The 72,089-nt window shown below is 35.5% G+C and overlaps 1 protein-coding gene across 2 annotated transcripts; it reads left to right on the top strand.

Moving 5' to 3' along the window:
* Positions 1 to 57,849: 57,849 nt before the first annotated feature.
* Positions 57,850 to 63,142, top strand: LOC149543024 (pentatricopeptide repeat-containing protein At5g39350-like). 2 transcript variants are annotated; one of them, XM_089797954.1, is made up of 3 exons: positions 57,850 to 60,395; positions 61,070 to 61,120; positions 62,530 to 63,142. In XM_089797954.1, exon 1 carries the CDS (start codon positions 57,897 to 57,899, stop codon positions 59,865 to 59,867), a length of 1,971 nt encoding a protein of 656 aa, XP_089654080.1. In that variant the 5' UTR covers positions 57,850 to 57,896; the 3' UTR covers positions 59,868 to 60,395; positions 61,070 to 61,120; positions 62,530 to 63,142. The 2 variants fall into 2 exon arrangements, with proteins under 2 accessions (XP_089654080.1, XP_089654081.1); XM_089797955.1 differs by lacking the exon at positions 61,070 to 61,120 and having other exon boundaries at positions 57,850 to 59,334.
* Positions 63,143 to 72,089: the final 8,947 nt, after the last annotated feature.

Below are 72,089 nucleotides of genomic sequence, written 5' to 3'. Positions count from 1 at the left end.
AGTGAATGCATTTGGAGTTTTCTTAGAGTTTGTTGATAACAAGAATCATATAGTAGGGTATAGTCTCCAATAGAAAACTTCTTATCACAGATGAACTTATCATCCCATTTCTTTTGTTTCTATTGAATTATCTTAGTATTATGCAAGGCAGATTTGTGGTATTCATCAAGGGAATTTAGCTATAGTAACCTATCCCTTTGAGCCTTTGAAAGATCAACATCCAATTCCAAAGTAGTTTTTAAAGTGTTGTGCTCAAATTCTATAGGCATGAAAGAAAATTTACCATAAAGTAATTCAAATGGGGTAAATCCAATGTTTCTCTTCCATGTAGTCCTGTAAGCCCAAATTGCTTCAAGAAGCTAGGTAACCTAGTCCCATTTGTGAATAGAAACTATCTTGGTGAGGATTGCTTCTATCTCTCTGTTTGTGATTTCTACTTGACCATTAGCTTGAGGATGGTATGGAGAAGATGTGCCATGATGGATCATGTACTTCTTCATGAGTTTTGCAATCAGGTTGGATGTGAATTGAGCTCCTTGATCTATGATAATTTCTCTAGGTACTCCAAATCTGGTGAATATGCATTCATATAGAAAATATGCTACTTTGTGATCTCTAGCATGTGTCATAGCTTGTGCTTCAACCAATTTAGTTGCATAATCATTACATACTAAGATGTATGATTTTCCATGAGAAGAGGGTTGTATTGGACCGAAAAAGTCAATACTCCACTTGTCAAAAGGTGTGACCACCACTTGTGGATGTGGAGGCATTTCATTAGATTTAATGGGCCTTCACATGCATTGGCATTGATCATATCACCTTGTATACTTTTAGGCCAGTAGTACCTAGTTTTCAAAATCTTGTAGGTTGTTCTCTTTGTGGAAAAATGACCCCCAAATGGTTCATTATGACATGCCCATAGGATGTCATAGGTTTCATCTTCCCTTACACACTAGTGAGTTACTTGATCTGGTCTAGTGTAGAACATCAACCCAGCTATCCATGAGAAATTGAAACTCTTTTCCACCAAGAGATGACATTGCTTGGGTGAAAAGTGTGGTGGTGTTCTTCTTGTAGCAAGGTAATCTACTATATCTAAAAATCATGGGTTATAAATTTCTATTGAAAATAGATGTTCCTTAGGAAAGCTATTATCTATGGCTATAGGATCATCAAGTGATTGAAGTCATGATATAAAATTTGCTACTACATTGGCTCAACCTAGTTTATCTATTATCTTCACATTAAACTCCTACATGAGCAGTAGCCAACGTGCTAATCTACTAGAAATAGTAAGTTTTTTCATCAAATATTTATAGCGGAGTGATCAATGTAAGAAAAAACCTCATAGCTTGTGATATAATGCCAAAATTTATTAAGTGCATACATAACAACAAACAATTCTTTTTCAATGATAGTATAATTCAGCTCAACACCTTGCAAATTCTTACTAATATAGTAAATCGCATGTGCAATAGTACCTTCTTATTGTCCTAGAACTGATCCTAAAGTAGTATCAGATGCATCAGTATGAATGTGAAAAGATAGCCTCCAATTAGGTCCTCTAAGAATAGGTGTTGTAGTCAAAACATCCTTCAATTGCTGGAATGTTGCTTCGCAGTCTTCTGTCCACTCAAATTTAGCTGTCTTCTTGAGTAAGTTGTACAAGAGGGTAGCAAGCTTACTAAAGTCTTTGATGAACCTCTTATAGTAATTGGCATGTCCAAGAGAGCTTCTAACATCTATTTTCTTGTTTGGCATTGGTGGATTAGTAATTATAGTGATCTTTGCAGGGTCCACTTGAATTCCAAAAGAGGAAAGGTAGTGGCCAAGAACAACTACTTCTTCCATCATGAAATAACACTTCTCACTATTAAGAGAAAGGTTGTATTCTTGACACATTTTTAGCACCTTCTCCAAGTTGGCCTGAGCTTGTTCAAATGTGTCCCCATAAGTGGTGAAATCATCCATATAGATTTCAACACAATTGGCGGCTATGTCAGAAAATATGCTAAGTACTACTCATTGGAAAGTTACAAGTGCATTAAATAATCCAAATGGTAAGATAGAGTAAGAAAATATTCTCCATGGATTGATGAACATTGTCTTATCCTAATCTTCTAGATAAATTTGGATTTGATTATATCCATTGGAATCATCTAAAAATGAAAAATATCTCCTTCTGGCTAAGTTATCTAGCACTTGATCAATAAATGGTAGAGGAAAGTGATACTTTTTAGTGGCTTTACTAAGCTCCCTGTAGTCTACACATACTTTGCATTTTCCTCACTTCTTTGGAACAATAACTAGAGGTGACACCAACTGGCTATCAGAAATAGGATAGATAAATCCAAAACTAAGAAGTTTTTGTAACTCTACTTTGACTATATCTTTTAATGCTAGGTTTATTCTCCTCTAGGATTGTCTCACTAGCTTATATTCTAAGTAAATAAATATCCTATGTATACAAAGACTAGGATCTAAACCCTTCATGTCAGTATAGTCCCATGCAAAGGCTTGCTGACTATCTTGCAATAGTTTAATGAGAATTGTCATATGAGATGTTGTAAGGTCATTATTGATATTCAACTCTTTTCCTATAACAATCTCAACTCTCTTTACCTTATCCATCATCAAAACCTCTGCTATTGATGGAGATTTGATTTCATGGGGTAATAATGTATGAAGGTAATCAAATACTACAAGAGATTGAGGTGCATCATGGCTAGGCAATATAGTTTGTAAGGATCCAATAGGACTTTTAGAAGTGGACTCCTTAGAATCATATTGATTAGTAAGGATTGAAACTAGTATATCATCATCTTCCTGGGATACAACATATGGGTTTCTCTCAAGCATCATGACTTGTTGAACATAATTAACTTCTGAAGGATCATCACCAAGGTTTGACCAAGAAACTTGGTCAAGATCTAGTTGTGGTTGTGCGAGAGAGTACAGAGTTAACTTTTTAGTCTTGGCACCATTAGATATTGTCATTTTTCTTAATTGACGTACAATAAATGAATCGGTAGTGGCTAACCAAGGTCTCCCTAAGATTAATAGATATCCTCCAAGGGTGCCTCTAGGTGACAACACAACAAAATCTTAAAAAAAATCTAGTGAATCCAAGCTTACAATGATATCCTCTATCATACCATCAAGCTTGATAGTTGAGTTGTTTGCTAACTCAAGTATTGTAGGAGTGCCCCTTAATCCAATAGTGCTAAGTCTTAACAAGACTTTTCTAGTTATGACATTAATTGACACTCCCAAATCAATTAAAACATTCTAAATTTAGGTGCCATTTATGTGTATGGTAACCATAGAATTCCTAAGTCAGAATACTTAGGCGCTAGGGTTTTACTCAACATTAAATCAAAAAGTTGTCCCAACACATGGATAGTAGGAGGATCCTTTTTCTTTCTACCAGATTGCTTCACACATGCTTGTTTTAAAGATTTATTTTAAAGGGGAATCTCCTTAAGTGCATCCAATAAGGGAATCTAGCTATTCATTTGCTTAATCTAGTCTAGGAGATCAATTGCTATAGGATTTGGTTTGGATGAAGCTCTAGGAATTAACCTTTGCAGATATCAAGGAGTAGATTCTTGTACAAGTGGGGGAATTAAGGCATTAGTTGGTTGATTTTTTGGAACATTTTCACTATCAATGACCTCCATTATTATAGGTTCTTTAGGTGGAGGCAACTTGGTTCTAGACCTTAGATGAATATTATTTATCTACAAAGAATAAGCCTATTGAGCTTATTGTTGAGATTTGGTGCTGGCTGAGTAGGAAGTTTTGGTTGCTTCTGTGGGCTAGCATTGGCTATAGGAGGCAGAGGCATTAAGGCTTGCTGCTGAGGTAGAGGCATCAGGGCTTGCTGCTAAGATGATCTGTTAGACCCCTACTGAGGTGGTTGCTACCAATTCCCCTAGTAGATAGGTTGCTAGTTAGGGCCCCACTAAGAATACTGGTTAATTTCTTAAGGCCATTGATTATTTTGCTAGGGATACTAAGGTGGTTGTGGGTAGGCTTGGTTATAGTGTACCTACTAGTTGGGCCAATTATTATTCCAATTCTTTCCTTGAGGGGTAGAATTTATAGGGATAGTTCCTTGCCACTGATTATTATTATAACCAAAATTATTTAGAGGGTCTTGAGGCATACATTGTCTTCAAGCCCATGGTCATCTTTGAGCAACATAGATCACTTCTTTTATATCCTCATCAATTGCTTTTAACTCAATGGGCATTGGATGTGCATTCACGACTACAATGGTCTTCCATCTACAGTTCTTCTTCCTTTCTCTATAACAAAAGCAAAATTTAGTCAACATAGCATCAACTTCATCCTTTTTCCTTCGGTCTTACATGGTATCCAACTAAGTAGCGACATCATTTAATGATATCTTTCTTGAATTCAGATAGTAGGTTAGATAACTCCATCTTAGATACTCTTAACCCACCATTGGTCTTATGTGGTAGGCTCCTTAATCCTCTACCTTTATTCATAGTGGTTCTTGAATAGTTCTAACATATCTCCTTGATTTCATTCCAAGTCCTTTGTGTAACATCTCCTCCAGCCATTAGGTCCAAGGCTTACATGCTTTCTTTTTACACACCTCTTAGAAAAAGATGCTTCTTAGATTCTTCATTTAAGTTATGTTGTGTATTCCGCTACACATTGAAAAGAATCTAGAAACATAGTCTTCCAAGGTTTCACCTTCCTTCTATGACATTTTAAAAATGTCACCCCCTTCATATCTTGACTTCTACAATATTATTTATATTTTTGAAGAAACAAATTACTCATTTTGGTCTAGTTTGCTACAACATTTGCACCCAACCCCATGAACCATCTTAGAGTAGCCTCCTTCAAAGTAGAGGGAAACAACTTCAACTTATGGGCATCAGTTGTGTAATCATAGCTCCTATAGAAAATATCAAACTCAAAGAGAAAGGTTTTAGTGTCTTCTGTAATAAGGCCATATAATTTTGAAAGGGTAGCAATAGGTATGTTCTTCAAATTTTGATTCCCTTACTAAGGTAGAATAGGAAAAGGAAAGGTAGGCATAGTCATTCCTAGAGTAAGAGATGGTGCTTGAATATCAGTAAATAAATTTTCAAAAGGTTCATCTTCATCATTCTCTCTTTGGGGTTCATCTAGTTCAAGATGAACATCATTGGATGGTTCTTCTTGATTATCACAAGGAAGGAATCTCCCAAGGTGGTCTCTTTTTCTACGCATAACATGCTTCTTTAACACTAAAATCTATTCTATAGGGAATAAAAGTGCTACTACAAAGATTGGTTTGAATTAATACCATCCCCAACAATGGCACAAAAAATTCTTGGCTAAAGAAATGGATCAGAATACTACATCAATGGATTGTTTAATCTAGGATTGGACATCTCGAGTGTTTCTAATCCAACTCATTTGGACTCATTTAATTTATCAACCAGGGATGTAAACTTGAAATTGTGTCTAAAAAATATATGCTTCAAACTTATGTCAACTTAAGAATTATTTTAAGAAAATTAAAATGATTATGCTATAGGAAATCTATGCTAAAGCTAAGAATCAATTTTTTTTTAACAAATAATGAAAACATAGCTGAGAACTACTTCAATTACCTATGTTGTAGGAACAGTCCACTAATTCTGCTATCAATGGTTGTAGGAACAATAAAGTCTACTCTAGTTCTATGAATTGAAGGTAAATCCTATGCTAATTAATTAGTTCACTCCCTGTGTGGGCCCCCATAGAAAAGTGAAGTAGAACTACTCAAAGATTGAAACCTAAAATGATCTTTCTATTTGTAACAGTAGTAAACATACATACTGATAAACAAAAAGATTACATTCAGTACTCAAAAACTCAAAAAAATTCTTCCTTCTACTGAAAACCACTAATTAATTTCCTTTTTTCTGGAACATAGAATTCTAGTTATTTACGCACAAACTAGAAACAAAATTCCTAGATTTTAGACTCCGCCAACTACTGAAACAATGGATGACATTGAGTATTACAAGAGATGTAATAACTTAGGTGCCAAATAGAACATGGATTTTGGAGCTTATGACCCTTGGATTTCTCGCTTTGACTCCTACTTTCTTGAAATCAAGTACTAGTTGTTATGCACAAAATGGTTGGTGATGTGAAAGGTCATTAATAAAATTTACCATCGTTTGCTTAGGCTACTGACTCCACTTAGCTGAGTTGACTTTACCTTTGAATCTACAAAATATTAGTGCCCCCAAAGTAATAATATACATCAAGACTAATTCAAAATATGTCATCTAAATTAGTTTACCCTATGTCACATTGCTGCAGTAGAACTACCCAACCTAGCCAAGGAAGAAAAACATCATTCTCACTATTTTGTAATCAAATGACATATCATTTCATAGCATATTCATTTTAGCCCTCTTAAGTAATTATGCATACATTTGTCTAAAATTATCATAAACATCATGTTCTTAAACATCAAAGTTTTTAGAAAGTTTGCAAATTCAGCTAAAAATGAAATGATAAAATAGACCATATTTTGGTCTCATCAATATGGTGTAGGGCTAGGAGGATAGAGTGGAGGTAGAGCTGGGGACACTATGGATGGAGTTAGAGTGGTTAGGGGAGGTTGGAGGTGATGGCCTTGGAGAGGAAAATTTTATAGGGGAGGTTGGACACAATTTAGGAGGAGAGGGATAGGCTAGTGGTGGAGGTAGCTACACTGAGGGAAATGATGGTGGTAGGAGGAGGATTGGAGGAGATGAGGTGACTGAGGGGGGAGGTGGAGGATTTGTGATAGAGGGAAGGTTTTTTGTGCAAGAGATATCATGGAGTGGTGCTAATAGATCAAATAGAACACTATAATTGGTCGACACGGTCAGGTTTAATTGGCACTCATACATGCATGTAGGGAGGGGGAGAGAGTGGATCGAGCACTAGGGGCTCTAAGAGGATTGGTGGGTCTTAGCGTATAGGGTAGAACCACAAGACATGGCAGAGCCAAAGGTAAGATAGGGGATAGGTCAGAGGAGGGATAAGGTGGAGAGCCTAGGTATTGAAGGAGGATAGATGAGGCTACCACAACCACCAACAACAACACCAGGTGCAGAGATGGACCCTTATAAGTCTCATGGAGAGGAGGCAATGGACAAGGATGAGGAGGAGCAATGATATGCTACATTTTGTACACTATCTTTGGATGTATTTTTGTGGGCATAGAGCTGATGCATTGGTATTGACATTTGTACTATATGGACACTGTATTTTTGGACTATGATAGACTTTGCTATTCTTTTCAGGGATAAGTGATGTATTATTTGTTCTTTGTAGGTGTGATGTATAAGTATGATCATTCTTTGGGGTGGGGCATGGATGTATGTAGTATTGTGTTGTGAGATGTTTTAATGTGGATGTTTGTATGAGATGCATGTGAATATATGTAGGAGATAGACTAACATGCTTTTATGCAAGATGTGATTTTTCAATGTTTATGAAATGCATGATGTTACTAACATTTTGTGGTACAGGATGTGATATTGTGATGATGAGATGTATGATATGCATGATGGTATTGACATGCTTGTGATGCATGATGTGATGTATTTATGGACTATGATAGTAACACACTATGATGTAGGATATATTTTTGTTGATTGTATAATCATTAAAGATGAGAGCTAAGATTTTAGGATGAGGTAAAATAGATAACTATAAAGTGAGCCGAACAAATTATGATGAGAAAGAAAAATAGATAGCCAATATTTTTATGATAATGAAAAGTAGTTAACTAAAATGTGATGATAATGTAAATGGGTTTTAAAACTACGATGATGGAAGCTAACCTAAGGTATTGATAATGAAAAAAAATGTTAAGGCTTGGCTAATGGAAATGAATCTACTATTATGATAATGAAAAATGAACTTTAAAACTATGATGGTGGAAATGAACCTTAATTTATGATAATAAAAAATGAACATTAAAACTATGATGGTGGAAATGAACCTTAATTTATGATAATGAAAAATGAATTTTAAAACTATGATGATGGAAATGAACTTTAATTTATGATAATGAATGTGGAACCTTAAGATTATGATGACGGAAATGAACCTAAATTTATGATAATAAAAAAGAACATTAAGGCTATGTTGATGGAAATGAATCAAATTTTATGATAATGAAAATGAACGCTAAAAATATGATGATGGAAATGAACCTTAATTCATGATATCGAATGAATTTATAACTATGATTATGGAGATGAGTTTTAAGTTTATTATGATGATAATGAGTGCAAAACTACAATAATGATGAGTAAAAAGGACCCATTAAATTATGATAAAAATGAGAAGTAGAGTGAAACTAAAATATTTTAAATGATAAGTAATAAATAATAATAATTAAAAGGATGATGGTAATGTGGTAAGAGATGAGTGCATATTATATGAAATGCGGGTGAAATGATAGGGAAACATATATGGGGATAACATCTGCAACATATCACTGACTGCCCATGGTCTATAGTTAGGGAGGGGGGGAACAATGTGCACAACTTTAGTCATACTAGTAATGGGATAGGGATTTAGGGAGAGGTGGTGGTTGTTAGGGAGTTGCCAATGTGATGGGATGAAATGCAGGTGGAATTATATGGGATGTAGGGATGCTTCTTAGGGATAGAAAGTACAAAGCTATGTAGGATATATGTTTATGGTAAGAACTATTAGTCTCAAAATGGTTTTGACATTTGAGTGCCATCACACTTAACCATTTTCTACATTGGAGCCGAGCACACTACGTATGCCGAGCCACAACATGAACTAAGTTAGGAAAACCAATAGGTGTTGACTGATCTTCAGGTGCCGAGTGAAGTTTAGGTGCCGAGTGAAGATTAGGTGCCGAGTGAAGAACAAGTGCTGAGTGACTTTAGGTGCCGAGCATGATACAAGTGCCGAGTGATATTTGAGTGCCAAGTCACATATGATGCTGAGAAAAATAGAAACGTAACAAGAAGTTGAGTAAGCTAGTTTGTCACATGTGCTAAGCATCTAGAATTAGTAAGTGCCGAGTAACACAGAATACACATATGAGTTTGTAACTTCACTAATTCAGATGTAAATCATTTTCATGGCTGACATATGACAAATCTCAAAGGATTAAAATAATTAGATCAAATCTTTTGTATTTCCTATGCAATCTACATGCAGTCAATAATAAAAATGGAGAAGGCATGCAACCAATAATAAAAGTGCAAGGAATGAGCGGGAAACAAAGATTCAATATGGATCATAGATCCACATCTAACCCTAAGTCTTCAAATTTCTTTATAAGGAAGACTAAATCCCACTGTATATGTGAATGGATGAAGGTGTGTAAGGGAAACTATTTTCAAAGTGAAGAATATTAGATCTCAGAGGATCAAGATCAGAGAAAGAAGATCAAGTGCCTGTATTCAACAATCAAAGGATTGTAAGCTATTAGGTTTATTACACCTAATACTCTCTAGCAATTGTATTAGAAAAGAAACCCTATGGTGATAGGTTAGCTTAACAGCTATTTTGTAGATCCTTTAAATAGGTGATTAAATCCTTTAATAGGGTAACACTTCATGTAAAGTGTTTGTAAATCCTTTAACCAGGTTACTATTGATACAGTGTAAAGCCTTTAACAAGGCAGACCATCAGAAGTGGTTAAATATTATTACTGCAGTGATTTTGTGGGTATCATCCCCACCCCAATTTTACCTTCTTATTCTAGAGGGTTTCTGGGTTACCAAAATCTCAAGTGTTATGTGGTGGTACATGTTTGTATTTCATGGTTGTTTGATATGTTAATATGCATGCAATATACTTTAGTTAAAAAAATTTAATAGTAAAGGTACAATACATTTGATTCACCCCCCCTCTCGGATGCATTATTCCTATTTGAATATTCCAACAATTGGTATTAGAGTTGCAATGTTCTCACAAGGAGAAGTCTAACAGCTTGGAGAAAAAGGTCTAAATATGGAAGTCTTCAAACTTGGGAAGATTATTGACAATCAAGTGATTGATGTACAATTGGCTCTACACAAAGTAGAGGAAGCCAAAGAGGAACTAAGAAAATCCTTGAAAAGAAGGAAGGATATAGCCATAGCTGAAAATGATACAAACTACAAGGAGATAGATACAACAAAACTATTTATCAATGAAGACACTAAAGAGTTTGATGCAGCAATAACATAACTGATGGAGAAAAACAAAGTTCAAGTAGAAGAGATAAGATCTCTCAAGATGGAACATGAATCATAGACCATAATGTTATGTGAAATCACTAAACAAAAGAAAAGAGCAATTGAGGATAGAGTCATGATGGAAGATGACAAAAGAAATCTTGCAAATAGACTTGAAGGAAAATGTACTGAATTAACAAGGATATCAAACATGCGAATGGATACACTTTCCCAAATGATGAACCTTCATCATGAACTCAATATGAAAGATATTGAGGTCTCTACCTTAAAGATGCATAATGAACAATTGCAGAATGAATTTAACAGAGAAAAAGAAATAGCAGAGAATCTCAACAAGTCAAGTGAAGCCATCAAGTACTTTGAATAGTTGATGAAATTTCCTAGATCAGCCCATGATACATCAAGACTTGGATACAATAGCACTGAAGTAGGAGAATCATCAAAGAGTGTTGAGCAAAGAAGTGACAAAGGTAAGGATTCAAAACCCATTTGTCATTACTGTAATAAAAAGGGGCATACTGCTAATATTTGCAGGAGTAGAAGATTCAATCAGCTAAACACATCCAAGAGCAAGAGTTACTATCACAAGTGCAACATGCAAGGACATATGACACAAGATTGTAGATCCAAAGTCACAAGGACACAAAGATTTGATGGACATTGTCATAATTGTAAGAAGTATGGACATAGAGCATTTGAATGCAAATCAAAGCCTATGTGGGCATCAAATCAACCAGCAAAAACAAAAGGAAATGAAAGTCAGTACCATTGGGATTACAACACCAGGTATAGCTGTCATTATTGCCAAAAATATGGACATATACCCCAAAACTGCATAAGAACACATTTCAAAGGGAACTACAAAAGATGGTTGAACCAAACCACATGTTTTAGTTGCTTGAAAACTGGTCATATCAGTAGAAACTGTCCTACAAGGTCCAAAGCACCAAAAACTAAATCCAACAAAGAAAATAAGGGCAAAAAAAAAATTGACATAGAACACATAAGAAAAGACATGAAGAAAACATGGCAGAAAAAGAATGAATCAAGTTCATCCAATGAAAAGATCACTTCATCCAATGGGTCAAGTAATCACACTTTATCAAACTAAGCATAAGAGAAGTGTATGGGATTGATATATAAAGTTACATAAAAAATTAGTCCCAAGATAAAGAAGTACTGAAAAGTAGAAATAAGCATAAAACAAGATGCCAAGAAAATTTTTTAAATGATGATGTCGAGCTGTCTTTGGATTCTGAGTAAAACTCTAATACATGCCGAGTTCCTAACAATGACTAAGTTGATGACTAATGTCGAGTTGAGTAACTCCTATGAAAGCTGATTAAAGTGGAAATTTAGTGCAAGCCGAGTAATGTTAAAAACCTTTAGAAGCCAAGTTAGTAGTTGAACATTTAATGCAAAGGAAATAGGGTATATTATCGTGATTCCAATCATTTTTCCTCATCGCGATCAAGAAGCAAAGAAGAGAAAGAGAGCAGAGTGAATTCATAGTAGAGAATCTAGCATTTGAAGTAGATTGCAACCTCTTACAACATGTTTTCATCGATCTTGAGGTATTTTCATTTGTGTTGAGCTATGCAGTTTCATATTTCTATGTAAAGGAAACCCTAGTTTGCATAAATGGCTTCGAGTTCTAAGAAAACTCAGGACAAAGAATTGTTTGAAGTCCAAATACTATCTAATGAGGTTAGGCAGCCTAATTTTTTCCCTATTCATAAAGTGGCATACAAGAACGATCCCATCGGAGCCCTTTCTTGCATACCCCAAACGTTGTTATGGTTTAGGATGTAAGGAGATGCTATAATGGAAATATAGGAGCCATATGAGACATGGAAATAAGAGAAGCCTTTGCAAAGCTGTGTGTCGATGGAGTCTTGAAAGATGAATACAAAATTGCTGAAAGGAAGGGTTTAACACAAGTTTTGAGTTTTCCCACTGTACTTAAGACAGAATGGATCAGACTTGTGTTGAGCAGAATTCATGATGGTAGTCTGTGGTTAGAAGATGTCCCTGTCAAAATCACAAAAAGAATCATTCATAGGGTAACTGGATATCCTACCCTAGATCAGTTCAAAACCTTGAGAAGCGAATCCAAGGAGGTTATTGAAAAGAACATAGGTGCTTAATGGAACAAAAGAGGAATGACAATTCACACCATTTAGGACCCTCTAGTTGAGTTTTATGTTAGAGTTATTGCCCATAAATTCTATCAATCCAGTAGACTCAACAGTGTGCCATGTATTGCAGTAGATCTAGGCTACAAACTGGTGAAAAAGGATCATAGTTATGATCTTGCAGAACTACAACTACAATAGATTAATGAAAACCTAGCAGCTGTAAGAAGGACAAAGGGTGCTTAATGCAAATTTGGAGCAATTCTAGTTTGTGTATTATTTTATGTTCATAATGAATTTCTCTCTTTTGGAAAAGTTACATGGAGAAATGATAGAACTATTATATCCCAAATTAATGAATATATAGAACAAATGGGAGACAATTTTGATACCCTAATGACAAGCTATTTTGAGTATTTTAAGAAATCCATGAAGCAAAGGGTGAGAATACCAGTTCCCTTAGTGGAAAAACATATTAATGATATATGATTCTTAGTTGATATTGACTTCACCTATATCCAAGTAGCAATTCCAAGGCTGAGATGGCGAAGGCCATTTGGTTATGAGATCAACATAGATGAAGCATCTGCAACAATAACTGCATTATTGGTAGAAGAGATAGATAAGAGTGCCTGACATTTTAGCACTTATGATGTAGTAAGGTCAAAGATAAATATGGAGTTAAAGACTGCCTCCACATTGAAGAAGAAAGATAAATTGATGAAGAAAATTAAGAAGAAATTTGGTGAAGGAATTGAGGCTGAAGTAGAAGAAGATGATGATGATGACAATGTTGATGATGAGGATGAACAAGAGCAAGGCCAAAATGGAATTAACTCAAGGCCTAAGTGAAGACAAGGAGGAAGGTGCTGTGGAAAAAGAAGCCAAGGAAGCACCAACCCAAGCCAAGCCAAAGAAGAGAAAGGCAACAGAACAGTCTCCAGCTCAGCCCAAACCAAAGAAAATTGCCATGCCATCACCACAAAAGCCAACAACCAGAGCTGCAACAAGGGCCTCCACACAAAAAGATAAAGAGGAAGCTAGAAAGAAGAAAATAATCAAGAAGACACATGAAGAGCCAAGGAAAATAAAAAAATATGTGGCTCAACCTGATACTGATGAAGAAGATCAATCTGAAAAGGTAAGCCATTTTTTAGTTGATACATTATGTAAAAAGATTGGAAATGGAGACTTAAGAAACATAAATAAAGTTGATTTCAATAAGTTCACTAAAGATGAACAAAATAGAATAGAAGAATTAGTTTATGGAATGATGGCACAGTTCAAGTATACTCCTCTTGAACTAGATGGACAATTATCAAATGAACTGTCTAAAATTGTAGAAGACAGATGGCATTTTTGTTTGAAAATGGAGAAGGAGATGAGAGAATCAACCCTAGCAAGCATACTGCCTAATTTGACTAAGGAGCAAATAGAGAAAGCAGTCAAAAGGCATAATACTAGGTTTACACCTAAGTATAGGGCATTCTTCATTCTCCAAAACAAAATGGAAGAAATTGTACAAAGAACAACAAAATCATGGAAGAATTTGTACAAAAAGATTGAAGATTTTCTTGAAGAAGAGTACAAGGAAGAAGCTACAGCTCAGCCAGAAGAGAGAAGAAAAAAGAGAGAAGAGAAGACAGAAGTAGAGAAAGGAGAAGAAGAAAAGAAGGAAGAAGAAAAGATAGAAGAAGATGAGAAGACGGGAGAAGAAAAGAAAGATGGAGAGGAGAAATAAATAGAGGAGGAGGAGACACAAAAGCAAGATAAAATGGCAAAAGCTGAGCAAGAGCAACAATGAGACCAGAGTGTGCAAGACACACAATTGCCACCCTCTAGCCCTCCTCATGTACCCGTCACACCTGTAGCAACTATAACTATACATGATGTTCCTGACACTTCTGCTCAGAACATCAATCCATTAACTGTAGAGGATCTCAAAAGCATCCTTGACCAATCCATGCAACAAGAAAGATTATGTGCAGATCCAGTATTGGTCAGCGTGGATGAATTACAAAAACTAGTAGAAAACATAGTTAGAGATAAGGTGAATCCACAAGAACAACCTTCCTTCACCTCTACAGCTACTAGTGGTCAACTTCAAATGCCAACAGTTGCTTCATTAGGCATAGTTGACACTACAATACAAAAGCTAAGTGCAGCAGCAGACAAAGAAATAGAACAAACAGGACAGACTATTACATCTGATCCTACAGCACAAACACAAGGTGCACTTCCTAAAATTACTATAATTGATCAAGGTAGACAACAAGAGGAGAAAATAGAGGAAACCCCTAAAGAGTAGGAGGTAATACAAACATTGATAAATTTTCCTACCTCAGGGACTCCTTCACAACAACCATTGCAAATATCAGCACCAAGATCAAGTTCTAAAAAAGTTGCAAGGGTACTTTAGTATGGAGACCTTGAACTAGTTGAGGAGACAGTCATACCAAGTTATGACTCAAAAACAATAAGCATTGATCAAATCAATGAGGTGCAAGAAGCATTAAATAGAAGAAAGAGGCAAGAGATACTCAGGAAGGAGTATAAACAAAAGCAAATTTTACATGAAATTAAAGACATATTTATGGATGCCTTTAGTTTGCAATCACCAGATGAGTCCAAGCACATAATGGAACAATTGACAGATATTGTTGACCAGGTGACAAATGCAGACCAAGAGACAAATGCAAAACTTATGGAATGGTCTGAAAGAAAATTTCAAGGGAAAGTTAATGAGAAAATATCTAGTGAAATAGTACTTTCATAGGTTGAATTGGCAAAGGTAATAGACAAAGTGAAAAAGGTACTTGAGAATATATTCTCATTGTACAAAAAGTTGTGTGACTTTTCATACTTCACATAGGAGAAAAGCCAAAAGATAATGAGCATCGAAAGGAATTTGAATATTTCAAGCATGCAGCTACCAAAAGATCTAGCTCAAAGTGAGAAGCATTTTTCTCACATGCTTCACACTCAGAAAGAAATAGCTGTATTAACAGCAGAAGAGGCCACCATCAAGGCAAAACTGATAAAGCTTCAATCCTCCATTACCCCACATTTAGAAGTACTCCATAAATAATAGGTCTATGCTAAAGTTGTTCTCAAGAAAGATCCTAATCTTTCTACTTTAGAAGGACTTATTCACCTTGCTACAGAGACTACCATTCAACACAAGTCATTGGAAATTGCTTTGCATAATTGGGATGCAACTCTCAGGATGATTATGGAGGTAAACAACACACTTTTGGTGAAATATGGTCTTAACCCTTAAAAACCTTTGACATAAGTGTCAAAAAGGGGGAGGCAAGATGAATGGGGAAGACAAGATGAATGAGGGAGAGAAAGAGACAAGTTAACAAGGGGAGACAAGATAAAAGGTGAGCATGATATACATCATAAAATTTTGGTTACCAAGATAGCGTAGATTATGGCACAATCAACTCAAGGGGAGTTACAATAATTTTGAGGTATATATTGTAAGTTACAAAATTTTGATCAAGGTTTTAAAACCTCTATATATACCGAGCAGATTAGTGAATGTACTCATAAGGTCAGTTAAGTGTTTATGTCAAAGGGGGAGATTGTTAGTCTCAAAATGGTTTTGACATTTGAGTGCCATCACACTTAACCATTTTCTACATTGGAACCAAGCACACTACGTATGTCGAGCCACAACATGAGTCAAGTTAGGAAAACCAACAGGTGTTGACTAATCTTCACGTGTCGAGTGAAGTTCAGGTGCCGAGTGAAGATCAGGTGCCGAGTGAAGAAAAAGTGCTGAGTGACTTTAGGTACCAAGCATGATACAAGTGCCAAGTTATATTTGAGTGTCGAGTCACAGACGATGCCAAGCAAAATAGAAATGCAACAAGAAGCCAAGTAAGCTAGTTTATTACATGTGCCAAGCAGCCGGAATCAGTAAGTGTCGAGTAACATAGAATACACATATGAGTTTGTAACTTCACTAATTCAGATGTAAACTATTTTCATGGCCGACATATGACAAATCTTGAAGGATTAAAATAATTAGATCGAATATTTTGTATTTCCTATGCAATCAACATGTAGCCAATAATAAAAATGAAGAAGGCATGCAACCAATAATAAAAGTGCAAGGAATGAGCGAGAAACAGAGATTCAATATGGATCATAGATCCACATCTAACCCTAAGTATTCGAATGTCTTTATAAGGAAGGCTAAATCCCATTTTATATGTGAATGGATGAAGGTATGTAAGGGAAACTATTTTCAGAGTGAGGAATATCAGATCTTAGAGGATCAAGATTAGAGAAAGTAGATCAAGTGCCTATATTAAGAAATCAAAGGATTGTAAGCTATCAGGTTTATTACACCTAATACTCTCTAGCAATTGTATTAGAAAGGAAACCCTATGGTGATAGGTTAGCTTAACAGCTATTTTGTAGATCCTTTAAATAGGTGATTAAATCCTTTAACAAGGTAACACTTCATGTAAAGTGTTTGTAAATCCTTTAACCAGGTTACTATTGATATAGTGTAAATCCTTTAATAGGCAGGCCTTTAACAGGGCAGACCATCAGAAGTGGTTAAACATTATTACTGCAGTGATTTTGTGGGTATCATCCCCACCCCAGTTTTACCTTTTTGTTCTAGAGGGTTTCTGGGTTACCAAAATCTCAAGTGTTATGTGGTCGTACATGTTTGTTTTTCATGGTTGTTTGATATGTTAATATGCATGCAATCTACTTTAGTTAAAAAAATTTAATGGTAAAGGTACAATACATCTGATTCACCCCCCCTCTCAGATGCATTATTTTTATTTGAATATTCCAACAAGAACATAGAGGATGTGATACTATGGATACGATAGAAAAGAGATTAATGGGGTTTGTCTTTTCTTTGGGTGGGTACAAGGTGATGGGATGATAGAATTATTCTTGAACCTTGAAGGTGGGGTACTTCATAAAGAAGTACCACCATGTAGTTTTGAGCACTTAATTTGATATAGAAATATTAGGTATATGCTAAGGTTATTAAGAACATCAAGTTCTTTACCACAATATTACATAGGACTGACTCTAACAAGCATGCAAGGATCACCCCAGTATCACACATGAGTCCCAAAGGAATCATAGTGGAAATGATACTAGGTGATCCACAAGAAAATGATATTTCCCAAGTGCACCATGCAACTACAAGTGATCACATGTCTATAATATGCAAGGGTCATATCCAACTAACTCACAAGAAAAAAAAGATCTGATCAAAACCTTGCTTTCTAATTGCCCCATTCGTAGCACACTGTGAAAGAAAAGATCATGGCAATCGTGAGGAGGGGACAATCAAATTGGTTGGAAAAATATACATTTTTAAGAATCAAAAGGTGAAATCCAATAAGAGCAAGAATAAATCTATAAAGATCCAAGGGGAAGACACAAGGATGAATGCATCTTGCAAGAAACCTATTGGTAGTATGCTTGGGACTATGAAAAAGGTGGCAACTAGAACTTCACCATAAACAATTCTAGGATTTCTCTATAGGGTTCAAAAAAGTGATGTGTTTCTGAGGAGAAACATGATGTATCACCTAAAAAGGGGAACATTTAGAATGTATAAGTGTGACTATAAAAAATTTCTAATGTTTTAGATACTTTAGTAAAATGTGTTAGTGGGTTTGTATATGTTGGAAAAAGCTTAGGATGAGGAGGTAGCATGATTTATATAGTACATTATTTTACAAGGGTATAATACATGGCTATGGTACAAGAGATAAAATACAATTGATATGATAAATACGGTAAGGCACATGGTAAGATAGATGTGTGAGCCATGGTAGAATACACTATGATGATGGTTTTCCCAAGCTAAGGGATAAGGATAATATGGCATGATTTATGATAGTGTGGTGATGGAATCTTTGGAACACCATTGGAAAATGGTAAAAGGAGTGATGAGATGTGAAGGATAGTGTGGGAGGTCTAGAGCATTGATAGATAATGAATAGGCCAACTACACATGGTGTCTATTTGCTAGGATTTCACCAAGGTACCTATCCAAGGTGCCTGAGTTGCCAAGCTTTCACCATTGGATGCTTATTTTTCTTTATGACTTGCTCTCTCTCTCTCTCTCTCTCTCTCTCTCTCTCTCTCTCTCTCTCTCCCTCTTTAGGACCTTTATTATTATTATTTTCCAATTGTCCGTAGGATTAGCAAGATATATTGAGGAGCTCTTTTAAGCATAGCATTTCTTGAGGTGAATGATGTTGGTGGGATCATTCAATGTTTCTCCTTTAAGTGTTGACAACTGATATGCCCTTGAGCCAAAAGATGCTATGATAACATATAAAACAAGCCATGTGGGCTCAAACTTTCCCTTCTTCTCTCAGTCTACTTCAACCTTCATGTTTTCCTTGAGAACCATGTTGCCTACTTGAAATTGGTGCGGATGAACCTTCATGTTGAAGTTGTGCTTTAGGCAATTTTGATAGGCGATGAGATGGTCATAGCTTTGTTACCTTTTTTCATCAAGTAGATCTAGTTGAGTGAGTCTAGCTACTCTGTAATCCTCATATGATATATTTCATCACAAAGCAATGTGCAAGGATGAAAGTTCAACCTTAATAGGCAGTATTGCTTCAACACCATAGACCAAGAAGTATGGAGTTGTGCCTATGGATGTACAGAATGAAGTGAGATAAGCCCATAGAGCAGGGTTGATTTGCAAATTCCAATCATAGCCAGAATCATTGACAACTTTCTTTATGATTTTAGGTAAGGTTTTGTTAGTTGCCTCAGCCTGAGCATTACCTTGTGGGAAGTACGGGCTAGAAAAATGGTGATGGATATGAAGGGAGGAGCATAATTCTTCCATATTGAGGTTTTTAAAGTTACCTCCATGGTCAGTGAAAATAGTAGCTGGGATGCCAAAGTGACATATAATATGGTAAAGGATAAATTTGGAAACTTGAACTCTCATGGTGGTGATAAGTGGGACTGCTTCTACCCACTTAGTGAAATAATCAATTTCAATAATTATCCACTTGGGTCCTTCTAAAGAGAGAGGTTTGTAACACCAACAAGGTCAAACCCCCAACATGTAAATGACCATAGTAGTGCAATAGGTTGAATATTTTGAGTTAGGGCTCAGATCAAATTTACATGTTGTTGACAAGGGAGACATCTTTTGATAAAGTCACAAGCATCATGCTCTAGAGTAGACCAATAATATCCAACTCAAAATATTTGCTTAGCTAGGACTATACCACTTGTGTGAGCACCAAAGTCTGATGTGTACCTCTTTGAGAGCCATTGCAACCTTGTTTTGGTCTAAACACTAAGAGAGAGTTTCATGATAACCTCGATGAATAGGGTGTTAGCTATGATAGTGTATTAGGATACTCTATGAACAAGGTTTTGGTGTAGGGTTCATGTGATATGGGGAGATATGCTACCATTTAGTAGGTAAGCATGAATTTCATGGTACCATGGGGATTGGGGACCAATCAAGATGCATACTTGTGTCAATTCATCATTCTCGTATGTAGGCTCATGTAGCTACTCAACTAAGAATTCATATTGTGTGGCCTCTCGAGGGATCTCCAAAAGTGAGCCAATTGTAGCCATGACATCTGTATCCTTGTTTTGTAATCTAGGTATTTGTGTGAATTAGATTTGACTAAAGTGTTTCTTCAACTGATCTACCAATTCTATGTAAGGCTAAAGCTTATCATCCTTAGTTTGATATTCATCAAGGACTTGCTTAATAATAAGCTATGAATCGTCGAAGACCTGTAGCTTTGTGATGTTCCACTCAACTACTATTTTGAACCTTGTAATGAGAGCTTCATACTTAGAGATGTTGTTGATGGATTGGAACTAGAGTTTAAAAGACTTAGGAATGTAATCACCTTGAGGGGTGACCAAGTGTATGCTAGCTCTAGAACCATGGGATGTGTAAGATAGATCAAAGTATAATTTCTAGGATGGTTGTTCCTCTATCAGGCATAGATGTTCATCAAGGAACTCCATAATGAGAGGGTGATCAACAACCAAGGGCACATCGGCCAAGTGATATGCTATAGCTTGACCTTTGATATATTTTATGTTGACATATTGTATGTTGAATTCACTAAGGAGCATTACTCATTTGGCCAAACACCCTATGAGTACTGTGCGTGACAACATATATTTCAATGGATCAATCTTGGATATTAGTTGTGTAGTGTGACTCTACATAAAAGGATAGAGCTTCTAAGTGGAAAAGACCACAGCTAAGAAAGCCTTTTCCATTGGTGTGTAATTAAGCACATACCCTACTAGAGTACAACTAATGTAGTAAATAGCCCTCTCTCTTCCTTCATCATCGAGTTGTGCTAGAAGAGCACCTAATGTTGATGGGGTAGTTGTGATGTATAATATGAGTGGTTGTCCTACAACTAGTGGAACCAAGATAGGAGGATTAGCCAAGTGTTTCTTGATTCATTGAAAGTTACATTGGCAAATAGGATCCCACCTAAAAGTTTGATCCTTTTTTAGCAAGTGTGTAAATGGTTGACATTTATTAGCAAGCTGGGAGATGAATCTTGTTACTAATTGTAGTTTTCCTTGGAGAGAGAAAAGCTATTTGAGTGTCTTAGGAGGAGCCATATCCATGATGGCCTTGAATTTTTTAGGGTCAATCTCAATACCATATTGTGATACAATGAACCCCACGAGCTTTCTAGATGTGATGTCGAAGATAGATTTCTTGGGGTTGATCATGAGATGATACTTAGCTAGCTGATCAAAAACTTCCTCAAGATGAGATAAGTGATCAAGGGCATTAAGAGACTTCACTAGAATATCATCCACATAATCCTCAAGAGTTTTGTGGATGAGGTCATGGAAGATGAACATCATGGCTCACTGATAGGTTTCCCTAGCATTTTTCAAACCTGAATGGCATCATGTTATATCAAAATATTCCCCAAGAGGTGGTAAATGTTGTCTTATACTAATCTTCTTTTGCTATATGAATCTAATTGTATCCTAAGAAACCATCCATAAGTGATAAGAGCTCATGGCCTGTGGTGAGATCAACAATCAAATTTATATTTGGCAATGAGAAATCATCCTTTGTGCAAGCTTTGTTAGCATCTCTGAAGTCTATGAAAATCTTAATATCACTAGAGGGATTTGTGACAAGTACCATATTAGAGATCCAATCTGAATAGTCAATCAAGTGAATGATCTTCACATCTAGCAATTTTTATAACTTCACTTTAACCAATAAAGCGACTTTGGGATCATCTTACAGAGTTTTGGCTTGACCATTTTAGCCTTTGGATCTATCTATGGTCAAGTGGTGTACAACTAACTTGGGGTCCAACCCTAGTATGTCTTGATAGGACCATGCAAAGGGACCAATATTTTCATGAAGGACTTCGATTAGAAGTTTTGCTTGTTTAGATGGTAGAGATGTAATGTATGTGATTTTTGGTATCTTTGTTAAACTGATATTGATCAACCTGGTTTCCTCTGTCAAGATTGATGATATTATAGGCTTGTGAACTTGTGGGGGGTGGATGAAATCTCCATCCCTAGGTTCCTCAAAAATGTTTTCACGGTTGGATGCATCCTTTATTTTCCTTTCATTTTTTGAGTTATTTGATGGTGCTCGAAAAGAGTTTTCACCAGAGAATACTTTTTCTTTTTCTTTTCTTTTCTTTGTTCATTTTTGTGACTAGAGATTTCCTCCTTCCCAAAGTAACCCTTTAGATCTAACTTGTAGACATAAGTTGACTATGGAGGTTGTTTCTTGTGTGGCATTTTAGTTCCCATGAATCTGAGGAGTGCATGCTTTGTGGAGAATTTTTTAACATAGATAACACTTGGTTGGTCCCAATCAATGAGTTTAGGGTAAGCAAGTGGTAAGTCTATGAAGTTAATGGAAAGTTCATAGAGCACAAAGGCTCCTAATATAAGTTCATTGAGGAAAATATCATTGTAGGATTTCTTTTCGACCTCTTCAAGAATGTCTTCAACCTCAATGAGATTCTTTTTGATGCTCATAAAGGCATGACCATTTTTTGTGGTGCCCCAAGTTGTAGGAAGTCCATAACCTAGGCCTTTCTTCTTTTATTCTTTCTAGGATTCTATAGGTTTTCTAATGCCTAACTCCTCATGGCCTCAACCACCATCTTGGTAATCCCATTGCTTGGTGGCAAGGTGATGGGATTATGGATATTTCTTTTTAAAGTAGTCAAGGAGTTCTTCACTTTTGGGTGGTGGATCTTTGTATAACCATGTGCTAATATCAAGAGTTGTTTCCTCTCCATCAAGGATCTTGTTAGGAACAAATATAGTGTTCCCAGGTTTTGTGAGTTGGGGGCTTGTGTCTAGCTTTGGACCTTGGTAGATTGGGTGCCCTCTAATATGTGGATCAAGTAGTAAAGCACTGATAATAAAATCATATGAAAGAATGTATTCCTCACAACCTTGGTAGTTGATCTTAACCATGAAAAGAGTAGAGGTTAAAATGGTGTCCAAATCATGGTATATGCCAAAGGAGTTAGCCGTGGTGTTGTCGATCTTGATTCGAGGACAATGGTTGGTATATGAATCTTCCACCACATTGCAATAAGCAAAGGGTTCAAGATCAATGAGGATGGTTATCTCAGTGCCATTATGCAGAAATTAAATGCACTAATGATATGTGGATGGAATGGCCTTCATGATGTGACTCGATGGTCGACCAAGAAGGATATTGTATGGAAGGATAAGATTAACTATGTGACAAACTATCTCTCGAGTGGTTGGGCCAACTCTAATATGTAGTAGGATAGTCCCTTCAGTGGTTCATTCTAGATTGTCACATGCTTTGATAGTGATGACCTCATTTAGGATATCTTCCTTGATGTATCCCACTTGTTTGATGAATTTTATAGTACATAGATTCAAGGCCAATCTATTATCTATCATGACCCATTTGACAGCAAAGTTGGAGACATTGATAGTTATTCAAAGTGGAAGTATATGATCAGGTTCAATAGCTGGGATGTTTGAAGTTATGAAAGATAATATATAGGAGGCAGATAGATGGCCTTTGAGGTTGTGAAATAGTGGGCTTGTGCATAAGAGATCTAAAATGGAAATTTAAGCTAGCATATTTCCAAGGTGTTCCAAGATGTTATATTGTGGTCCTAATAGGGGTGGTCCTGATGGAGGTGGTCTTGATGGGGTAGATATAGATGGTCTAACTATGTTGAGTCAAGCTCTTCTAGTGGTGACCGCACATTGGGCTTCTGGGCCTTTGATATTTATAACATTTATAGAAGGCTTGGCCTATCATATGCATTTGATTAGGTTTCCACAATCCAAGAAGGTTGACATATAGTTCTAAGACTTGTCTCAGTTATCACCTTGTTTATTTTGAGCATTTTTTATTTTGTTGGTGATTGAATTGTTTGCAGTGGCTTTACCTATGTTGTGTGGACAAAAAGTGTTTTGATATATTAATAATCCTACATTTGGCAAGGCATGGGCCTCCACTGTGATCTCCTTTTTCTCAATAAGATCTTAGACATAGTCCTTGAGCTGTATGCAATTAAGGGTGGTATGCCCCTTAACACGATGGAATTCCAGAACTCATTTTCTTTATACTAGGATGCTCTAGACTGGTTGTGTCTAAGGGTGTTGAATAAGGTTATCCTTGGCCAATTTCTCAAAAATAGCATCAAGGGGTTCAACCAATGAGGTGTATACTCGAGGTTTCCTTTGAACACATGGTTTTGGTCCAACTAAGAGCATGATAGTGTTGGTATGATTTTGAGGATGTTGATTATTTTGTACAGGTGGTTCTGGATAAATCAATTTTTGTTGTTGATAAAATGTGTTGGGTGTGTCAGATGTTGTCCCAACTACATGAACATGTTGAGTGTCTATGGCTCCATCGATAACTATGCTTTTATATTTGTTTGAGTATCATGGTTTGTCATTTTATTAACCTCGATCTTGAGTGTTTTCCTTATAGATCTTAATGACACCATCTTTAATAAACCCTTATTCAAGGCCTATTTCCTTTTCCTTGATATCTTTGTAGGTTTTGAGATAATTCATGATCATATGATGTGCAAGATTAGGATGGGCATTTTTGATGAACATTTTAATGAGGTAGCACTCTGGGATAGTGCAAGGAATTTGTGTTGTGAGAGTTTTCCATCTTTGTAAGTAGTCTACAAGAATTTATCCCCCCTTTTGTTTGGAGTGAACTAGGTTAATTACGAATAATTCAATTTAAACTAGGTGAGCGTACTAGGCTACAAAGGCCTCTGGCAGTTCAACAAAAAAATTCATGGTGCCATGAGGGATCTGATAGAACCACTCAAGAGTGGTCCCTCCTAAGCTTTTGGGAAATAGATGCATGAGAAATATGTCATTGTAAGCCACTTCTTAGAAATGCATATAAAATTCCTTGACGTCCATAACTGGATCTCTTTTCCCCCTAAATTTACCAAACTTAGGAAATTTGAAATGCTTGGGAAATAGTGTCATCATGATTGCCTTGTCAAATGGATATGGATAGATGGTCTCAAATTTGAAAGTTTTGGAATTTATCCCATCTTTGAGTGCCTTGAGAGTATTTTTCATCTCTTCCCTTTCAGAATTGACTAGTGTTGATATGTGCTTGTAGCCCTGGTGCCCCCAGTGCAAGGTATGTCTCAGATTGTGTGGGTGAATATAGATGGTTTTGCTAGATATATTATGGTGGGTTAAGTGTGGGTTGAATGGTGGTTTGAGCAAGATTTATGGTTTTCTGGGGTATTTGTTGGATATATTACTACGTTTGCTGAGCGAATTGTTATTGAGGTGGGTAGGTATAGGATTGTTTCCTAGATAGATAATGTTATGTTGGTGCTTGGACATATGATTATTGGGGTGGTTTTTGTTGGAGTATTGGTGTTGGAAATAGTGAGGTTATACTATGAGAAGGTAAAATTTACCTAACATATGATGGTTGTGCTATGATATGAGAAGGCAACTGAGTGGTGATGGGTGCCAAATAGTTGGTGGAGGGAAGCATCCCTGCTGGTGTTAGTTATTGTTGTGGGATTATTTGGCTACTTCTTAAGGGATGCATAGTGAAGCAGTTAGTGATAAAGGGTAATGGATTGATTTGTGGTGGCATGTGTTAATGTGTTTGGAAGGATGGCATGAAAGGAGTACTAAATGGAAAGCTTGTGGTAACCCATTGTGCTTGTTCAAAACCCCAAGGAGCAAGTGGAAATGGTGTGGTAGTATTTGGCATAGATGCAAATGGATTTGAAGAAGTAAAAGGTGGATGGATAGGCCCAATTGATGGCATTCCTAAAATGGACTATGATGTGGGTTGAATGCTTGACTGAGATGTGCCAAATGTACTACTAGTGAGAATAATAGGAATTGAAGCAACACTTTCGGAAGAGAAAGATCCTATGATATTGAATGAAATAGATGTAAATGGTGAAGCAATGGCAACAATAGTGCTAGAAATGATAGGTTTTTGAGGTGTTGTATGGACTAAGGATTGAGTGATGATGGGTTTATTATTTGATGGGATAGGAGCACCGAGTTGGGTTGATGAGATATTTGGATCCATAGGTTTTGGTTGGATTGTTTGATATCCCATTTGTGGGATGAAAAAAGGGTCATTTGGATTAGATAGACCAATGGGTGGTGGCAATCTACCAAATAAGGGTTCTGTGAGATCATATATATCTAGAGGTTGTGATCTTCGAAAACCAAAAACATTGACATTATCCCTTAGGAAATTTTCTATAATGGTTTCTCCATTTTGGTCTATGATGGCATTAATGATAGTTGCATGTCCTAGTTGTTTCATAAACACATCTATATCTAATGAGGGGATTGATTCTTCTAGATTTTGTGGTGGTGGATTATATGTGACTGAAGATATTGGAGGCTAAGGTTGTGCACTAGCTCAACTGTCGCTAAGATTAGGATCCATGTTTTTCTTCTACCTTTGGTTCTTAGCAAGATGCATGGTAGGTGGCATGAAAGAATGATGCTTCTAAGGATGAAGTGCAAGATTTTTTCGGACAAGGAGTGCAAGTATACGTTTATGTATTTTTTTGCTAAATGCTCTTAAGGACAAAATGACTATGATGGAAGGGTTATGGAATCTATGACAAATGAGTCAAAGTGGCTTTAATAATATGAAATCTAGGAAGCCTAAAGCTTAGTGAAGTGGTGTCAAAGTAAAATATAGGATGTTTCCCCTATGCGTATGATTGAGATATGGTGGTGATATCAACCCTAAGGTAAACTTTTTATTTTGTGGAAGACAAAGATGGTCAAGTGTAGAGCCCAACCTTTTGCTCAAAGTGATGAGGGACACAAATTACTGAAAGTGATTACCCTAAACAATGCTTAGTTTGAGGGATAATCGATAAACTATGATGGATTTAAGATGAAGGATAGACAATTCTCAACAAAATAACACCAAATTATTTAAGTAAAATGGGGGATGGAGGATGTTTTGACCTATATTTGTTTTGAGCAAATTTGGATACCTAAAGTATATGACCTACAAGATGATGAGTCTACAAAATACCTAAGGTAGGATGAGAATCTAGATGAAGAACTACCTCTATGAGATGGTAAGTGCAAAGTGTGGTGGAAGAAGAAGAACTTAATCAAAGTGGGTATAGCTAGTGTACTCAATAAGGCTTGTGTTAACTCCATGTCTTAGGGTTAAGTTCTTAATTTTTTGATCCCACTCAGTTTGCAAAGAAACTGCTACACCTTCCTTCTTAATTTGACCTAATTTGGCGAGCCTTAGATTAGGTATATACTTTTGTGTTCTACTTAAATTTCCTTGTAAACTATTATTTATGGAAGTTTAACCTTCTTGAACTTAGGTTTTGGTAGATCTAACATTAGATATCTCAACTAGATTTTCTAAAACTATAGTTTAAGGTAGTGACTACTCTAAGCATACCTTTCACTTTATTTTGGGAAATATAGATTTGCTTGGGTAAATAGGTTTAAGATATGGTGTTTTATCAAAAGCACAAAGTGGCTTGATTTTAGCAATAAAGATTAAAGTGGGATAGATTAGGCCTAAGATTGTTGTGAACAGACTTGCTAACAATTCTTTTTGGGATAGTAAGGGTAAATTTGAAGATGGATGTTTTTGAGTGTATATAAAAAAAGAGGATTTTTAACCAAAAGATGGAGTAACGACATTTGTTTTGAAATGGCTTAAGTAGAAATTGACTAGCCTAAAGTTGTTGTGAATATACTTGCTAACAACTATTTTTAAAATAGTAAGGATGTGACTCTTTCAAATATGATGTATTATGAGAAAACAGTCTCTCAAAGGACAAAAAAACTTTGAGAGAGAGAAAAAATGGTCTCTTTAGCAAAAGGATTTGATAGTAACCATAAGAACATGTATGTTCAACAAATATTTTTCATAGGTCTTTTGTACAACTAAGACAATTCAAATGCACTATTTATCCCTAAGGTCAAATTTGGTTTCAATATGTTGTTCAACAACCCACAACTTGATGTCTCTTGATTCTAGTGCAATATGTCCCTCTAATCAAAGAGGTGAGTCGATAGAAGAGTCGATCAAAAAATGATACACATCAAAGAATCTTCAAGGCATGATAAATAGAAGACCCCCTTCTATGGGGACAATGACTCTTGGAGATGAAACCAAGCAGCTCTATGCCTCTACCAGGGGAGCATGATGGTGAGTAATCTTGAGGGATGTTGTATCCCTTGCATTGCAAATTAACATACCAAGGATAAAATCATGATAACTAAATTGGGTTGTAAGTAGGTTTGTGGAGTCATCCACTCGGTTGTTATGTATGTGATCCACTTAAGAATTTATTTTGAACATGCTAAAATCATGCGAAAGTTTTCCCACCTTAGGATATGCCTAGAAACACACCGTTCAAATGTGCCTAATGGAACAAGAATGTTTACCCTTAACCTCATTTATATACAAGCTAGATTTTTACTAGTTTGAGCTTCTCACCAAAGGGGATGCACTTCCTAGAGGTGGATGAACTCATTAGAAGCACTCTTAGGTCATTGCAAATGATCTTGCTAACAACTTTGGTACATGTGTCATGCATTTAAGGGTCTTAATTTGCAAAATTAGAGAAGAAAAAGATGCGCTAAAGGGCACAATCTCAAGACACAAAATGTGCTTGACTCATTTCTAATTTGGATGCTTATTGTATCTTAATAGTTATTTTAAAAATACACATGATTAACATATATTGTTCATTTCCAACTTGCAGCAATGGTCAACATAAGAAATTGCGTCAACAAAAGGAAATCAAGTGTGTGAAAGCATTGAAAAATATGGGAATGAGAACAATTATCCTTAGTGCATTCAAGATTTTAAGCCCAAAGTTGAAGTGTTTACAACATAATGTTTGCTTTCACTGAAAATTAAATGTTTATCACATTGGTTCATTTTTATTGTCCAACGTTCAAGATTTTTTTTTCTAATTATCTAAACAATCATATCAATGAAAAACATCGTCTAAAGATGCAAACATTCATTCCATTAAAATATTAAAAGTTTTACCCTTAAGCATTCGAGATTGAGTTTTAATAATCATACTAATTACCCCTACAAAATGTGACCCATTAGGATTTCCAACAAGTTATTCCTATAAAAATAAGGGTTAGAAAATAGAGTTGGTTGGTTAAACTAGCAAACTCGTGGGTGTCAACTTGCGATCCCATTGTGCGGGAAAGTAGTCACAAAACAAGAGATCATGGTGCACAAAACTAATGAAAAATAAGGGAAAGTGGGTAGCGAGGGAAAAATTATAGAGTGATCTCGCAGGCTTTTAGGGTGGTGTTCACTGACAGGAGTATTCACAAGTTTGAGGATGAAAGGTAAAACTAGATTTCTAGGTCCAATTATTTTGGTTAAGCATTCTTGTAGATTTTTACAGTGGTCCCATTAGTAAAAGCTCACATTGTCATGGGAGGATTGGTTTTTAAGAATGTTAGGGAGTGGTTTTGATGCCATATGGTAAAGAAGGGTTATGATAAACACATTCCCACCTACATGAGTTTGCAACCCCGCTAGTTTTTCTTTGTGAATTCGTAGCTGTGGGTTCATGAATATTGTGTACAAACTAATTAGGTGGTTGGGAGTGCGCTTCTTGGTTGGAGATTTTAGTACTTGCAAAGAACGTTAAAAAACTCAATACATACAAAAGTCAGCACAATATGTCAGTTTGGTTAGTTAACAAAATAAGTGCAAAATATGGTTAGAATGACCCAAATGTAGGGTTCCACAGGGTGTGCTAAAATGTATCACCTATTTTAGTAGTTGCAAAATAGAATACTAAGATTAAAAAAAATTCACAATACAAAATAAATTAACACTTATGATAGGATGAAGGCAAACATTATGGAGAAAAGAAAAACAAGAATAGTAAGCTCCTCAAATGTGTAGCCCATGATAATGTCAGTACGTCCAGATGGCTAGGGGATGTGTGCTCATGATGTGCTCAAGCTTCAAATGATAGGTGATCAAGTGTGGAGATGGATGAAGGATTTTGCAATGGGTGTGTGGATGGGATTTAGCATGGTAAGGGTGTAAAATGGTTGTGTTGTAGTGGTCAATATAACATTATAATTTTGCATTAAGAGATGATATGGATTGTGAGAGGGAAGCATTTTATTTATAGGCCAAGGGGTAGTGAGATGGAGGGTCAAGATGTAAGGATAGAAGAATGGTGAGGGAGGGCTAGGATGCTCTAAAAGGGAAGCACATGGATTGTGCTTGTTTGAAGACAATTAGGAAGTGACACTTGTCACAAGGAGGATGTCTATAAGGGGATGGGAAAAATGGATGGTCAAAGGGAGGTCTAAGGGAGGAGGAGTGTGTAAGAGGGATGTAAGAGGCATTTAAGAGTATTTATGGCATGTATGAGAAATTAATGCTCTTGGATAGGAATGAAAGAGGATAAGGGAGACCACTAACTTTGGCTTGCGTTAGCAAGTCTTAACCCTTTTGTAAAGTTGTGCACATGTTTAGGAGGGGGATTAGGCTTAGCTTAGAAAGGGGGTTAGGAGGTAAGTAGCTTAGCTTTGATGGGATGGGTTCATTAGTGGGCTAAGGGAGGTTAGTATGGGTGAATGTGTTGGATTAGGGGTAAAGATAGGGTTTAGGGATGGTTTAGGGGTTTAGGTTGATTTATTAAATGATTTATTTAATAAAAGGGGGATGTGGGATCAAATTAAATAAATTTTGATATTTATTTAATTTAATAGAGGAATAGGGATTTAATTGATAAATTGATTTTGGGTTAGCATTTGATTTTATCAATTGGACTATAGTTAATTAAATTAATTAACTAGGGGATGATGATTAATTAATAAAATATAAAATATTTAATCAATAATGTTCTAGAAGATGACTAAATAAGATTACCTAATCATGTAATCAAATTTAGGTGTCTACAGAAGTCATCTATGGCGAAGGTCTGCAAATGGACCAGGTCGAAATCATATGCAACAAGCTTGCCTCATGGTTGAATTCAACTAGGGGATTCAAGAAGTTTTATATGTCTTCATACTTAATCTATGCCTTGGCTATGCATTACCTATGGCCTAGTCTTCCCAAAACTAAAGACAATGATGAAACTACAAAGGTGTATGAGTTCTACCCGCACCTTGAGCTACATAGAAGCTATGAGGAGTATGTAATAGTCAATGACACTTTCATAATGTGATTGTTTTGAAACTTGTACGGCTACCCTGAGAGAAGATTTTCAACGGAAGCAATTTTTTCTATAAGCCAATTTGGATGCTCTTTCATCCAATTTCTAAGCTCCTCCTACCTACAAATAGGTGCTTTTGATGAATTTTCCAAAAGACTTCCTATTTATTTAGAAGACAAGGTTGTTCTAGTTAAATTGTGTCAGAAATTTTTTGAAGTGAACACCTTGTGTTCAAATGTGAAGAAGATAGCCAAGATTTCCTTCCCCATAGTGGTTGGACCCTATTCCTCTACCTCTAGATCCAATGCTCAGAATCTAATCAAGAGATTTGGAAGTAAAAATTAATTGATCAATTATGAGGTACTCAAACCTTAGTATGACCCAATAAACTCTGTGAGGGATCATAGGCCACCAGACATGTTCTGAACATTAAAGATGTTTGGGATGTATGTTTTAATGAGTATCAAAACTGAAAGAAGTTTTGGTCCTAGTTGACAATTGATGAAGTAAAATTATATAATGACTCTATTGATGTTTTTGATCTTGTAGATGATGGCCCCTATATGCATCCCTCGTCCTACAAGAAAATAAAAGGCACTCCCATTGTGTCTACCCCACCTGTAGAGCCTATCATCAATACCATGGTGATTCTAATGCACATGATCATCAAGAGGATGGAGAAGTGTGTAGAGTGGACTTGAGTGAAAAAAAGAGAATGGAAGTATTTGATCCACTATTGGAGTGACTTCTAGAGCTGCTCAATCTGCTGCAATGACCTCCACCACTGCTACCACTTCAATATTTGTGGGCCCAACACAATCTATAGGCCAAGAAAGAGACCAACCCTGAGAGGAAAATGTTCCAATTAGCCCCACTTGTGGTGGTAGATCTCTTCCAAATACAAGAAGAGTTGGGGAGAAGGAAGGGGACAAGGGGAAGGAAAATGAGCAAGAATAGAGAAGTCGGTAGTTAAGCCTACCTCCCCTATCCAAGTCATCAATTTGGATGGTTACACCAACCCCATGGATGCTCAAGAGTAGGATACATCACAACAAGGGGATATTTTGGCCCTCTCAATAACCAAAGTCATTGCCTTCTCTGCTATTTCTTAGAGAAAGAAAACTCCCCTAGTCCCAAGGAAACTCTTTGATCCTACTACCTTGTAATCAACACTCAATGTCCTTTCAATGGATTCATAGTTGGAGGAAACCACTAATTGGAAGAAGTGGAGATATGAAAAAGTTGCCCCATCAAAGGACCTTATCACATAGGAAACTTCTTCTCAGCCATCAGCAAAGAAAACAAAGAAGAAAAAGTTTGTAACAACATTAGCTACTTATCCTTCTACTAGCTAATGTTGATGGAGATAACAGAGCCTCTAAAAGAGGGAAAGTCCATGAGCTCATTGTAAATGACTTCAAGATTAGAATGGTGGACCTTGGTATCCCTATTCATGATTCCATTGTAAATATATGGAAGTCTACTAATGAAAAGATTGAGGATAGGATAGAAGAGTTGAGGGTAGAGAAAGTGGTGCTCAAAGCCTCAAACAAAGAGTTAATGGACTACATTAGATATGCTCTTGGGAGAACTTCAATTAGTGCATTTAGCCCAAATATAGAAGAGAATAAGAACTTTCTTATGAAGTTGCAACAAGAAAGGAAATTTGGGCAAATTGGTCAAGCATGGATTAATCAGATGAAGGCACAAGGTCCCCCACTCATGGAGAATTTGGGAAATAGATTGTTAGATACTCACAAGTTAAGGGAGGCATCTTTTGTTCATCAAATTACCATGCAAAATGCAATAGATAGACTAACAGAGCAATTGGCACTATTTCAAAAAGTGGTTGATATGAAGATCAATCTGGTCATCTCCCATGGGATCCTTAAAACATGCAAAAAGTCATTATTTCATTGGAAATAATCTTTGGAATTTATAGTGGAAAGCTCTACAAGATCTGCAAATGAACTTAAGGATGTGCATGAATTGGTGTAGAAGGTCAAAGAGAAGTTCTTTGAATACTTGAAAGTGCTACACACAAATTCCTATGTGTTTGCCAATGATAGATTAGTAGATATTGAGAGGTTGAAGACCAATTTCCTTGCATTTTTTGATGAAGTTGCTGATCCACTCAATTTCCAGATGTCAAGAATCCAAGAGATTTCATCAACTGATTCAATCTTAAGTGTGCATTGAAGAAGTTCCAATCAAAATTCTCCAGAGTGGAAAAGTTGACAGAGATGCATGACTACTAGATGATTCAAGCTAACAATATCATATCCCAAGTGTAGAGGAGCTAAAAAAAGTAATGGATGCAATGAAGGCTTATAGAGCTAAGGTAGTTACTCCCAAGAAGGCATGATGCTATGACATTCTTCTATACATCTGTCATCCCTCTCTTCTTTATCTTTTTGTAGCCATTTATGAAATTCTCTTAGTAAGCTTGGTCTTTGTAATGGACAATGATTCAATCATGTCCTATTTCTAGTTTATTTTTTCCAGATATGCTCTACACTGCAATCATCAAATGTAACTGGCCATTTTGAGGAGGCCTATATATGCAACTTTTTGAGAAGTTAATGAGATCAATAAATTATTTGTGGGTGAACCCCTATAGCTGGGGCTGCTATGTGTGACTTTGAGTGCATTTTTAATTTTTTTGTTCATTTAATTAATGTATAATATGTGGAATAAATGTGTTATTATTGAAAATTGAATGATTGCAAGTAAACTTGGTATTATTTCCTTCATTCAGTGGATTGTAAGCTTTACTTTCTTTAGCATAAGCACTATTTTGTTCTTTATATTATACATTGTAGTTTGTATGTGTATCTTATTTCATTGTGTGAGAGAACTAGAATTAGACTAATGAAGTAGCTAAAAAAGGGAAAATCCAGGTATTGTCAAATATCAATTAACTCAGCAATCCAGGAATTTCTCATTCTATTGTTATTTCTACTTTCTTCTTGTTGTAGCTAGTCTTGCATGTTTGCATCCTTGCATTTGAGTTAGAATAGACTGCATTTCATGATTTAGTCCCTATTTCTAAAACTACCTAGGTTGTTTGAAGTGTTGAGCAATCTGGTTATTGACCTCTTCTGCTCTTTTTTTAAGAGCATGCCCCTAAAAACTTAAAAATAACATTCATTAAAATCTTGCACCTAAAAGGAGATGTATGTTTCAATTTAGGGGTCTTTGATAGATTACTACATCGACCCATTTGTTGTTAACTTCTTTGTTCTCCACTAGCCATTGGGCATTTAATAGTCAAGGTATAAACCAAAGAATAAAGGGAGACAAACTATTAACCAATAGATGAATGTGATGTTTCTTAAAGAAAAATCTAATTCTTTTCAAATGTTCAAGTGGTATATGGCTAGAGTTGAGAATGAAACATGTAAGAGCTTGAAATTCTTGAGATCTGACATAGGAGGAGAATTTATATATGAAGAATTCAACACATTCTGCAATGACAAAGATATCACAAGGCAAATGTTTGCAACTAGACCTCTACCACATAATGGTATAGTTGAAAGAAGGAATATATCTATCATGGATTGTGCAAGAACATTGATGATGGAAAAGAATGTCTCAAAAAAATTTTGGAGAGAAGTTGTAAGTACTCTTTTTTATACCTTGAATCAAGTAGAAGTTAAGAAAAATATCGATAAAACACCTTTTGAACTTTGTTATGGTCATGCACCTAATGTGAATTACTTAAAAGTTTTTGGAAGCAAATGTTATATTATGAAAGATACTAGGAAAGGTATACTTGATGAAAAAAGTGATGAAGACATATTCCTAGGACATTCCACAAAAATTAAGGCATATAAGTGTTTGAATTATAACACTAACAAGATTGTGGAAAGTGTAAACGTGAGAGTTGTTGAATTTGTAGAAAAGAATGAAGAGGAACACAAGAAGGAACCTAAAGATTGTATAAATTTTGTATATGTCTATGAATGAGAACCTAGTACCATTCCTAAACCTAAGAGACTAGTTGATGTGATATAGAGTGAGGACACTACCAAGTTTCAACAGAGGAGTGATACAGAGAAACAACCTTCTAAGTGTTAGACTATTGAAGCCAAGCACCAGTTAGAGACTTCCAACCATCATATGAATAAACCTATGATACAACTAGAGATACAACAAGAGGGACATGAAGAGATTAAGCATACTGAACCAACTAAACTACTACATGAAGTAAGAAGATTTGAGCCCATGCTAGAAAAATATGTAAGGATAAATCATACACTTGATCAAATCATTGGAGATAAAGATTCTAGAGTTATGAAAAGTAACATATTAAAGAATGATATATGTTTTCTGTGTGAGTTTGAACCTAGAATAGTTAGGGATGTCCTTAAGAATGAAAATTGGATAAGAGTTATGAATGAGGAAATTGATCAGATTATAAAAAACAAGACATGGACACTAGTACCTAGACTAAAGAATAGGAATGTGTTTGGAACAAAGTGGGTATTCAAAAACAAGCTGAATGAGAAAGGCGAAGTCACAAGGAACAAGGAAAGACTAGTTTGTAAGGGATATTCACAAGAAGAAGTGAATTGTTTAAACATTGTATGGATTAAGCAATTGTTGAAAGGTATGGATGAAGAGATTATTGAACCTATAGTGATCTATTGTGACAATACAAGCACTACAAACATTTCAAAGAATCTTGTGATGCATACAAAGACAAAACATATTGAGAGAAAGTATCATTACTTGAGAGAGTTGGTGCAAGATAAAGAAGTAAGGCTTGAATATGGAACATGAAGGAGTAGATAGATGACATGTTCACTAAGGTGCTACCTAAAGAAGCACTTGTGTATTTAAGAGGCAAATTAGGGGTCATTCCTCTATTTGAAAAAAATTGAGAAGAGATATACCATTACATCAATTTTTTTATTAGAATATCTTACATATTGATGTAGGAGATTGCACTTTAGGGGACCTTCCTAAAGGTGTGGAGTGATGTGAAGTAGTGAGAAGTTCTGAAATATAGATTTTTTTACCTGATGATAGAGGAAGTAATACTATAGATAAAAAATAATTGATATTTGCATGAAAACATAGATGCCTAACAATGAATTTGATATGGTGATTGGAATGTCTTTGGCATTGTTGTCAAATAGGGAGAGAAAGCAGAAAAAATAGAAGGAGAGATAGATGTGATTACCATGGCTAGCTGATGAGAGAAATGATGTAGAAGGAGATATATGATGCCTTAATCAAGAGGGAGTGATACACAAGATGATGAGAACATGAAGCTAATATCTAGAGGGAGCATATTTGAGATGATGGATGAGAATCAAAATGAAACTAAGGATATTAATGAAGATCTACCTACTTGAACATAGAGGGAGTTGAGCAGTGAAACACTTGAGGTGTTGGTTACTTTTTGGATTGTATGGTAACTTGAAAGATGTTAATTAGAAGGTGTTACATGTAGAAGGTGTTTCCATCAATGCCAAAGAGAGAGATTTTTTAAACTACAACTGTAGAACAATTATTATATTGTCATTGGTGTCAAATCTTATTGGTAAGACATTTGCTAATAGTGTAGAGTACCATATCATTTGATTGATGAAGATGATTTGAAAGAAGAGATCACATAAATGACCTAGTGAAAGGTCGAGTTGAGATGTGAAAATGTGATAGAATAACAATGGTCACTTGATAAGTTAGTACGTGAAAAGATAATGTGTTGTTTATTCATTACAATAAGCAAGCAAGAAAAATCACTTGAGAAGCACACAAAGTTAATTAAAGAAATTGAGCTAATAAAATTGACTAATTATTTGAAGTAGAAGATTAAGGAACTTAAGTATTGTAGAGCATAACAACATTAGTTGAGTTTTAGTATTGGCTAACTGATAGAGAATACTGAGTGATAGTAACAACCAAGTTAGATAGTGTAAATCAAGAAAGACTGTTTAGTGATGACCTAGAGATCAATTGATCACTGAGAAGAATGTAGTTATGACTGATTGTCAGCAAAATTAACAGTTTGAGAAAAAAAACAAGATCCATGGCTGACATAGTTGAATTCTCAAAATAATCAAAATGTGTTGACGATGAGGATTGATGAGCTCAATTATTTAATGCATGGAAATGATCAGATGAGTGATCAAAGGCTAAGGTTTGAGGAATTTTTTTTCTAGAATTATCAAGAAGAAGAAGAAGAATAGAAGATGGCTAGATTCATTTAATTTGTTGAATCTACTTGTAACCCTAAGATCTATGGTTATGTATAAGTGACAAAAGATCTAAGATACCTATTTAAGGATGCATATGAGATGTTTTATATTGTTTTTGGACTAGAATTTGTGGAGACAAGTGGAGAAGAAACTTGCAAAGGAGAAGTGTAAATTTTGTGATGTGGGAGATTTCTTGAAGAGTTTCCAAGAAGATCTTAGTTGTTGAAAAATATGGAGTCTATTCAATGAATCAAGATTGAGCTAAATAGAGATCTAAATTTGCAAAGTGAGTTATATGTTATCGAATAATACCCAACTGTTACTTTCTAATCATTGTGGCAGCAAAAAAAAACTTTTAATAAGGTTAATCTAACAATCATTAGTAAATCATTTAACAAGGTGACATTCTAAGGTTATGTTCTAAAGTCTTGTAATAAGGTCACTCCTAATAGGGTGATTAATGTTGACATTGCAGTCAAGTTTGTTTATTAGTGACACACACACTTAATCAAATGGTTAGCAACTATTGAGCTTATCTTGCAATTTTATAGTGTTAACCAAGTAAATTAGGCTCTATTAAGTTCTATAGTTGCTACTGAGCTCCATGAACAATATTCAGTTCACACTGAGCAGTATCTAAGAAGTTGGTAATTATTAGTGCAAATTAAGCTTCATAATGTTTACCGAGTTTCTCAATGCAAACCAAGTTCTCTAGTATTTACCAAGTTTGTAGCTTTAGTGATGTGAATCTAGTGTTGACCGAGTTATGTAATGTCAACCAAGTGATTCATTTTATACTGAGCTCCCAGTGATAGTGTTGACTGAGCTATGCAGTGTCAACCAAGTGATTCAATTTATATGACAAGTTTCACAATGTTCATCGAGTCACTAGTGCTGAACTAGTTTAGACTACTTGGAAGTGATAATTATGAATTGAGCTTCTACATTTATCAATGCATGACAATGCCAAACATTGACAATGATTGTCGAGTATTAGAAATTCATCGAGTATGTCTTTAGAACTTGAGTACCAACAATTGGGCTGACTTTTTGTATTTTGGTGAAACTTGTATTGTAGTTGACTTTGATGAATTATAATTTGGATTGGTATATATGTAATGTATTGTATCAAACCCAAAAGGAAGTAAGTAAGAATAGTATAAAGTATAAAGAGTAGAAGTGCAAAGTAAAAAAGGCTACAAGCAGCATAAGGAGTAGCAAAGATTTATCTATCACAGCAAGATGATCATTACACTACAAAGGAATCTCATTCAATAAATCAGAGTTGTAGATCAAAGATCAGCCACTAGTTCATCCTAATAGGTGGAATAGTTACATCCTTTCACAAGGTAGACTTAATAGTCTTTTGTAAATCTCTTTACCAAGTGCATACTTAATTTTATGTTTTATAAATCTTTTTACAAGGTGGACCTAGCAGTCCTTATTGCTCCTAATAGGGCAGATCATTAGAAGTGATCATTGTAAGCCTTAACATGCCAACTTTATACTGTAGTACTAAAGCTTGTGGGTATCATCCCCACCTCGGTTTTACTTTCTATTTGGAAGGTTTCTAGGTCACCATATTGTGTGTCAAAGTGTTATGATTGTTTTTAATGCTTTTAGTTTTTTATGCATGTAATTAGATCAGAATACACATGAAGGATTAATTGGTGAAATAAGAATAAGTTTTATTGGTTCCTGATTGACCCCCCCTAGTAACCTTGTCTATCTTATATTTCCAACAATTGGTATCAGAGCTCTGTGGTTCTCAAAGAAAAAGTTTAGCAGCTTGACAAAGATCAGAGGCAATGAAGGTATTTAGACTTGATAAGGCTATTGACAATGAAAAGCTAGATTTGGAATCGGCTATTGGGAAACTTAAGAGAGAAAAGGAGCAACTCTCTCAATCCTTGAAAAGAAGAAAAGATCTTGCAATATAGATGAGTGACAAACTATACACTAAAGAAAGAATTGAAGATATCCATTCAAAACTAATTTAGGTGAAGCTAATGAGGTAATAAAAGAACTATTAGAAAAGAATGGTAACTTTCAAGAAGAAGTTAGAAAGCTAAAAAGAGAACAAGAAATTCAGTTAGTAAGATTGTGTGAAGTCATGAAAGAAAAAGACAAGGTAAAAGAAGAGATAGAAGGAAAGAACAATGAAATTCAACATCTATCCCTTCAATAGGTAGACTTTATTGATCAACTTACTAATGCAAATGAAAAAATCATGAATCTAAGATCAGAGAATGAAAGATTGCAAAATGATCTAAGCATTAAAAAGAAAACCAATGAAAGGATGATGAAATCTCAAGTAGACATTAATCAATTAGATGAGCAAAATAAATATAGAGAGAAAAAAAAAAGCAGGAATTAGATATATAGAAGAAGGTGAATCATCCAAGCAAGGAGCTCAAAATAATCAATGAACTACTTGCAATCATTCTAGTAAGTTCGGTCATATATCAAACAAATATTGGAGTAATGCTAAAGATAAATTTAAAGGATAATGTTACAATTACAATAAGCATGGTCATAGAGCTAATGAATGCAAAGAGCAACCTAAATTTGAAGGAAAATGTCACAAGTGCAAGAAGCATGGGCACAAATCTTTTGAATGCAAAATCAAGATATTGAACCTAGCAAAACAGATTGTGAAAGCTATATTTGGTTGCGACTACAACATATGGTGCAGATGTCACTATTGTGGAGAATTTGGACACACTAGAGTAAACTATGTGAAACATCACATGAGGACAAGAGAAACCACTAGAAGATGTTTTATTTGTACAAAACTTGGACACCTTGCCAAGAATTGTATGAACACTAGAAGAATAAAAGATGAAAAGAAGCCAAGGCTGACAACATCATAAAGTAGATGAGACAACAATGGATTCTGAAATCTTCTAAGAATGCAAGTTTGAGTCATGAAGCACATGTCACTCAAGAATTGGGTGACTCAAGCATTTCTTCTTGATCTCCCATAGGGACAACTAGAACTAAGATTCTAAAGTAGACATCTTACATCAATTCTAGTCAACCAGAAGGAAAGATTCATATCAGTATTCAAAATACAAATGGATCACTGAGTGTCTAAGAAAATTCAAGACCTTACCGAGCTAGGTTGAGTTGCGAGACCCTATCGAGCAAGTTCGTGAGTAACTTAGTCATTGTGTGGACACCAAGTCATGGATGACTCTGTTGAGAAATAAGATTGAACTGAGTGGAAGATAGTCTATCATTGAGAAAGTGAATGTACCAAGCATTTATGATGATTGGTAAGTGAAATTTTTTCAAAAGGAAGAAATCAAATTCATTTATCACGATGAATTTTCCAAGAGCTATATGTGAAGAGTGATTTCTATGAATCCATGCGATCTGTGTGATTTGTTGTTGAATTCTTCTATGTTTTCATAAACCCTACCAAGCATGACATCCTCCAACAAAAAAACTAAGAAGGGATCCAAGATGTTGGTTTGAGGAGTTGATCGAAAGGCACTAGACTTCAAGTTAAGTTCGATAGTTGCGGAAACACTTGATCCAACTGTAGCTTAGTCACAAATTCCACAAAAGGTACTACTGATTAATGATATTTTCTTGCATTTTCACTATTTGATTCAAGACATTAGAACCGTAGAGATGGATGAAACTTTGGAAAAGTTGTGTGTGAATGGTGCATTGAAACTTGAGCATGAACACTTGGAGACCAAAGGTTTAACCCACATTCCACATATGCCCCAAGACTTCTAGATAAAATGGATAAGGTTTATCCTTAATTGTGTACACAATGGGAAGCTATGGTTCAAGCAACCTATTCTCATAATGAAGAAAATGATTCATCGAATCATAGGGCTCCCAATGCTGACCAAGGCAAATACTACCAAAACCCTAAGTCGGGTAGAATTGGAAAGCAAAACTCTTGTTGAATGCGATTGAAGAGGTATGAAGATCAGTTGTGTAGCTAACATGGAGCTAAAGTTTAGAATTCATGTGATAGCACATAAAATCTATAGCTCCAATCATCTTAACAATGTATCATGTGAGGCAGTTGATTTGGCTCTCAAGGTGTTGAAGAACAACATGTCCTTCAACCTTGCTGAGCTAATGCCAAACCAATTCAACAAGAATATGGAGAGCATTAGGACTTCGAAGAATAACCCATGTAAGTTTGGTTCACTCTTAACTTGTTTATTCTTCTTTGTGAAAAAGTTTTTCCCTTCAAAAGGTACAGTCGTATGGAGAAAAGATATACCAGTACTATATCATATCAAAGAGTATATAGCAGAGATGGGTGAGAATTATGTCAGATATCATGGATAATTATTTTGATTCATTCAAGGAAAATATGAATAATAGATTTAGAATTCCAAAGAAACTTATAAAAGATTACAAGGATGATGTTTATTTTATGGTAGACTATGACAAGGTATACATTCAAGATATCAAACCTAGAGCAGTGTAGGTTAAGCCTCTAAGCTATGAGGTAACATTGATGACACCAAGGACATCATTGAGGCACTATTGAATGAACTTGTAGATCCTAAGGCTACATATTTTGGTTCATATGATGAAGCCAAAGCCAAAATAGAACTTGAAATAAAGCTTCCTCAAGTAGTCAACAAAGGAAAGAAGAGGATAGAAAAATTGAGACAAGCTAATTCTACTCTCCTATTAACAGAAGGTAAAGGAGATGATGTGGAAGAAGATGATATAGAAGATGAGGTAGATGAAACTAAATTGGAAGAAGAAGAGCCAATCAAGAAGAAAGGTAAGGCTATCATAACCAGACCTACCTACCAAGTCATCTATTGTAGTACTCACTAGAAGAACATCTATAAAGAAATTGAAATTAGGTGAAGAAGCATAGGATGTTATTTTCAAATGGCCTCCACCTACATTTCAAGAAAAACTAAAAGAGATTGATTTTGGAGTTGGCATGGAAAACTTTAAATCACTAAGACATGAGACTAGGAACATCGAAGAGAAGAGACAAGTTGAAGACATCATTATGTCCAAGTTAGGTAAATGGAAATATTCACTTGATCAACTTGCACAAAAAATTCCCAATGAATTGATGGAAATAATCAAGCCAAGATGGAAACATGCTAAGAAAACTGTAAAGAATATATATGAATAGACTCTGAGAAAACTCATGTCGATTCTTAATGACAAAGAAGTAAAAGAGTAAATGAAAAGGAACGAAGAGAAACTTACTCTAAAATTTAACACTTGCTTGATACTAATTAATGACATTGAACATGTGGTGAAGAATACCACTACTACATGGAAGAATATATGCAATCTTCATTAGAATAGTGATTTTTTTGTTCATGTTAGTGATAAAGATGATGATGAAGATGAAAAGGAATAAAAGGGAAATGATGAAGAAGAAGAAACAAATGATGTTAATTCAGATGATGAGGAACAAGAACATGAAGTTGCTGAGGAGAATCTCATTGAGATTCAAAGCATTGAGGGAATTGACCCTGAGAAGATTGTAGCAACAGTTATGGCCTCATTTCCTCACTCTCTAAGAAAATATTTAAAGCCATCAAGCTTAGAGAAATCTTTTGTCAAGTTGATTGTGACAATCACTGCGATTCCAAACACCCAAAAAATATTTGCACCTATTCAACTAAGTAGTACATTGATCGAAGCAATCAACACTTCATCTACAAAGTAGTCAATGCTTCCTCCTTCATTAGATTTGGCTACTCAATAACTAGGTATTTCTACAATTAGTGCAATAACTACTTTACTTGCTAGTCCTTCTATTTCCACTATTGTTACAATCCCTAGTGTACAAGTAGTTAGTACAAAGACAGCTGAGAGAAAGCCTCAACTAAGTACTAAGGTTTCTAGAAAAAGTAAAGATAAAGAAGAGGACATTAGTCTTGATGAGGATATAGTTATCCTAAATTGGGATATCTCTACTCTAAATCCTGATCAAATGCACATAGTAGGTAAGCTATTACAGAAGAAAGCTAAGCAACAAAGGCCTAGAAAGGAGAAAAATAGAAAAAACCAAGTGCTAGAAGATGCAAAGAACATACTTGTAGATGCACTCAGTATCGAGGTTGATAGTACACAACCTATTTTGGTTCAGTTAGCAGAAGTTGTTTAGAAATTTAATGAAGATTTGAATGAGGAAGAAAAGTTGTTGCAAACAGCAGAGAATAAATTTGAAAACAAACTATTGGAATTAGTTGCATAGAAAATTGCAATATATCAAGTAGACTTGTCTACCATCCTCAACTCATTGGAAACCTCTGCCAATAATGGTACTTCTCTATTTAGTAAATTATGTGATACATCTATCTTTACTCAAGAAATCAAAGATAAACTTTCCAAGATAGATGAAGATTCAAAGGAAAGTTCACACTAGTTGTCTCTTGACCCAAGCTATAGTTCTGCTCATTACAAAAAGATCAGATTTCTTACTAATGTGAAAGAAAAATTATAAAGGGAAGAAGCCAGGATTAGGGCCACACTTGTAGACATTCAAGGCATGATTCTTCCAAAAATGGATGCATTGCAGAAACACATTTCACATGCCAAAACTCTCATCCATGACAACAACTTCTCCATAGTTGATCACATGATGGAGTTATTAGTAGAAGTACATATTGCATTACATGCAAGCAAAGTGTTACAAGAAAACTGGGGCAAGACAATGCCATTGATTTTAAAAGTACATTCTGATTTTTTCTCACAGTTTGACATTACCATGTAGCATACACTTTTGGCATTTAAGTCAAAAAGGGGGAGAATATGTGATGATGCAATAAAGGAGTAAAAGATGAGAAGAGAAGATGTAATATAAGAGACATGATATATGTATATAGTAGGTAAAGTAAAGTGTGTGTGTGTGTGTGTGTGTGTGTGTGTGTGTGTGTGTGTGTGTGTGTGTTGGGGGGGGGGGGGGGGGGGGCAACATCACAATATTACACATATTCATGTACATATATTCAGAAAACATCTCTTACAAAAGCAATTTTGAAAAATCTCAAAAACAAAGTATAAGACACAAGATGGAGACTAAATATTGTTTTGAACTTGAAATTTTGAAAATTTAGTTTTGATTGATAAGTGTTTTTGTCACTAATGCCAAAGGGGGAGATTATTGACATTACAATCAAGTTTGTTTATTAGTGACACACACACTTAATCAAATGGTTAGTAGCTACCAAGCTTATCTTGTAGTTTTATAGTGTTAACCAAGTAATCAGGCTCTACCAAGTTCTACAGTTGCTACCAAGTTCTAGGAACAATATTCAGTTTGCACTGAGCAATATCTACCATGTTGGTGATTATCAGTGTAAATTAAGCTTCATAATATTTACCGAGTTTCTCATTGCAAATTGAGCTCTCTACTATTTACTAAGTTCATAGCTTCAGTGATGTGAATCTAGTGTTGACCAAGCTATGCAGTAACAACCAAGTGATTTAGTTTATACCAAGCTCACAGTGATAGTGTTGACCAAGCTATGTAGCGTCAACCAAGTGATTTAGTTTATATGTTGAGTTTCATAGTGTTCACCAAGTCACCAGTGCTAACTGAGTTCAGACTACTTGGAAGTGATTAGTATGAACTGAGCTTCTACATCTACCAAGTGCATGACAATGTCGAGCATTGACAATGGTTATCGAGTATTAGAACTTCACTGAGTATGTCTTTAGAACTCGAGTACTAGCAGTTGGGCCAACTTTATGTATTTTGGTGAAACTTGTATTGTAGCCAACTTTGATGAATTGTAATTTGGATTGGTATATATATATATATATATATATATATATTTTTTTTTTTTTTTTTTTTTGAATTTTTAGAAAGAGCTCAAGCTGTTTGAATTTAGATAGTGCTCCTATAGGAAAGATAAGTCATGATAAGACAAGACCATAGAAAGGTATGCTCAAAGATGTTGATAGGGTGATGAAAGGGAAATGATAGTAGGAAGAATATATGGAGGATACGAGTTCATGTATAGAAAGGAGGTGTAAGCTTTAGAGGATTTCATGTGGGTAGCTAAAATATTGGACAAGATCAACATTGACACACACCTTGAAGGGTATTGGAACAATGGAGGAATCATGGATGAAATAGCTTGAGATTTAGATGTATGAGGTGGTAGAAGAGATTTGGAAAAAAGTGGAGTGGAAGGCTTTGGAATATTTATAGAAATATTTTTGGAAGAAGATGGAATGGAAGCCTTCGGAAGTTTGAATGTCAACTTTGAAGTATTCTCAATATTCAAGTCTTTTAAAATAGACTTGGGAATCCATATAGCTTTAGATTTTCCTCGTTCTTTGGGTGCTTGAGAGTGCATTTCTTCAATGATGGATTTAGGAACCCACATTTTCTTTGATTTAGCTCTCTTAATAGTGGACCTTTGTAGTCTCTTTTGTGCATTCTCCTTCTTAGCATTCACATGTCGATTAGATGGGACATAGTGATCTTTCTTTTTCAATAGATTCTTATGTTTATTCTCACTTCCAAAGGACTTGGGATTTGTGGATGAATAAGGATGATATGACTGGTTTAGATGTATAGATGGGTGAAAAGTCATCAAGGATGAGTGTCTTTGTTGATCTTGAGGTATGATGGGAGAGCTAGGAGTGGAAAGTGTAGGAGATGAAGGAACATAAGGTCCCAATATAGATGGAAGGTTTGAAGGCTTTAGCTTAGATGGATAAGGACCAAGGATAGATTTAGAAGATGCAAAGGGATAGTGAAAAGGGACATCAACATCTTTATAGTGAGCAACATAGTCAAAGCCATCAATAGACTCAAGAGTACCTTTCATAGGAACAACATTTTTAATAGAAGCACTTGAAGCTTGAGCACAATTTTGAAGTGGATGTGGAGAAGTAGAACATGATGGGATGCTTTGATCTTGACAAGTAGCTTTGGATAGCATATGAAGAGAACTTTTCTCATAATTTTCAGTAAGCTCAAGGGAGATAATAGAAGTGATATCTTCATCATACTGGGGGGGTGGACAAGATATAGGATATGGAGGGGAAAAATATTGAAAGAGATGAAAGGGTGCTTGATCTTGATCTTTCTTGAAATTTATAGCTTTTTCTTTTTGAGAGTCCTCTTGACATGGAGCCACTTCCAAGGACAAGGGAGAATGAAGAGTGAATGGAGTAGTGTTTGGATTAGGCATAGCAGTGCATGAAGGTTGAGGATGTTTAGGATTAGTAGCATGGAAAAGGTTTGCAGCCAAGTGAAGGTTAGCTTGAGTTTCTTTTAGAGGTAGCCCTTGAGGATACACATAGTCAATGTGGAAAGCATTAGGTTCCTTTTTTGATAGAGGCATGTTGGAAAGCTTTGAAGTGTTGGGAGATGCATGAGTGTTGAAAGAAGTGGAAGATGTAATGGAGCTGCTACTAGACATAGGTTCATTAATGTAATCTTGCTCAAGAAAAGTATCCTCATCGCATGAATCATTAGAGGTATCAATAATTCCATTATCAATAAGATCTTGGATTTTATTTTTTAGCTCAATGCAATTTGAAGTACTATGCTCATTATGTTGATGATAAGCACAATAGATATCCAAGAATGGGTTTCCATATGAGCTAGACTTAGGTAACATGATGATCTTATTGCTAAGAAGTTTTTGCAAAGTGTCATCATAAGAATCTTCCAAGGGAGTAAAATTTCTTTCAAAAGTATGTCTAGAGTCCTTTGGTTGCTTCCCAAGTGAATAGCATGCATTCATGTCTTCATCATTATCTTGGTCAAAGATAGGTCCATCATGAAATTTTAGCATAGGCTCAAAGGAGGTATCACTTGCTTGTTCTCTAAAGAGGTCTTTAGATCTAGAAGATGAAGACATTTGATGTCTTGAAGTAGAGCATGTAGACCTAGAAGAAGAGGATGACCTCAAAGAAGGTGACTCATATGCATGTAAAGACCTTAAGTAAGATTCATGTAATGATGCAATCTTCTCCTCTAACCTTTTCTCAAGTTTAGACTTCATTTTTGTCATGCGCTTAGAGAAATGAAGGTAAGAAAGATCATTTGTCTCTTCTAGTTCTTTGTATTGTGCATATAGATCTTGAAACTCTTTAGTGACATGGAGGATATCATGATCATCTAGATTTGGTTGAAGTTTGGTAGCACAAGATTTTAATTCCATAGTGATAGATGCAAAGCCAAGCATAAAATAGCCTAGAAGATAACTTGATGTTGAAACTATAGGAGGTAGAGTGTTCACTTGCCAAGATAGTAGAGAGAGATTAAAGTGACTTGTCAAACAATATGTCCAAGAAACTTACGACATGAATGAATCAAGTCAATAGCTAGGCAAGATGCCCAAATAGCCAAATAAATAGAGCAAGCAGGCTGACAAGTGAACAACTTTCCCAACCCAAGAGTGTAGTCAAGAAATCAAGGTAACCATTTTAGCAACAGGATGACTAGCAAGCACACATAGACCATGAAGAAAAAAAAGACCAAGAGCACTAAGACCAAAGAGTCACTTTAAGCATGTTCAAGCACTAAAGACATATAAAAGAAAAGTCAAATGATGAAACCCCCCTTAGCAAGCAACACAAGAAAATGTTTGCATTTGATGTTTTGACTTGGTTGACAAAGTTTGACAATAGTTGATAGCATAGCAAGTTTGATGTTCAAAAAAAATTTCTTTCCAAGCAAGATAGTGACACATGGAGTAGTCTTCAAACAATCAAGCAAGGGACAAAGCAACCTTGCATGATACAAGCATATGTGACGTCTCAAAAGAATTTCCTAGAATTATCGTCATGTGTATGTTCAAAAGATTTTCACAAGTATACCACATTCGAGAACACATCAAGCAATATCTACCTAGAAGTCATGGTTCATTACTCAACAACTTGGCCCACGCTTGATGCTCCTTTGCCTCACACCAAGTGGTTGCCCACAAGAGATATTGGCTTTGTCATGGAAATGCCATAAGCATAACCAAGGGAACACATATGGTGAGTGTAAATCTTGGGGTGATCCGGGTAGTCCACTAGGATCAATCCTTGCACCAAGAAGTTGAGCGGCTAAAAAAAAGGTAGTTACTAACTTAGAGTTTTTAGATCGGGCTTCCGTTCATAGTGTTCCTCTTGCTCCCAATTATGGGACACCTCACCTTGCGATGAGTAACTGATCTCGCGATCACAAGAGTACCTTAAGCATTCTTGCCTAGTGATCTCCCTATGGTCGAAATCCCATAAGCGATCACACTAGACGAAGATAAACACTACGTCTACCAAGGTTTTGTGTCCTTGATAGCCTTGAGTTTATAGTGGGTTGGAAGAGCCAGGTAATCGGCTTGTTCCCACTTGGGTCGTTCCTCTCAGGTTGTCCGAGAGCAGGCCCTCTAAAGGATTCTAACTACACAAAGTGGATCAAATTTTGGAAGTCAAGATTTCTGGTTCACCACAAGGGTGAAGAGCATACTCTCCTATTCCAATCATTTTCTCCCAAACACGCCAAGAAGATTTAGTTACCCCTTGCTTTTGAAACCAAATGGCAAGTCAAGATTTCTGATTCACCACAAGGGTGAAGAGCATACTCTCCTATTACCAAAAGACTCCAATCACAAGTTTTATGTGCCTATGAAAAATGAACAATTATTCAATGTCACACATGAAAACAAAAAAGCAAGAAATTTGGGTTTTTATGCTTTGGGCAGCCCTGCAAACAATCGTTAGTAGCCCTTGTGCATTTGAAGCTTTGACATGCGTTCTTTTTATGCAATGTTTCAATTTTTTTCACAAGGATGGCAACCTGAAATCACAACTTGTTAGCAAAAAAAGTTAGTGTGAAATAACATAAAAATCTGCAATAAAAAGTGGTGAGTTGCTTCAAAAATCTAATTTATCTTCCAACCAAGAACATGCAAAGAAAGTGCAAGTTAATCACAAATGCTTTCATTTTTACTCTTTGGTTTTGACCTAGTCAACAATATTGGACTTGTTTGCTATGATTTCGTATCCAAAAATGAAAATGAAAAGAAGAGACCCTTATCAAAAATCAGAGAGCTTTCCAAAAATGCAAGAAATTTTAAAAAATCTCTTCATTTTCTCCCTAGAGATTGATTTTGTCAAAACAGGTCAAATTTATCAAATCGAGTTTTTGATCCTTAATACGATCTCAAAATTCAAAACACAAAGAAAGAACCCCCATTAGAATTGAAAAACCTTTCTGAAAATGTAAGTTTTTTAAAAAAAATCGCTGATTTGCGATCAGAAACGACTTTTTATGAAAAACAAAGAAAAACTCATAACTCTCGAAAATCATGTCCAAATGCCCTGTAAATCGGACTGAGACATTTTGAGCATATATCCAACCTGCAAAAAAAATTTCAAAACCAAACTCCAAGCGGTTTAAAAGATATGATCAAATCTTTAAACCAACTAAGTTTTTGGCCTTCAAACCAATTTACTTATGGCTTGGCCTTAAAACCAAAGTGATAATTCTACAAAAGCATTTGATTAGACCCAATATGCTGCTATAAAAAAACTAGAGATAAGAAATGAAAGCAAATGGAGCTAAAAATTTGATTCAAGCCCCACGGTGGGCGCCAAAAATGTACACTCGAAAGTGTCCCACTCTAAACCCTTCTATCCAAACGATTCCATGAGTTGGAATGCTTGGATGCCGGCTTAGAGCTCCCTATCCATGGAGTGCAAGAGAGTATATTTCAAGAATAAGAAAGCTCTCAGATGAGCCTTAGAGATACTCTTCTTGCTAGTAAACCATGCAATGGGAGGTTCCAAAGACAAGATGCAAGAATGCAAATGTCCCAAGGAGTTCCTCAAGGATGCAATGCAAATGAAGATTAAGCTAGAATGAGAATGTCAAATGCAGCTATTCTAAGCATGGATGAGAGTGTTACAATACCAAATATTAAGCTATGTGAGATTAAGCTACATGTAAAAATGAAATCTAAGCTAAGATGCTATGGTATGAGAGAATGTAGACAAGAAATAGAAGTTCTCCACAAAGCTCCAAAGAAACCTGTTAGAAAACCTGCAGCATAACAATATTCAAAATGAGGATGGATTGATTGAGGGGGAAAGCTCTCTCCCTTTTAAAGATGTATGGACGGTGGAGATCAAGATGAAGATGGTGGATGATCAACGGTGGAATTCGAAAATAGGAGTGATCCATGTGCACACACAAATCAACCAATAGAATAGAAGTTGACTTGTCATATAAGACAAAAGTCACAAAGCCTTTTCTTTTAATTGCAAAATAGAAAAAGGACTTTATGTGTGCACTTTAAGTGGGTTATAAGAATGGGGTCTTTTATTTAATTAAAAGGGGACATGTTCTTTTAATCAAATAATGAACTTAGGATAGCATTGTCAAACTATAGGTTATAATCAAATAAATTGATTATTAGCAATTTGGTCTAGGTAAATGATTAAATTAATTTAGCCAAAATGCTGAGAAGGGGGCTAATAGTCTAGATGACCATTTTTAGATGATTACAGGTATATATGTAATGTATTGTATCACATCCAAAAGGAAGTAAGTAAGAATGGTATAAAGTATAAAGAGCAGAAGTGTGAAGTAAAAAAGGCTACAAGTAGTATAAGGAGCAACAAAGATGTATTTGTCACAAGAAGGTGATCATTACACTACAAAGGAATCTCATTTAGCAAATCAGAGATCAGCCATTGGTTCACCCTAATAGGTGGAATAATTAAATCCTTTCACAAGGTAGACTTAATAGTCTTTTGTAAATCTCTTTATCAAATGCATACTTCATTGTATGTTTTATAAATCCTTTTACAAGGTGTTCTTAGTACTCCTTATTGCTCCTAATAGGGCTGATCATTAGAAGCGATCGTTGTAAGCCTTAACAGGCGAACTTTATACTATAGTACTAAAGCTTGTGGGTATCATCCCCACCCTAGTTTTACTTTCTATTTGAAAGCTTTCTGGGTCAACATACTGTGTGTCAAAGTGTTATGAATGTATTTAATGTTTTTAGTTTTTCATGCATGCAATTAGATTAGAATACACATGAAGGATTAATTGGTGAAATAAGAATAAGTTTTATTAGTTCCTAATTCACCCCCACCCCGACTTAGTAACCTTGTCTATCTTATATTTCCAACAAATTAAATCCTTTAACAGGGTCACACCCAACAATGTGTTTTGTAACCTTTAGCAAGGTTCGCTCCTAACATAGCCCACTTTAGAAGAATGAAATAGTGGTAGCATGTTACATGGTGTTTTTTCTCACATTGGGTTTCCACATTAAAACTTGGTGTCAAACATTTGTGTGCATGTTTGTTATGTGTTTTTACTACTTACTATTTTAAGTTTGAAGTTTATTATCAACTGTAATATTATTCTACTAGTTAACACATACTAAACATAAAGCTGAGATGGAGTGAATAAGTTGAATGGCAATGAACAATTTTATTTGATATGTTGTTCATGAGTTTGATTAAGTTCGTTGGAGTTGTTAAAAGTTGATTTTATACATCTAGACCGAAGGATAACTAATTCATCTCCCCTCTTAGTTATTTTAAATATTCTAACAATGAAATAGTGTTTAAAATAAATCATGTATCTGGCAATTGTATTTCCATGTTGTCTCTTTTGATTAGGATCATATAGATCATAATATTTTTTTAGCTATCCCAAATTTCCATCTTTAATGATCACGATGTCCATCCTTCCTAATTTTATCCTCCAACTTTTCCTCTTCTTCTCACTGCTTGGCTTTGGTTGGTCTTGGGGCATACATATTTGCCCTCTCATTTTTTATGTCTCAACTTGTACATCCTTCTCCTCATTATGATTCTTCTCAATCCTAGGCTTCTTCTTAGGGCCTAGACTCTATGCAAATTACATTACCCACTTTGATATTTTAGGTGATTCTTCCACTTTCTCTTGTTTGATCTCAGTCTTCAAAATTACTGGCAGCTTAGTCTATGCCACGATGGGCTTAACAACATATGGTGAAGTCCTAGTAGACCTCCTTATAAACATTGTAGGTGTGGGTTGTGCATGAGTAATTTTCACTTCTTCTTTTGCAAGTGACTACTTTTCTATAATAGTAGGTGTGAAACTTGTGAAGTGCTAGCTGATGTAGGAGTGCTAGATGAAGCATCAATATCAAGTGGTTTAGAAAAATAATATTATATTATTCACTAGCTTTCATCTCAAATGTTGTTTGCTTAGCTTCCACAAACTCCTCATTTTTCATGCCAGAGTCTATGATCCTTTGATCAATATTTTTATCGACTTTTCTCTTAATATATTTTATGTATAACTAATTTCTTACTTCACTATACTTCTCTTCATAAGTTCCCCATCTAGGGAATTCTTCATCTTTCTTCTTTTCAAAATAGCTTGTGCATAAGTATCCAACATTTTCTTTGTCACCTCATAACTCATAGGTTCAATGAAAAGTTTCCTAGGATCTACAACCTCCATACATATAAAATCCATTTCTACCATAAAATATACCCCATCCTTGTACTTCTCAACAATTAAACTAGGAATTCTGACCCTTTTCTTCATTTTGGACTGAAAGGATTTTATCATCTTAGAAATATCCTATGTACTTATGTCAATAGGTTGCTTCTTGAAGTAATATGTGACCAATTCCATTGTTCACTTATTAGTGGTCCACTCATAGTTTAGCATACTAGGAAATCTCTTAATTACATGAAAGAAAATATAGGTTATCAATTATCCAAATCTAAATCCTATGTACTTGTCCTTCTTTATCCTATTAATGTTGTCCATAAATTGTTGCTTTAAGAATCTCACATGTTCACTTTTTGCTTCTCTATAGTCATTTTGTGTGCATCATGAATGAATCCAGCTAATACTTCATTGTCTCTTGAACTATAATTCATTTTATACCCATTAATATTTCTAATTAACCTTACATCAATTTGCTTGATCTTGTTTAACATTATTCCTCTACCATTCAAACATGATTTACTATTCCACTGTACCAGTTTCTTTACATTCTTCTCATTTATTGGTACACTTCCCTTGTTGCTTAAACCAATCACTAGGTGATTTAAGTGATTTTTTATTATGACTGGTATGTCTCTAACCCAAAACATAATGTCATATATTCAATGCATTATAGTTCTAAATCATTCATCTTGATCAAACTCCTCATAAAATTAGTATTTTGTTATGTTCAACTGTTCTAAGTTCTCATACCCTTTCTTAAATATTAAATTATTATTGTAAACCTTACTCATATCTTTGTCTAAAATCCTATTTAAAATTTGAGAAAATGGTCTCATAGGATCATCTCCCAAAGACATGCAAGGATGTTTCTTAAAATGATACCTTGGTCTTTCTCTCGCATCACAAAAAATTGTAGTTTTTATTTCTATAGTTCAATTCCAAATGCAAAATAATTAATAACCTTGTGGATTGGTTAAATACCTTTACTTCATAAATTAGGGATTTTCAAGAAAATCTCTTCAAATCACTTTCAAATGCTCTAAATCTCCTTTGAACATTCTTACTAAGTCTCTTCTCTCCTTAATCTATCAAATGGTGACCAAATGACTTGATTTTAATCCTTAAATCCTCACAAAAAAATGGGTCTTCATTAAATGCATAAGAGTGTACATTCAAAAAGTCATTCTTCAATCCACTAAGCTATAATTCTTCCATGACCTCACATATGTGAATACATTTTTCTCTGGTCTTAACCATAGTATTAGGACATCCATTCCAAGCTACCATTAATTGCATGGAACTTAGTTCCACCATCTAGGGGTCTGATGATTATCTGATGTAATATTCCTTTATTTCAGCTTGTTAAAATGATTGTTCAATTTAATGCAGGGGGTTCAATACTTGGTATTGTTCCCATCTTATTCTTAGATGTTTCTTTTGCCTTTTCAATCCATACTTTAGTGTTTTCTAGCGCCCTTTCTCTAACAAATGTTTTATCAATTCTTTCTACTTGCTTTCCCTTTAGAATCTCATTCCTTCTTGTATTGATGTTCATGTTCCTTCTAGAATTGGGTGACCTCATGTTCAATGATCTCACATAGAATGTTCTCATATTGTTTACAAAACGATTGAATCTACAAAATCTTGTTGCATGTCCTAAGTTTTTGCAATTATAGCATGTCATGACTTTATTTCCATATCTAGGTCCAAATTGATTAGTGTGTAATCTGCAATCTCTAGCAAAATGTCCAAAGTTGTTGCATTTATAACAAAACTCCATTTTTAGTATGTTGTTTACTCCCAAAGGTCTACTTGTTGCATAATTAGTCCTTTCATGCATTCCATTATCAAATCTAGGTTTCTTACATTCACTAGCTCTATGAATATAAGATAAGTAATTATAACAATAACAAGAAAATGGTTTAGAAAACTTACCTATGCAATCATTCTTCAAGTGTCCAAGTTCGATACATACAAAACATCTTCCATTGAATTGACTCTTTTGATCTCTAGCTTTCTTAGGCAGATTAGGTACTTGATTGATTTGACCTAAAGTTTGATTAGAACCTTGTTGCTCATTATGCTCTTTAATGAATTTTGATTGCTTGGATGACTCACCTTCAAAATATCTATTTCCTATCATGTCTCCTACATGCCTTTGTGCCATGATTCAAGTTTCTTAGTGCGAGAATATAGCTTCTCAATTTGTTGTTTAGTTTTTGTAAGCTCTCCTTTTATCACACAATTATATTTCTCAAGTTTTGAATACGTCAATCTTGAATCTTCAAGTTCATATCTTACCTTTGAAAGTTGTGATTTTAGATTTGTATTCTCAGACCTAAGGTCTATATCAGCTTTATATCAAACTCATCTTCAACTAGGTGATCTCAAGTTCATGTCTCATAATTTCATTTTCCTTTTTAAGATTTGAAGTTGATTTAGAGTCCTTGATTTGACCATGTAACTCTTTCTATATCATTTTGGAGCTCTTAATTTGTTCTTTCAATTTCTAAATGGAATCTTGTGTATCCCTAAGCTTGATCTCCAATTTCTTTCTTTCATCAGTAATTGTATCAAGTTCCTCAACAATTGCTTCAAAAATTTTCTACAAGTGTTCTGAATCTATAGTGATCTTTTTCAAGCTATTAGACCTCCCATGAGTAACTATGATTTGATACCAATTGTTATAAATAGAGAATACTAAGGAGGGGAGTGCGGGGGGGGGGAGAGGAGTTGAATTAGTGTTCCACAAACTTTGGCACAACTATGGATATCATTAACAATATTTAAACTTGTATAGATGATCATACTGAAAAGTAAACACAAGCATAACATAATTAAACTCATAACACCATTATTTGTTAACTAGGGAAACCTTGGCCAAGGGAAAATCCTAGTGGGGATGCTACCCACAAAATGATCCACTAATCAAATGTATCTTGTGAATGATATTGACCTTGTTAGGAGTTTATTACATATGTATAGTGTTTTTGTCCTTTTTAGAAGGCTCAACCATGTTAGGAGTTGTTATTATAATACATAATACAAAGCTGAACCCACTACCCAAACATGCATACAAACTGTGCAAGTTATCTATAATATAGATATAAAAGACCTTTGACTACTATTGATATCTTCAATATTTATTTAGTCAATGTAGTTCATCTTCACACAATAATCATACAACTGCTATGATATGCTATGGATATCAATTTCCCATCTATACCAATCATACACAGTGCACATGTAAATATTATATCATTACAATACAATGTCACACTTCACTAAACAAAATGATAAGTCTTTTATATCAAAATCTTTGGTCCAATTGGCCTTGTGCTACCTCACATGTTATCAAATATTCAAATTGGGTTCTTCTACATGTGGGTTAACATCTAGGATGTCATCCCAACCTTGTCAAGTAATAATTTTGGCAAATAATTCCTTAACCAAATTGCCAATAATCTATTGTTTACCCTATTCAGTCCTATCAAACCTATCTATGGTAAACTGCCCATAACTCACCCAAAAACTAATATTACTTTCCATGGCCTTGAATGTGTGTACTACCTTCCTCTAAGCCACATAGCTTCATATTCTTCTAGTGAAGCTCACTAAACAAAACTCTCTAACTATTTCTCGTTGCTCTGCATTATACATAATCATTTTCTTACGTATATGCCAACACCAAATTTATCCTTAAGTTATGCTATCTCAAAATGAGGGATATGTTGTCATAAATGACAACTCTATCAACTACCCTTAGCCAAATTGCCAACATGTCAACTAAATGTCATCACTTGTTATGACATCTTGTGCATATAGTTCTACCGTGTGGCTTGTTGCTAAAAAAAAGGTGTTTGATTGTCTTTTGATGATTAATATCTTGATTGAAAACTTGGGGCATAATACCTCTTAGGAATATGTTGAATTATGAGGGTCGTATCCTTCTTAGTCAAATCTCTAGCAAAACAACTTTGAAGCTTTGACAATATCAAAGGGAACAAGCATACATGGAAACTATGGTACCTAAGATGACATTAGAAGCAAATAATGCATGATTGATGCCCTATAGCAAAGATGATCTTTCAAAGTCTAACATTTCTCGATAATTCTGAAAAAAAATACATTATCTTTAAATAGAAAAATAATAAACAAATTAACACAAACATGAATTAAATTGACTTATAATGATTAACATAAGAAAATTAATAGAATATATTTTGAATAAAAAAAATTCAAATCTATGACTAGATAATTTTTGTAATAAAACAAAAGTACATTTAGTTTAAGAATAAGAATAAAGTTAATTTTATAAGATTTAAAAAAGATTGAATAAATACATACAAGCAATTTGATTTCATAATAGAATCAATCTTTCAAAAAAAATGTGATAATAAAATTTATTTATATTATAATCATGAATATAAATCAATAAAATCTATTTTTACCTTTACAATCAAGTTTTACTACTAGATATATTTATATTCAATTTAAACATTACATATTAAGACTTCTTTTCTAAAATAAAAATTGATAAGATAGGACTTATTTTTCCACCACAAGTCAAATTGTGATATTGCTGTTAAGATTTAATGGTGATGTTTTTGAGTCAAACTCGCTAACCCATGTTTCATGAGTAGTGATTCACACAATCCATCTCTCATGAGAATAGATGGAACACTTAGCACTCATTGGATCTAGGTGATGCTCACATTTGTGAAACATGGGAGGTCACTCATGCCTCCATGCTTAAGCTCACATGACTTGCAACACCATTTGCAAAATCTTTTGTACCTTATGAACCATTCATTAGAAACTCTTTAAATTCATGAATTTATAAAATGAGATATTTTTCCATAAAGTCAGCTTGTAATATTTCTCACTTAAAAGTAGCTTGTCTCACTTATTTTGGACATGATTCTACCAGACGGAAGTCTTTTGGCACTGGAATTAATTGCTGGGTTTTGACTATAGAGGGGTTAAAATGCACCTGCATAACTAATTTGTTTGTATTTTTTAACAAATTAACATTCATATAAAAATTTATAATTAATTAATAAAAGTGCATTTATTGCTGGGTATAACTTGAGTTTGTAACCCCGGTTGTTATGTGAGGAAATTCAGCATTGGACAGAGAAATGCTCACCTGCATTGCCAAGATTACGCTTTCAGAAGGAAATCAGTTCCACTCTCTCATCACACACAGGATATTTTCATTTGCAACCCATACATTTTTCCAAAACACGCTTGTCAATATGTATGCCAAGTGTGGGAGTTTGGTTGATGCTCGCAGAGTATTTGATGGGATGAAAGAAAGAGATAGCTTCTCCTGGAATGTAGCAATTGCGGCTTACCAAAGACATGGGTATCCTCAGGAGGCATGGATCCTGTTTCAGAAAATGCAATCAACAAGTGTCCAACCTGATCCATTCACTTTCTCCAGCATACTCCCAGCCTTGGCCAAAATAAGAGCTTTGGAGCAGGGCATAGCCATTCATCGAAGCATAGTGGAAAGGGATTTTTTATCAGATGACGTAGTTGCAAATGCCCTGATAGACATGTATGCAAAATGTGGAAGTATTCAGCATTCACGGGAACTGTTCGACGAAATTCCCCAAAGAAGTGTGATTTCGTGGAATACCATGATTGCAGGGTACGCACAAAATGAGCTTGTTCAGAAAGCCTTGGAGATGTTCCAGCAAATGCAATTGGCAGGTCTAAAGTCAAACTCTGCTACCTTTGCTAGCATCCTCCCTGCCTGTGCCAAAATGGGAGCTTTGGAACAAGTTATGAATATCCATCAAATTATAATAAAGAGTGGGTTCTTGTCTTATGTCGTAGTTGTAAGTGCCCTGATAGACACGTATGCAAAGTGTGGAAGCATGCACAAGGCATGTCAATTGTTTGACAAAATGCCTCAAAAAAATGTGGTCTCATGGACTACAATGATTACAGGATATGTACAAAATGATGATGGTAAAAAGGCATTGGAAATTTTCAAGCAAATGCAATTTGCAGGTGTAAAACCAAATTCCACAACCTTTGCTAGCCTCCTCCCAGTTTGTACCAAAACGGGAGCTTTGGAACAGGGTATAGATATTCATGAGAGGATAATTGAAAGAGGATATACGTCAAATACTGTAGTTGTGAATGCCCTGATAGACATGTATTCAAAATGCGGAAGCATACTGAAAGCACGGGAACTGTTTGACACAATGTCTAGTCGAAATGTGGTCTCATGGACTGCAATTATTGCAGGATATGCCCAAAATGGGTTTGTTGAAAATGCCTTGGAGATTTTTAAACAAATGCAGAGGGCATGCGTAAAGCCAAACTCCACTACTTTTATTAGTATCCTCCCAGCCTGTGCCAAAATGGGAGATCTGGAACAGGGTATGTACATCCATCAAAGCACAACCAAAAGTGGATATTTGTCAGAGGTTGCAGTTTCAAATGCGCTGCTAGACATGTATGCAAAATGTGGAAGCGTACGCAAAGCACGTAGACTGTTCAATGACATGTCTCAAAGAACTGTGATTTCGTGGACTGCAATGATCTCTGCATATGCACAAAATGGTTTCTCCACAGAGGCCCTCAAACTCTTTGAACTAATGATAACCTCTGGAACGTACCCTAACCATATAAGCTTTGTTTGTGTTTTATTTGCATGCAGCCATGCAGGTCTAGTGGATGAGGGCTCTAAATACTTCAGTAGCATGAGTGGCACTTATTGCATTATGCCTACAATAGCTCATCATGTATGCATGGTTGACCTCTTCGGCCGCTCTGGCTATCTTGAGGAAGCTCTAAACTTTATAATAAAAATGCCAATTAAAACTCCGGTGGTCATGTGGATGTGTTTGCTTGGTGCTTGTAGATCACATAAGAATGTAGGGTTAGGAATATATACTGCATCTCTCCTTTTTGAGCTAGATCCTAAAAACGCTGCTCCTTATGTTCTTCTATCAAACATATATGCAGAAGTGGGCAGGTGGGTTGACGTTCAACAAATAAGGCGGATAATGAAATATAGAGGGATCAATAAAATGCCCGGATGGAGTTCGGTGTATGCCAATAAAATGGTAAATATGTTTTCGATAGGAGACTGATCGTACCTCACAGCAGATGTACCCAAAGTAGGACAAAATCGTTTTGCTAGATAATGGCAGCTGGAGCTGATGTCAATAAAATGGTACATATGTTTTCTATAGGAGACTAATCATGTCCTCAATTTCAGTAGAGGTACCCAAAGCCGCAGAAAATCTGGTTTGCTAGATTAAAGACATGTAATTTGGATTATTTAAATGAAAAGAATAATATAAAGAAAACGAATTATTCCTGTCACCCAAGGCAGAAAAGTCAGTAATCACATTTGGATTATTTAACATGTCTCCTGGATCAACTATTAGAGTTGTCAAAAGCCTTCAAGCATCTGTTCGTTGCCTCACTGCAACCAAATTCATATTCGGGGTCTAACAAAAGAATTTGCGCCGAGAAACCCCATAAGTGAAGCAAGCTTTAAATAGAAACTTGCAATTTAACAAGATGTGATGTGCGGTCATGGGAAGGAACGAGGGTCTAATTCCCGAGTAGATCATCTGCTTGACTTAATAGCATGCAGTGTGCATCACTGCCTGGTGGGTACATCTAATTGATCAGTCATTTGTTAAAATTGCTCTTCTATAATATCAGAGAGCTGTTCATAACATGTGCGATCATGGTATTTCCAACATAACTCTTCATTTGAGATAGTTACCGTGGCATCCTCTTCTTTGTGGGACACTTTACAACAAACACCCACATTTTAAGAGATATGTTGCTATAAATATAATCTAATCCATATAGCAGGCCTCGAATTTGATGGTCATATTGGCCGTTATCCCATTTTTGAACCATATATGACAGGTTAAAAATTTGTGCCGACAGAATAGCTGAATATTGTAATTTATTAATTCTTACAAATTTACAAAACAGTGAATTTATAATTTTAAATTAATATTCAATAATAAATTAATACCCTGTAGACTCTTTCAAAAATTTGTGTTAATTTTTTTATAAAACTGTTAATATGATACTTAAAAACGGTCAAGATTTATTATTTTTGGAAGGTGAAGTTTTATTCAGAAAGTTTTCTTATAAAATACTAGAAAATAGGAACCCCTACTTTATGAGGTGCAGTTGGAAAAAGCTCCACTAACTTAGGGAAAGATTCTGTCACTTGTCAACAACCTATTCCAAAATGAAATAATCCTGCCAATTTTTTTAGAAAGTAGTACAGTTCTTATTTATTTTTATTTGTGACCGACTGCAGGCTGCAAACAAAAAACAAAGACTCAAAGAAGAAGCCCAGTGAAAAAGACAGGTACCCTCTTTCCCAAATAATATTTTTAATTTTTTTCATTAATCTACTGTTATTTCAGAAAACACCAGGGCCTGAAATATTTGCAGTTTTTCTTTTCATTGTCTTTCCCTGTGAAATATTTTTAGTTTTTGAGACTTTTGCATTTGCATTTTGGTCTTTTGTCGGGGAGAATGTATTAGGCGCGGATTCTTTAAATGGGTCTGCTAGAATTTGGGACTAGATTAGATCCCAGTATTGACAATCCCACAAAGTTCTCAGGTTTTTTATTCGTTAGTTTTCTGATAGAATTCTCTGCTAATTATCTGATAGAATTCTCTGCCAATTAATGATATTAGATTTTCACATTGCTATTTCTGATTTTAATTTTGTGAATTTTTTAGTATCATTAGAATAAAAAGAAAATATGAAATATGTATATAGATATAGATGAAACCCAAATATTAACAATCCATAAAATTCTTAGCTTCCTTGTATGTTCCGTTCGAAGTATAATTAAATTTATAATTAACTTTCTCTGCTCCATAAATTTATTAGTTCCTTGTTCTGTCCTCCAAGATGTCATTACTTAATTAATTTTTTCAAGCAACTGGAATTTAAAATTTAAATATCAGGAGCCATTCTTTAACAGACTACCTTTAATTTAAACATCACAGTAGAAGCAACTGGAATTTTTATGTACTCCTTGAATCTTTTCAAACAGCCAAATGCTGATATTTAAAATTTGCAATCCACAAAAAGATCTGCGCCCTGGTTTAGGGTCCCTAGCAGCACTTGCTTAGATAAATTCAGGAGGATTCTTACCAAATCCTATATTATCTTTACCGATATTATTCTTTCATATTATCTAATTTTAGTGATAGATTAGGGCCGACTAGAATCAATTCGCTGAAAATTTCTTCTGTGATCGCTTTATTGAAATGTTAACTTACTCCTGATGCTTTGTATATAATTTTCTTTTGTCATGCTCAATTCTAGCAGATGCAAATGAAAATACTCGGATGTAGAAAACCTATGGATAGCTTGGAAGTTTGTCTGTATATTTTATGCATTTAGCAATAGTATTCTTTTGCATTAGTGGTCCCAGACTCCCATGAAACATGAAACTTTTACTTCTGGTGCAGGTTTTCTTGGACATTTAGATGCAATAGTGTAGGTTAGTTTATTAGGGAAATGAGATATTTGGCAATTAGTAATTTTAGGACAGATTTTGTATCTAATATGAGAAAAACAATATTCTTTAAAAGCATGTAAAGTAATTTATCTGAGCATTTGAAATGTTGGTTGCACAAATTTAGGGACTAATAGACAGAATTATGTGAATTTTAGAAGTGAGATGTTATTTAGTTTGTATGCTTTATATTCTAGTGATTGGGTTTTTTTTAAGTTGTTGTAGTCCCTGTTGTATGCAGAGAGCAGAAAAAAGATTTCCATTAAATTTCTCAAAGGAACTTACGGATGCAATGGAGACAAAATTTGGGACTGATAGAGTTATTGATTCTGAAAATATTACTAATGATACTTCTTACAACACTTATACATCGAGGGAGAAAAACTCTATTCTAAATGAAAATTCTGCAATGGATGAATTTGATACAATGAATGAAGCATGTCAAGGGTCAGTACACACTGATAATGAAAGTGAAAAGGGCTACTCAGGGAAAAAGCGAAAGGTGAATCTGAAAACAACTGACATGAAAGATACAATTCTTCAAAACAACAAACTAGTTGTTTCTACATTACAGCTTGCTGAAGAGGGCCACATGAAACGTCATGAAAAATACTATGCTCTGATGGAAAGGCGATTAAGTAGAAAAGAAGAAAATGCTAAAAAATTGATTAAATTGGAAGAACAAAAAGTCAAAGTGCAGATGAGCCTAGTTGCTGCCCTTAATTCTGTAGCTCAAGCAATGCTTAAGATTTCTGAATCATTTTCAAATAAAAAATGATTCAGCTTAACATTAGTTCTTGTTTAGGTTAAAATTTTATATGACATTTAGATAATGTTTTGTTTGACATTTGAAATCATTGCACTTGCTTGTCTTGTGCACTAGTTTCATGGAACACTCTGCTTGATTTTCATTTAAATATAAAATCTAGAATTAAATATTCCACTATCATGATATCTCTATATTTTTGGTACTCGTTAATAACGTATCTTTTCTGACTTGAGAATCATTTTTGTTAGTAGATTTTATTATTTTTACTTTACATTAGTCTTTCCTCGTTGTATATCATACATTATTAAAGACAGTTGGATCTGTCAATCATTATATAGGATCTATTAATCACTGATATATTCTATATGAGAGTCGGAACAACTCCTAGGTTCTTGTAAATATTCGAATTGATGTTCAATTTGCTTAGTTTCTGCGTCTACAATAGGTTTCTGTTAAAATTAAAAATCAGGGCAACAATTTGCAAACTAAAAGAATTGAAAATCCCTGCTTGATATATGTGCAAAAGACATAATCAATAGTTATAGACAGTTCGATTACACGGTCTTTCATCTACTCTACCTGAGATTACCAACACCCCATCACACGTGTAAATAAGGAAATTACACATGTTTAAGTAGGGAAATCCAGACCTGATGTGTCATATTAGAATGGAATTAAAAGGTTCCACTTATAGATAAAATACATTTCCTTTGGCAGCATTTGCCAAGGTTTGTAGGAGTAGATTTTTTTTTCAGGACAAAATAGTCAAGGCTGCTTAGCTGGCGCTTTAATTGATTGAAATAAAATGGGTTCTTGCAGGAGAGCATTAGTGTTATTACCCATGTATTTTGGATGTCAAACAAGTTAATGTTAGATACACTTTAATACGTATCATTGATGCAGTAATGAAGCTAAAGGTAGGTAGCACGCTTGTATAAGAAAATGTCTAATTGCCAATATGGGTGATTTAAAACAAGAAGGGTAGTGATGTCTGTAGAATATTTTAGATGCACTTTGACCAAAATAACTAGTTTTTTTTTAAAACAATACACAATGGTTTTTAAATTTTAGTTAGTTATTGTTTTTACAAGGTGGTCATCCGGAATGCTAGATGGAAATTGGAGAAGTACCATTCAAGTTTATTAGTGTTGGGAATTTATGAAAACCCTTCAAATTATATGGAAAGCAAAGAACCTCTGGAGAGCCATGGCCATTAGAGGTGCAAAGAAACTACGGATACTATTGACCTCATTCAAGATGTGGTTGGATTTTGGTTACTGGGCATTACAGTGGCTGGTATTTGACAATGTTATGGAAAAAGTTGTTTCAATGGATGACCATGCTTAACTTTTTAACTACAAATTTTTCAACAGTTTATCAGATTTTGTAGTCAAACTCGTACAAGGCGAATTCCATGTCACTTCTTTTTGGTCTTCCATACTATGCTTGCATTGTGAGTGTGACTCCAATTCTCCAGTCACAGTCTTCATAATACCTCAAGAAGCATTATTAATTCAGCAATTGGATTTGTAAATTAGGTCGGTTTCGAACGGATGTGGCAGTTTATAAGCGTAATGGACAATTTTTAAAGCAAATTAAATTGACAGGCATTTTGGAGCAGATCGAAGCATAATGAAAGGGCATTTTGGAGCAGAATTTATGTAGAAGATTGGTGATATACAGATTTAAGTGCTGGAGCATAGAAGAGTATACGAAATTTAAACTTCAATGGACAATTTGTTAACTTAGATCTTAACAGATATTTAAAGAACAATCAAAACAATGCAGAAAATTGACGCTTGCCTATATGACTAATGGAAACTCCATTATGAAATTGAGTTGTGCTTCTAGTTTCTTAGTACAATCAACAATGTGAATCACAAAGAGTAAAAGGGCAAATTGACCATTATAAATTCTCAATACTCCAACATTCCACTCATGTTTTTTATGTTAATAAATTAGTTTATTGAACCATAAATTAAAACAACAGATTACTTTTCCATTACGGTAGTACTAGTGAAGGATCTGGCGAGGTGAATGCTTGATGGAGATGAAGTCACGTAACTGCGTACGGTCAGTTGCGTGGGTGATTGTGTGTGACAGACGGTTTTGCCTATTGAAGGATGAAAACTAGGTTGATTGTGAGGGCAATTTGACCCTGTGAAAAATCAAAGTTTTGTATGTAATTTGTTACTGTAATACAAAGTTACTCAAGGTTTTGTGGTGGTGGGTTTTTTTTCGGAAGGGTTTCTCATGTTAAACTTTGTTTTCTCTATGTCTTGTGTTTGACATGTTTGATAATTTATTTGCTTGCTCATCTCTGTTTTAAATTTGGTGTTGCTTATTTCCTTGTAATTTGGCATTCGGAAAGCGTTTCCGCACCATTGCTTGCCTAACAAGTGGTATCAGAGCTTGACCAGTTGTGTTATCCTTCTCGGGTAGGGTTTGGGTTTATGTGCCAATTTGGTTTCAGTGGGAGTTTGCAATTATCTGTCTATAAATTGAGATGATGGGTACATCAGGACAAGTGGACATTGAAAAGTTCAATGGCACCAACTTTGAGTTGTGGAAACTTATTAAAGTAGAAGATTTGCTAGTTGATCAAGATTTGTGGACTGTTGTGTTTGGCATTAAGCCTTCAGGCATGAAACATAAAGATAGGGAACTAACGGATCAAAAGGCCAGAGGATTAATAAGATTGAGTCTTGCAGACTTGCTTTTATTGATGTCCATGAAGAGAAAACAACACATTCATTGGGGAAAAAATTAGGAGATATTTATTAGGGAAAATCCTTGGTAAACAAGATTTTTCTTAAGGAAGAAATTGTACTCCTTGAAGATGGATGGAAGAACAGGTGTGGCAGATCACTTAAACTCATTGAATATGGTGATTGCACAGTTAACATTTGTTGGTGTGTCCGTTGATGAAGAAGATTGGTGCATGCTAATGTTATGCTCATTGCCTGATTCGTGGGATCGTTTGGTAATGGCGATCGAAAGTACGACTACCAAGTTGAAAATGGACAAAGTAGTTTTTTTTGCACTTCTGTCAGAGGAGATGCGAAAGAAGTCCTTTGAAGTGGCGAAAGAAGCTCTGATTGTATGAGGCAGATCTAAGGACAAAAGTAAGAAGGACACGAAGTCATAGTCTCAGGAGCGATTTGCCACTCCTAGAAAGAAGTCCAAGGTGAAGTGTTGGAATTGTGGGCAGAAAGGTCATATTTGAAGGGATTGCAAGGAGGAGAAAAAGAAAAAGAAGAAATATACTTCCAACACTGAGTCTTCTCAAAGTGATGCTGATGCCTTCTTAGCAGCCTTGGTAATGCTTGCATTTGACAACATATGGTTGGTGGATTTGGGAGTATCATTCCACATGACATTTCACAAAGAATGGTTCTCAAAATATGAACCATACAATGGTGGAAAAGTGTTCTTGGCAAGTGATTCCACACTGGAAATTGTTGACAGAGGAAGAGTTAGGATTTAGTTCCCTGATGACAAAGTAAAGGGAATTGATGGAGTACTTCAAATACCTGACTGGGTTCAAAACTTACTTTCTGTTAGCAAGTTAAATGATGTCAGAGTTTAGGTAACATTTGTCCATGGTGGTTGTAAGATGACTAGGGGTTCTATTGTTTTAGCTAAGGGTGAACACATTGGAACACTGTATAAGTTAGATGTGAAACCTGTATGTTGTAATAGTGTCTTTGTCAAGTTTGATAAAATTAATATGGCAACTCATCGTGTAAATGCGGTGGAAGTTAAACTTTCTGCAGAGAAAACAATGCTCTGGCATTATAGGCTTTGGCCATATTGGCGAGAAAGGTTTAAAAACCTTGAAGAATAAAAACTTGGTTGAAGGGTTGGTTGATTGTAACCTTGAATTTGATTTTTGAGAACATTGCATCTATGGAAAGCAAAATAGTGTTCAGTTTTATTCCAGTTCTCAAAAATCTTCTGGTTTGTTGAACTATATTCACTCTGATGTATTTGGTCATGTGGATGTTCCTTCTCTGTCTAATTCAAAATATTATGTATCGTTTATTGATGATTATTCGAGAAGAACATTCATTTATTTTTTGAAGAATAAATCAGAAGTGTTCAGTTGTTTTAAGGAATTTAAATACCTTGTTGAAAACCAAACTACGAGAAAGATTAAATGTTTAAGGATGGATAACGGTGGTGAATTTTGTAATGCAAACTTTAACAAATTTTGTGTAGATTATGGCATTAAGAGGCATAAGATGACACCTTAAACTCCACAACAAAATGAAGTAGCAGAAAGGATGAACCAATCGTTGATGGAGAGAGCAAGGAGCATGTTGGGAAGTGCTGGTCTTGAACACACGTTTTGGGCCAAAGCAGAAACAATGTGTTACTTGTTGAACCGTTCTCCTATGACAACGCTAATTGACAAGACACCTATGGAAGCATGGTCTGGTAAGAAGCCCTCATTAAGACATTTGCATGTCTTCGGCTATGAGGCGTACGCTCATGTACTTGAAGTGAGTAGGCTGAAGTTGGATAACAAAGTAGTGAAGTGTATCTTCATCGGGTACAGTATTGGTGTGAAGGGATACAAATTGTGGAACCCTCTCATTGAAAAGGTGTTGTACAACATGTTGAGTAACATGGATTGTTTTCTGCAAATGTACTAACATTGCCAATGTGATTGATGTCTTCCAAATGTAGATTTGAAGACTCATAAATATGAGATGAGACATGTCTCTATATTTAATCATCATTAGTTAATATATATTAATAATATAAATAACCATATGTATAACTCATCTTTAAGCATATATGTAATATGTTATTATATTATTATATTATATTACATATATAATATATATTATATATAAGATATTTATCTTAAAGATGATTTACCATCAACAAGGTATCTCATGATAAAATCAATCCAATAGAAGCTACAACCTTAACACAATAGGAGTGTTATCTTTTGTGAGATGAAACCTAACTCACTAGAGTAGCCAGAGAAGATTGAGAAGAGAAAGGAAGCAATTCAAATCCCTTTAGCTTCTAGACGGGAGGTATTTTAGACTCCAAATAAAGTCAAGTGAGAACGAAGATGAGGAAAGCTCGAGCGATCATACAAGTGAATAAGAACATGATCTTGAACCTCATGTTAAACTTCATGAAGTTTCACCATAGGAAGTGAGGAGATCTACTCGGGAGAGGCGGCAATCTAATAGGTATGGTTATTCACCAAAGAGGTTTACTTATTCTATGTTGAATGTTAATTGTGCCTATGCTTTGCTTATGAATGTTGATGAGCCTAGGATTGTTAAAGAAGCAATTAATATGCCAGATTCAGATTCCTAGTTGTCAGCCATGAAGGATGAAATGGGATCTTTGGAGAAGAACAAAACTTGGGATCTAGTACCTTTGCCTAACAGAAGAAAGCCCATGAGATGTAAATGGGTGTTTAAGAAGAAGTATGGTCTAGATGGTAGGATTGACAAGTACAAGGCAAGATTCGTTGCGAAGGGATATTATCAGAAATAAGGGATTGATTATGGAGAAATATTTTCTCCTATGACCAACAGTATGGTGGGGTCCTGGAAAGATGGCAGGGTTAAGGTGAATGGCATCAATTTTCGGATAACGGAGGAGGTGATCGTGGCTGTCACCGAGATCCCTATCGAGGGTTTCAAATTCTTCAGGGATAAGAAGCTCTCAGCCAATGCGGTTAGGGATTTTGTAGAGAGAGAAGGAATTGAAGGCATTGAAAAAAATTGACACCTACTATGTCCCCAACTCCATGAAGAAGCGGTGGAGGTATGTTCTGAAAGCTGTTATTGAGTATATCACTTTGGACCCAAGGTTTGATAGAGCTCGAACCCACCACTTTGTTATTGTAAATCATTTTTGGAAGAAAGCTAGAATTTCTTTCCCTTTTTATCTGTTAACCTCTATGAGTAAGGCGATGGACAACTTCAAAAAGAAGCCCATTGCAAACCCGGCTCTGCATGAGGGGCTGCTGCTACTTATCGATGAGCACTTCAAAGCTTAGACTATTAGCAATGCCCCCCCTTAGACAGAGATAGTGGAGTCTGGAAGTTCCAGTTACTCCTCTAACTCGGATGATATTCAGAGCCTCAGTTCTGAGAAAGGCAGGATCTCCTCTTCAGGGAAAGTAGCGACTTATCATGTCAAAAAATCCCCCCCCCCCCCCCCCCCCCCCAAAAAAAAAAAACCCCAAGAAGAAAAAGCCCTAGGGATCTCGGGTAGAAGCAGGCTGATAAGGCTGAGGAGGGAAGTAGTGAAGATGAGGAGGATTCAGAGTCTGAGGAGGTCGTGAAGGAGACGCAGGAGGAAACAAAGGAGGACAGTGGAAGGAAGAAGCGTAAGAGGGAGAGTCTGGAGGATATGCGCTCTCAATATGAGGAGGCGTTTGTGCTGCCCCTTTCTCCTGTCCATCTCCACCCTGAGGAGCAGAAAGAGGAGAAAGCTGGGTATGTGGAAGGGGAAGTGCAGACCAATAACAAGAGGAAAGCGTGGATCAACTTCAATGTCAAGATCGCCAAAATGGGAATCTTTAGGGAGGCCATGAATCCCCAAATCCTCGTGGATAATCAAGAAGAGCAGCGGCTGGAAGAATTAATTGATCCGGCGATTGTGGCTATTTCAGACAGAGCCAAGGAGACAGGGATGAACCTTTTAAATAATGCTCGCAACAGCATGATTGATAATTTCAGATCAATCAAATGGCTTTTCCACGAGCTTGAGGAGGTTAAAGACCAGGTGAAACACATTGAGGCAACAAGGAAAGGAATGGATGCCAACAGGAAGACAGATTCGGTTGATAGGCTCACTCTGGTGGAACAGAGGATACACAATCTGGAAAACTACAATCACAACCTTGCGAATCAGATGTTTTCCTTATTAAGCTCCATCAACAACAACATCATCTCTCTCATGGGCTGGATCAAAGAAAGAGAAATGCACGATGATGAGGATGGAAATGACAGGGACGAGGCCAGAATGGAGGACGACCCTGCAAAGGACAACTCCACTCCTACTCAGGACCAGGGGAATCAAAGGGCGCAATAGATGGAAACAGAGGAGAATCAACATGCCTTTGAGGCTACTCAGGTGATGCATGATCTGGAGCGAAAGAACGAGGAATAACTCTTTCCTGTTCTTTTGTTTATTGCTGTCTTTTGGCTTTTGGCCGTGGCTTTTATTGTTTCCTTTTCTTGGTATTTTCTCAGTACTCTTTCCTTTGGCTGGGCTTAATGCTTATTATCAGCCTTTGAACTTATACTTTTTTGGTTGGGCTATCACGCTTATTATTAGCCTTCTTATGTACTAACTTTTGGGTTTCAGGTTCCCTGTAAAACTTGTTTATCTAATCAAAAACATCTATCAGATTTCTATTGTCATTTGCACCCGTGCATGACTTTGAAATTGAGCAAATGGGTGTGATGTTGACATTTCTTCATGGTGATCTTGAAGAAGAGATATACATGTCCCAATTGGAGTACTTTGTAGAAAAAGGTAAAGAGCATTTGATATGTAAACTAAAAATGTCTCTGTATGGTTTGAAATAGTTACCCAGAATATGGTACCAAAAGTATGATACATATGTTTTGTCTTTGGGTTTTACGAGATCTAAATCAGATCACTATGTGTATTATAAAGTCGAAGGTGATCAAATACTTATTATTGCTCTATATCTAGAGGATATGTTGTTTATAGGCAATAGTAAGCAAGTGATTTCAGAATTTTCCATGAAGTTTGAAATGAAAGATTTAGGGTCGGCAAAATTTATTTTGGGGATGGAAATCAAAAGGGATAGAGTTGGCAGAAAGCTTTGGCTTAGCTAGGTAAAATATATTAGTAATGTTTTGGAGCGATTTAATATGACTGACTGCAAGCAACAGGTAGTTCCAGCGTTACATGGAACGAAGTTGTCAGTCAATGACAGTCCAAAATCTCCTGATGCAAGTGCTGCTGGAAACCTCATGTATGCAATGGTTAGTACGAGACCAGATGTTGCGCAAGCAGTGGGAGTATTGAGTTGGTTTATGGTGAATTTAGGCAAGTTACATTGGGATGTTGTGAAAAGAGTTCTACGACATTTGAAAGGTACGTCATAGTACGCATTATGTTATCAAGGTAACTCAGTGGGATCTAATAGATCGATTAGCATTCAAGGTTATGTTGATGCGGATTGGGCTGGGGACATTGATAGGAGAAGATCCACCAGAGGATATGTATTCATGACAAATGGTAGTGCTATCAGTTGGATGAGCAAACGACAAAGCATAGTTGCAATGTCAACAATTGAGGTAGAGTACATGACATCTATGCATGTGTGTTAGGATACATTTTGGCTTAAGCATTTATGTTCAGATGTTGGATATGATGTAGGAAGAATTACAATTCTCTGTGACAGTCGGAGTGCAATATGTTTGGTGAAGAATCCTACTTTCCATGCTAGAACAAAGCATATTGACGTACAATACCACTTTGTACGTGACATGGTCAATGATGGAAAGGTAAGTCTTGAAAAGATTGATACTCAGGAGAATGTTGTAGATGCATTGACAATGCCAGTGAACACAACGAAGTTCAAATGGTGCACAAGTTCCATGGGGCTTGATACCCCTGACTCTTGTTAGCCATATTGAGTGAGTCTGCACTTCGTTAAGTGGAAGATTGTTAAGATGTCGAAGTGCATTGTACTGTGCAAGGGACCTCACTGTATGGTTGAGTCCACCGTACTGTATGGTGGAGGTGATTCATCATACGATGACACTATGTGTTTTGACATGTTATACAATGGAGTGCATGTGTGGTTCCTACAACCCATATGGTGAAGCCTCATGGTAGTACTAGTGAAGGATCTGGCAAGGTGAATGTCGGATGGAGATGAAGTCACGAAAGTACGTAAGGCCAGTTGCGCGAGTGATTGTGTGTGATAAACGATTGGTGGACAATTTTGCCTATAACTGCTTCTGTACCAAATTGTGAAACGAATTGCAGTATGTTTTAATGGCTACAAG

Source organism: Cupressus sempervirens, chromosome 8, assembly GCF_028749045.1.
Source record: "Cupressus sempervirens isolate cs-2001-9-10 chromosome 8, ASM2874904v1, whole genome shotgun sequence".
Classification (NCBI taxonomy): Eukaryota; Viridiplantae; Streptophyta; class Pinopsida; order Cupressales; family Cupressaceae; genus Cupressus; species Cupressus sempervirens.
This window is presented reverse-complemented; position numbering and strand designations above follow the sequence as displayed.

Bases quoted from the DNA above. Each gene is read 5' to 3' on its own strand.
- LOC149543024 (XM_089797954.1), top strand. From the start codon at position 57,897: ATGCTCACCTGCATTGCCAAGATTACGCTTTCAGAAGGAAATCAGTTC.